This window comes from Phoenix dactylifera, chromosome 17 (genome assembly GCF_051530095.1).
Source record: "Phoenix dactylifera cultivar Ajwa chromosome 17, Ajwa_hap1_PhDact_Kaust_v1.1, whole genome shotgun sequence".
NCBI lineage: Eukaryota > Viridiplantae > Streptophyta > Magnoliopsida > Arecales > Arecaceae > Phoenix > Phoenix dactylifera.
The window spans coordinates 12315977-12381589 of NC_143206.1; the positions used below are offsets into that span (position 1 = coordinate 12315977).

The 65613-nt window shown below is 36.3% G+C and overlaps 3 protein-coding genes across 12 annotated transcripts in view; all 3 read right to left on the reverse strand.

Annotated features, from left to right (window-relative positions):
* LOC103711742 (isopentenyl-diphosphate delta-isomerase) overlaps positions 1-7334 on the reverse strand; it is a 12831-nt gene extending 5497 nt beyond the window's left edge. Inside the window, exons 1-3 of the mRNA XM_039132777.3 lie at positions 7001-7334; positions 3980-4334; positions 417-501 (exon numbers count right to left, since the gene is read on the reverse strand). Of these exons, the coding sequence (XP_038988705.1) occupies positions 417-501; positions 3980-4334; positions 7001-7161 (601 nt within the window). The 5' untranslated portion in view covers positions 7162-7334. The remainder of the gene's footprint in view (positions 1-416; positions 502-3979; positions 4335-7000) is intronic.
* Positions 7335-14218: 6884 nt separating this feature from the next.
* On the reverse strand, positions 14219-15318 carry LOC103707293 (nuclear transcription factor Y subunit B-1). The gene has a single exon (XM_008791728.6). It carries the CDS (start codon positions 14963-14965, stop codon positions 14438-14440), a length of 528 nt encoding a protein of 175 aa, XP_008789950.1. The 5' UTR covers positions 14966-15318; the 3' UTR covers positions 14219-14437.
* Positions 15319-23810: 8492 nt separating this feature from the next.
* On the reverse strand, positions 23811-58448 carry LOC103707294 (nuclear cap-binding protein subunit 1-like). 10 transcript variants are annotated; one of them, XM_089928277.1, is made up of 20 exons: positions 58283-58448; positions 57118-57177; positions 55624-55680; positions 52367-52438; positions 51928-51990; positions 45917-46093; positions 43442-43563; positions 40154-40220; positions 36257-36456; positions 35266-35336; positions 33862-33946; positions 33357-33418; positions 31098-31166; positions 27269-27407; positions 25962-26462; positions 25587-25886; positions 24834-25009; positions 24632-24743; positions 24105-24216; positions 23811-23959 (listed from the first exon to the last, which is right to left on the reverse strand). In XM_089928277.1, exons 10-20 carry the CDS (start codon positions 35331-35333, stop codon positions 23859-23861), a joined length of 1725 nt encoding a protein of 574 aa, XP_089784403.1. In that variant the 5' UTR covers positions 35334-35336; positions 36257-36456; positions 40154-40220; positions 43442-43563; positions 45917-46093; positions 51928-51990; positions 52367-52438; positions 55624-55680; positions 57118-57177; positions 58283-58448; the 3' UTR covers positions 23811-23858. The 10 variants fall into 10 exon arrangements, with proteins under 10 accessions (XP_089784403.1, XP_089784401.1, XP_089784402.1 ...); XM_089928275.1 differs by lacking the exon at positions 33357-33418 and adding an exon at positions 30177-30295 and having other exon boundaries at positions 58283-58447; XM_089928276.1 differs by lacking the exon at positions 33357-33418 and adding an exon at positions 30177-30295 and having other exon boundaries at positions 33862-33950; positions 58283-58447.
* Between the last annotated feature and the right edge of the window lie 7165 nt (positions 58449-65613).

The following is a 65613-nucleotide window of genomic DNA, read 5'->3' on the forward strand; positions in this document are numbered from 1 at the left end:
CAACTTATTGAACTAGCACAGCAACCGAACCGACAGCTCTGAACTCTTTCATTTGTAAACCATGGAACACATGATGTGCAAGATGATTCTAGATCTTCCATGTCTTTGTCAAAATTAATAATTTAACACAATGGAAATAGATCAGCAAACTATTCCGAATTCTCCTAAGAATTTTTAATGAAAAAAAGGAAATTTATTACACAATATCACCACTGTTCATGCAGTTCATTTTTAAATTTACAAGTAAAAAATGTTTATCGGTTTTGTATCCCCGCAGCTCAATTTCTCTGAAGGATTTAGCTAAAATAGGGTCGTTGACTTGGCAACTATCATACCCAGCAAGACAGAGGAGCATAGAGAAGCACTTCAAACATTTGTGAAAAAATATATTTTTGTAGATTTGTAAGGCTAAGTACCTTTAAGAAGTTTCCATGCCATTCTTGGTGAAACATACTGAACAGCAAGTCTTTCCAGCACTCGTCTAGTCGTTACAATAGAAGTCTGAAATGCATAAGACAGCTAAAACCAGTAAGTTGTTGCTCCTATGATTGACAAAATTGCTATTAAACAAATGAATATAAGCAAATTCGATTTAAAAAGTTGAGAACAAATCTTAAACACATTCATCCATATAAAGTCTATCATATATAAATTGGACAAGGCTCATTGGTCAACATAATTCAGCTTATAGGTCCTACAATCTCAACGAATGATGTATGCACAATCAAGTTGAGTATGTTGGCAAATGGTAAGAGAACACCTGAAAAGCAGTGCGAAGTAGCACAAACTGAGGAGGAACAATTTGTTTGCTAAAACCAAAAAAGTTGATTAATTAGAAAAAAGTACGCATGAAAGCATATTCGTATAAATTTATAAACATAATGCAAAAAAAATAAAATACAGAGAGTAAGTATATCATGAAAAAGCACACATCTCCAAAATACAGATTTTCTTATTAAATTCTTGTGTAGGAAAGAAATGAAGGTTGACAACAGAATGACCTCCCTCTCCTGCTTCTGTCAGCCATCCATTGAGCACTCTCTTCCCTCAATCAAGCACGCGCATTGCACAAGCCAGATTTCAGTAACAATAACTCATAAGCCTTATCCCATATTTTAGTTCTGCTTGATAGTCTTCAGCAAAATTTGTCCTATCAACATCTGCATCACACATTTGTACAAGGAGTTTTGCTTCCATTTTCTTAATTATACATAGTTTTAATTTATCCATTTCCTTAGATTATATCTAGCTTTATTTTTCGGTTTAGAGAGGGTCGGAACAAAGTATCACACCAATCAGTCCATGCGGGAAATAATGCTAACATGTTAACTATTACTGTGAGGTGGCCATTCAAGACCTAGTCCTTAACTCATTTATAAACAAAAATCTTAAAACTGATCTCATGTACTCCACTTGGCCAGATATTCTACACATGATGTATTTCTTTTCACTGTTACCATAATATTGATGCATGTATCAAATCATTGCAAACTGGTAGCAAAAAGATATGTCTCAATTCAGACTACTCGAAAGACAAAAGAATACTACAAATAAGTCTCTCTAATCATGGAATTGCCAAAAGGGCAACCACTTGAACATAACGAGGTAAAGATTTTTCATCTCCTTCTTGTAAAAGCATTGCATTGGACCTACAATAAGAATACAAATAAAAGAGTAACCGGGAATAGGAGTCTTGATAATATATCTACTCATGATATCAAAACAACCACAACTTCATGACACCTTTGCAAATACTAGAGAGGTTGATAATCTTCATGATGATGATATTGAGGCCAGTGCACTGGAGTTAGCGACTAGACAAATACTAAGTTATCAATTATTTTCTCCCAAGAATATGTAAAAAAAAAGGATATTTCTGAGGCTTTATAGAACAAAGTAGACAAATCTTCTCATAGGGTCTGTGATCATCTTTAAAGCATGGCAATTATCTTTAAAGCATGGCAATTATGAATTGAGTAGGGAAAGGTGGGCAGAATATGGCATCATGTAGGCATTTATAACCTACAATGTTCTCGTTACCCCATTTCATCATGGATCTAATCATATGGCTAGGTTTCAAATTCAATACTATAATATTTTTAAGCGTTCAACAACATTTACACGCTACAGGAGCAAATGAAGATAACCATTTAGCCATAAATTTCACCTCCTTTCCCAATTGGCAGAGGAGGGCTGTTAGCAAAATGTAATTATCTTTTTTTATATCTTTATGTGTTTTGCCGTGTTAATGTATGGCCAACATGCTGCTTTCATATCTATAACTAGTTTATATTTTTATAATCTTTCCTAAAGAATGCACTTGTAATTAACTTTACAAATATTGGCTCAATCCAATAAACTCGTGATTCTGGGAGCTGGGCTTTGTACCACTCCAATGCCATAAGTTCTTAGTCTTTTGCAACAAAGGACACCTCCTTATACGAGTTTGGTAAATATCATAAACCTCATATCAACTACTAGTTGCAAAATTTACAATTGTTCCTCTTCCTCGAGGAAGAGGTAGATGAATGTAGCAACAAAATTTCAAGGGTGGCATTGGAGTATCCTAACAACTGAAAATACAAAATGTATTTTGAAATTTTGGGCTCACTATTTAGGCCACAATAACTGTTGAGAAAGTTTGTCTAAAACCTGGTAAGTTATGAAGACAGAGACAAAAATGTCTGTTTACAACAGAATCTAATTTTTCAACAGGTTTTTCTGCATTCGCAGAAAAGCATCCGTCTAATTCAAAATGATAATAAAATAAGATAATATTTGTGTAATGTCTTATTTCAAGTTGTCAATTGATTTTAATAAATGGAAAAATGATCGGCAACACATCACCAATCTAAAAAGGGAATTGGCTTGAACAGCACCAGCACAACCCTAGGACCTATAAATATGACCTCTATTGCATATTTACTGTCCACAACCACATCAACTAATAGCGATGCAGTTCAATGCACCACATTCAGTTGCAAATTTGACCTAGAAGACAAGTACTTCTCTGTACTTTTACATCGTGCAAGAATTTTTTTAAATAAATGTGCAATAGATTATAAAATACATAATCTATTGAAGTAAATTATAAGGTACATAATATTTTTCTCTCAATCTTTATACTTTTACAGCTCTAACAAAAAAGTTCAACAACAATCTTTGTGTGGCTTAAATAGTCAATCCAAAACTTTTTGATATACAAATGAACCATAGCCAGTAGGTGAATGTGAAGCAAGCACTCAAACCATTACATCAGTTTGATCAGCTGCATAACCCAATCCATTGGAATTGCAACAAATTCGATGGGGTTGAGTTAGCATTCATAAAGGAAATTACTTAGGTACAAATTAGCTTAGTGTTTACATTATAATCACATGCATTGCATGTAACTAGTATAAGATGGAATATATGTTGGATCATTTGTAGGGAACAGTTTGTTGTAAAGTACTAGCACTTAATTATAAATGCTAGCAATTTATTTTGTAAACAACTAATTTGTATTTCTTTAAAAAAAAAAGGGCAACTCAAACACTCTTAACTCCAAATCAGAATCATTAACTTGCTAATGAGGATACCAAATATTTGATCTCCATATCAATGACTATCTTAGGCTTATCGCACCTTATCTGAAGGGATGATGATTATAGTCATGGAACAGATTCAACAAGAGCTATAATGTAAATTGTATGGTTAATTAAATAAGATCAGAATGTATTGTCTGAACAATATATGTTCCAAACCGTATCAATAAGTGGTTTGTAACAATAACCAAGTATGGAAAAGCAGTTGAAATCCCAATTTCTAGTTAATTTGCAAGAGTGCACCTTCAAATGCATATAGAATCAACTAAAAAGCTAGTGAATTGTTAACAACAACCTTTAGCAATTCAAAGCAGGGATACTGGGAGCTACAAAATCCACTCAGATGATTAGAAGAAGATTAAAAGGAGACAATAATCAAAAGTCAAAAGATTCACCTCACGGATAATTTGTTTCACCGAATTCTGGAAAGGTGTAACCAAATCTATAGGCCTCTCTTCTGGCGCATCTTGTAGGAAATCATCATCATCATCATCTTCTACAGGAGGGCGAGGTTCCAAAAGGGGCAAATAGAACAACAAAAAGGACCTTAGTGATGTCATTCCAAGGGCCTTAAGTCCAAAGGCCGAAAAAAGAGGTTTTAGCTGTATAGGGTATTCTTTAGTTCTGTACTTAATTGAATCATGATAAAATGTATCTTTAGAAGCACTGTGAAGATCAGGAACATAATCAGTGTTCAATGCTGCACTTGCACCAGCATCACAATAAGCAATCGAAAATAATCCTCCATCACTGAAATAAAATACATTACAGCCATTAGAGATGAAGGCCATGAATTTCAGATAACCACAACATGAAATAATGGTGTAACCAATATAAAGGAATTCTCTTTTAAATGATGAGTTGTGCGTTAACAACTCTATCACAACCACAAGAAGGTGCTTACAAAATACCTATTCTTAACATATGTCATCAGAAATGTTTACAGGATTACAATGAAAAATATGGTCACATTCAAATTCAATGGCCAAAAGGTACTGCAATTGACTGTAACTGATTTGGCTATCTCATCACAGAACAGTGGAAAGATATATCACAATTCTCTGGAGTATTATGTATAGGTTAAATGAAATGGACATTGCTTCTCTTTCCAGACCATTATAATATGATGCATGCTAGTGATACCTAAGGCAGATTTTTATGAAATTGCCAAGTGTGCCAATGCTGCATTGTTCCAAAAAATGAGGAAAGCCGGGAGTTTCAAAGATAGTTCACCAAAGGCGACATTGTTGAGATTGATATGTGGGTGAATGAAGTAATGAACACAAAGAGAAATAATTTGAGCCATGCATCGAAAGACATAAAAATAATGAACTGATTCAAAAGGTATGGTTTATATGCAACAAAAACTACACGTTGTGATAGTAAAGAGAAAGTTTAAGATCCGAAAAGAAAGAAGGAAAGAGATGCAAGCTATAAGACCTTAATGGATGTATTAAACAGGTCTAGAAAAACACACGAGCTATGGGACTACCCCTTTGTAGAATGAATGCAAGAAAAAGGACTCTGGAGGCTGACTTCTAATAAAGGGCATCAGGCTAAGCCAGTCAGTTATGGCAACTCTTACAACGTACCAAATGGGAAGAGTGTGATCTTTACAATTGAATAAACGAACAATCCATTACAAGAAACAAGGTACATGAGAATTGGAAAATATGATTGCATCAGCAAGAAAACAGTATGATCTTTAAAATTAAATAAGAAATGCAGGTGCAACAGATACTCCGAAATAAATGAGGTGCCAGTGATCTTCACTAGCTACATCAAAAATTTTAATTAATGGATAGCCAGAATAGCCTGTATAAGAATACACTTCAAGATACAATTAAGTTAATAGAACAAGAGTGACCATCAAAAAAGGTTACAAAACCTCACAAAAGCATCGTGAGACAGGAACCTAAGAAAAGCACTTACAAGAAGCTCAAACACAAGAGAAAACAAATACAGGATCCAAATTAGATACAAGGAATGGCTCTCTCTCTCTCTCTCTACACTTTTTCATGACACCAAGAAGCATCTCATGAAGAGACATTATAGAGATAATCATCTGACTACCCTTTTATATCCTCCAGAATAGTTGCACACTTCATATTGAACTCCAGATGTTCTTCTTTAACATAGATAAATACTGGCCACAAAAACGACAGTTTTCCTTCCTAGATTATATCCTGCCTAGCCACCTTAAATAACTAGAAAATCTTCGCCAACATACTCTACTATATGACCACCTCATTCTACAGATCCTTCCAGTTCAGCCCTTCAGAAGAGACACTTGAAAAGCTAAATATCATCTGTTCCCCCACAACCATACTACATTCTGGAACTTAACAAAGTAAACTTTGTATTTGTCATTACAGAAGTGGCCTTGTAAGAATATCTGACCGTTGTTGGAGCATCTTAAAATTATTTCTTTTCATTACAAACATGATGGCGACAGTTTTTTTACTTTTGTCATTTCAGCACAACTATGATGACCCATCTCGTCTTTATAAGTCAACATCTTGTTGAATACCTATAATCCTCAAAGTCTATTGCTCCAAGTAATAGTAAAACTTTCTGAACTTTCTTACACGTTTCACCCCATTAGAGCGTGCATTATTCCATCAAACATTTTGAGCTTTAGCTAATAACTTTTCCATGAAAGTTAAACGCAATACCCTATATCAGAACCCCATCAATTACCTTTTCTTCTAGACATAGGAATTTCATGAGATTGCTCTTTAGCCTCATAAGCTTATACTGCTACCAACATGGTACATTTTTGTACTCTCCAACCAGCAGTTTATGCTTCAAGAGAAGGCCCTCTTTCCCTTCTAAAGTCGCATACTTTTGCTTAAATTTGAATATGACTAAATCCTTGCCTCCTAATTAATATCCAAAATTATCCCATGTTTGATTCTTATCAGTAAAACCATAGCTTCAAATATATAATAAATTATACAGAATGTGGAAAATCATAAACAATTTCATGTACAACAAGCATAAACTGTTTAAAAATTTGATGTTGGAGCTGCCTAGAATAGGTCAGCAGACTCATTCATCCTCGCATTATCTGTCCTCACAACTTTGCACAGAGAATTCGTTCCAGATCCAATCCAATGCAGACTACAATCAAAGAAGGAAAAGGAAAGTTCTGATAATTCCACCACGGATTACCCATTACTAGAAATTATATCCGTTTATATCTAAGTTCTTGACGCATACTCACACCTTTGTAGCGTAAATTTAGTAACGGGAACCAGAGAAAGATGATGTTTTTTTTGTTAGAGAAAAACGATCTTTTTCTTGATCTGGTGAAACCTATGAACGAGAATCTTAAATCTTCTAATCCCAACAAGAGATTATGAAACAAAAACACCGAGAACGCAGGCAAGAAAGGGGGGATCCAATAAACTCACCCGAAAATAGCGCGGGAGGCGAAAGGCCTCCCCGCCGCAATGGAAGCGGCCGCGGCCGAGGCGGCGACGGTGGCGGAGAACAAGCTGTGGGAGTGGAGGGATTGGGCGGAGAAGCCCTGACTTCTCTTCAAGAGATCAACCAGGAGAGCAACCCCCGCCATTGCCACAAGGCCGACGCTTTCTTCCCTCAAAGAAAGGGAATGGATGGCTCTTTTATCCCAGCGCTTGCTTACGTCCGCGAGCGAGCGAGAGAAAGAAGGGAGAAGGGCTTGGCCGACTTGGAAAGAAAGAACCCTCCCTCCGGCTTGGAAAGAACGAACCCTCGCATGTCCGATATTTGGGCCTTGGGTCGTGTTCTGAGTTCAGGTTCGACTCGGAAGAGGTGTTAATCTCACCCAATTGCCGACCGCGATACCTTTATTGTCGTATAATTTGATTTCAATTAGACTCCAGCTAGGTTTTTCATCTCGGCTGATATGTTGATGATGGTATGGGAATTTAAATAAAATGTTGATTCTTATGACCTTGTTGATGATGTTAATTTATGAAAGAGTACCTCTACCAATGATCTACCATATCACTGTTTAGCTCTCCAAGCTGATGTTGTTGTCATGGTTACCATTTGATTAGTCATCGACTTTCATGTTAACCTGTTGATCTAAGTGACTATCTAGCAGGTGGTCTTTAGCATCTTACTCTATAAAAATACTTTAAGATGCAATTTGGTACCAAGAATAGCTTCAGAACCGCAATTCATAAGATAGTTAGCACTTTATACTAGAATTCACCCATAAATTAAGCTAATCCTATGAACCGCATCAATCCACTCTTAACCATAAACTTTTTTTCTTGATGCCAAATATCTAACTGTTGTAGCATTATTCTAAATTTATATATGATAAATTTCTTTTGATATTTTATTTTCTTTTTGTCAAGGTGTTTTATATATTTTTTTGGGGTGGGGGAGGGATATTGCGAGTATAAATTCTTTCATAGAGGAGTGTCAATATGTCAAGTCCGTTATTGTAAAAATTAGGTTTACCATTGCTAGCCCAAAAAGCATTAGATAGTGTTTTGTTATGAAATGGCCGATATATCAAACAAACATTTGCTATAACAACCACCATACTACAAGCTCAATGGGAGTAAATTATTCTATAATAGATTGGCTACATTTCAATTGGACGACTCTAACAATCAGTGGTCCAACAAGTTGTTTAAAGTATGAGTTTATCGAGTTATTTCATGTCTTAGCCAAAAAGAGTATAGGAGAGGAGGAAAATAAGAAGTGAATTATGTCATGTAATTATGAACATCTTTCTTCGATAGTTGATGATATGCAATTGTGGATATTTTTAACTTATGAGTAGTGCTATTATATTTAATGGATGATCTTATTTATTATTAGATAGTATATCTTTACACACATAAAAATTGATATTATGATATTTGGTGGATGACACTTTATAGATTTATCTTTTTTTTTACATGAAGTTGATATCAAGTATAGGTGATGTACAAAATAGACACTCTCAGCACCCTAAAAGATGTCAAATCTATATTAAAAAATATAAATGACTAAGAACTAAGGTTTGCCGAAAATAGGATGATATTGTTTGTATCGTATTGTTCTGTCAAGAAAACAAGATAATACAAAGTGTGAGAAATTGCTCCTTAGCCAAGCAAGGACATCCTATATGTCCCGGCCAAAATTGGTTGGAATTAGTTGGTACCTAGCATGATGCAAATAGTTTGCCTAATTTGAAAAATAAAGAGAGAAGCGTGCTTGAGGTCATGCACTCTTTTCCTTGCTTTATTCATGGGGTTTCCTATGGGTGGAGATCTAGAAAAAGAGAGGGAGAGAAAGAGAGGAAGAGGAAAGGGGAGGAGAAAGAAGAGGGGAAGGATGGTAGATCCAGTTAGATTGTATCAGAGATACGCACACACATACATACATACATATATATATATATATATATATATATATATATATATATATATATATATATATATATATATATATATATATATATATACTCATTGATATTCTTGCGCTTCTCTTTAAGACATCTTTTAGAATTTTTCCATTGATCAAGCTAATGAGCTCGGATGCACATTTGTGCATAGTTTCTTTGGCTTTTTTGGGTATCTTAGCATCCAACGGCAGTGTTTGCTTAATGATTCACCCAACATTGGCCATCTTAGCATTCCTCTATTGAGGTAGTACTTGTTGTGGCTTTTGAAATATTGCAACGGTGATGCAAGTGGTCGTCTATACTATCATCTATTTTCTTAGAGAAGAAGAAACCTAAACCCATCTAAAAGAGGCATGTCGCACTTGGCCCCTTAGGACTTCTAGATATAGGCAGAAGCTCATATGCATTTAGTGCATTGACATCTTTAACCTAGTGAGTGGAAGTAATAAGGGTTACAACTCAAATGTTTCATATTCTTAAACTAATGAAAAAGGTCAAATGTTCTAATGCTAGATGCCTAACATTATTCACTACCCCGTTAGGTCATCCATCACTCTAAATCATGGAGCCATGGGTCCAACAAATTAGTGGATTCTGTTTGGTTAAGAATTAAATATTGTTGCATTTAATAATTAATGTTTTTCTTGAAAAAGGGTGTCACTAGTTTGATCATGTTGCTTAATGTGAACTCGACAACTAGACATTATTTGAAAGACATGCAATGCTATTTTGTTAGAATATATGATTGACATACGTTATTTTAAAGACTTTTATGAAAAAAATATTGTAAATATTATTAATTATTCGAACAATCCTTCAACATTATGAAAAATATAATTGGTCCAAATTTTTTGACTAAGAGTGGTATGAAGCTCTACAATCTTCTGATGTCCCTTGTTCTACAAAAGAAAGAATGAAAAGAAAAATGGGTGGATTCAGTATCTTTTTGACATTGATTTCTCCACAAAATCATAAAATAAGCTATTTTTACTATAAAGTTCTACCAGTTCCATAGTCACCAGATCATTTGTATAGTATAGATTGCTTTTATTTTGCCTCGATTTGGTAAAAAAAATCTTACGTTTGTCGTTAAAACAATTTCTCGTTTCCTGATTATAAAACTCGAGTACAAAAATATGCTTTTAGCAAGCAAAGTTGCATGTGGCTAATTTAGATAGTATGTTTCAATGGTTTTAGTAATTTTTCCATATTGTAAAGCTAGCACAATCGATATATATAACCCATCTAGTTGGGAAATGTCATATCTTTCACTTACCGGCTTCCTAATAGTATTGTTTCTGGTAATGCCTTCATAGCCAATGATATGCCATCCATTTGGACCGAAAATTTTCAACAATTTTCTTATGTCTGTGTGCTGAACTATTTTATCATATGCACAGTAGAAATTTCCTCCATGATCCTAGTTGAAATCATGTAACTACTGGACAAATCAAATTATCTTCAAAATTAGCTATTAGACAAATTAAATTAAAGAAAGTACAAAGTAAAAGGATAGAGGATTCCAAGATGAGACTCTGGTTGGTATTGCTGCAATAAGTATATCAAGGCATTATGTTCTCAGATTAGTGTTTCAGTAGAAATTCTGTGAGATTATGTATCTCGAAGAAAATTCACAAGGATCTGAAACTGATTAATATAGTAAGTCTATATACCATGTGCGCTTGGGCATACAGTATTTTATACAACAAATGCTGATACTGCACATTAATTGTTGTATAGAAGTGCAATGTCATGGCTCATTCTTCTTTGCATTCGAATCTATGAGTGATTAGTGCCATTCATTTAGTTTTTAATATATGTTACTTGTCCATGGAATTTGCTCAACTTAAGAAAGGGATTTCCTTTATGTGATAGAAGTGAGTTTTTTTTGCAGCAACCCTTCCTGTACGTGTCTATATCATAATGATTTTATGCACGTAATCTCTAACAAAATGGAAGTAAAGTGTTGGTCTTCCGTACGTAATTCTCTTTAAAAATCTTGTCATGAAAAATTCTTCATTTTTTAATTATTTTACTAAAATTTATGCATGTATTCACATCCTTTGGCATAACTGCAGATAAACCATGCACTGGTTCTTTACTGTGAATTATGTGTACATTCACTAATTAGGAGCTTTTAAGTAAATAACAAGTTTTTTTGCTTTTCTTTTCCGCTAGAAATAAGGGAAGCAAAGTCTGTCTTCCAGAACTGTACTGAAGCAACAATAATGGCGAGCTTACAAATTTACTTAGCATGCATGAACTTGGATAAGGTATCAAAGTACCCATTAATGTCTTTAGCTTTTGCTGGGAATGGGGGTCAGAGACTAGTTCCTCCCATCATCTCTCGTAACAATTCATTTCTTGGGTTCACAAAAAGTTTTCTCCATCTTTTATCCTTTTATCTTGTGGTAGTAGACTGAGGTGAACTTTTGGGTTTTTTAGTAGGGAAATGATTCTTTCCAACTTGACAGCACGCGCGGGCCCGCTGCTCTCCAAATCTGCATTTCGGAACGATATCGCTAGCATTCTCTGGTAAATATTTGCAGGAACTTTTCATATATGAGGCCTAAATTGTTGTATTGCCTGGAAAAAAACACGGGAAAACCACATATCTTGACGTGACATGCAGTTCAAAGTTTATGATGGCATTCTTCTGAACATTATTTCTCTAGTCTAACTGCTTGTTCGAGTGCCAAGAGACGGTGGCTAATGCACGCATGTCATCACGGACACTCTCCACGACTTCCACTCCATTGTCGATTCAGAGTTTTTTTCCATCAAAGTCTTCACAGGCACCGAGGTGACACTTGCAGACAAGATGTACAGTGGCCGCAAGCTGAAGTTGTTGATTCGGACTTCCACAGCATGCACATTCTGGTAGAACTGGTTCAATATTAAGATAGATAGGTAGGTCTTTCTCTACATATTGGGGTGTGTAAATATATTTATATACATATATATATATATAGAGAGAGAGAGAGAGAGAGAGAGAGAGAGAGAGGGAGAAGGAGAGACTCAACAGTCAACACTGCTTCTCTTTGCAAAGGCCATAACACCACCACCAGGAAAAGAACCTCTTAGCGAAACTAATTCCGAAGGGGGAAATTCTACTTTTGATATTTGCTGTTTCCAAAGAACTTTGATTCTCGGTGAGAACAATATCTAGTTATATAACAATGCTACTGGAATTCAAGACCAATACTTACCCCAAGTTTTCAGTCATCTTCAGCTCTAGCTAGGAAGCAAAACCGTCCCAGTATCATAAAGCTTGTTTGGCTTTGACAGGAAACAATGCAACTTATCCTGAGGCAAGGGCTGTCCACGGTCCCCTGGCTAGGGTTTAAGGAAACATGAAAAGTAGACCTATGTGATAACAATGGTCGAACACAGTTATGCTGTTAAAGTGAGCATCTAACATAAACAGGAGAGGCATATACCTTTTTATTTCAGATGCTTGCTTGGTTTTAGACATCATATAGGTGGATGGAAAAACCCTCCAGATGAAACATGAACTAGGATTTTCTCAAATAGCCAGTCCCAGATTCACTAAATATTATGTTAGAGTTTTAAATGGCAAGATATGCTTGTATAGCCTTGCACTAAAATCCTGAAGAATAAATGAACCACAACAAGAATGGTAAAGGGGGGAGAAATTGCCAAGAGTCAATATATAAATGGACTTAGAGGATAAAAATGATCAAGCATCATTGATATGGAAAGTAAATTTTTTTTTTTTTGAGGGAAGATATGGAATGTAAATGTTGAACACTAGTTTTGGTTTGCTTGCAAGGATTGTCAATGAAAGAGCAAGCTGAAGCACAAGAGTAACCAATCCATAACTATGTAACGCTATTTTTATCATAGATACTATTGGCGCGACTAAAATATTTCATAGATTGGCCAGCACTCTTGCTTCTTTCCTCAATTTACATGAGAAAACCATGTCTCAGATCTTGATTTATTCCAATCGTGATTACCATTTCAAATGCCTCTGAAGTCCTATAAATTCCTTCACTGGTAAGTCCTATAAATTCCTTAATAATGGTGGTATCCTTTGTCCATACTATAAAGCAATCTGGAAGGCAGCAGTACGGGAAAAGATTAATTAAAGTGTTCATGTGGCTTGCATCAAAAGATAGACTGCACACTGGAGAGGTCACAGCCAAAAAAAGAAAAAGGATGGAGGATAAGTACGGGGTTGCCCTTTGTGCGATAAGTACCAAAACTAGCTGTTGATCATCTCCTAATCAGATGTCCTTTCACCAGAAGGATGTGGTCTTCTTTTCTCTCTTGTCTAAACGTTAATGGACGACCCCAAACCTACAGGAGCTTTGGACAACTAGGAGAAGAAGGAAAAATTAAGGCACAACTGAGGAAAGCTTGGGATCAACTATCTATGGCAATTTGTTGGCAAATTTGGCAAGAAAAGAATGCGAGAATATTCCTCCTAAAAAAGTTCACAATCACAACAATTCAGCACAAAATTCTTCACTCCTTTCAGATTTGGGGAAACATGTGCTCAGATGCTTCAAAAGATGGGCACCGCATCATTCTGAATTCCCTGATGCTGCCTAATCTTACTGCATAACTTGTTCACTCACTGTAACTCTCTCCTTTCCTCTCCTGTCGATCTCTAGACTGCATACGTACTCATTCATTCTTTTATCATGATAAAGTTGGGGGAAGCATTTCGCTTCCTCCGGTTCCCATCGAAAAAAGACTATATCGTTTCACATGCCTCAAACGACATTAGAACCAACACTTTGTATTTTCTCTAATTTGCTTTCTCTCCAAGTGATTTCAGCAGCCTATTCTGATCAATAAATGGGGGAAGTTTCTCACTTCGTCCTCTATGTCTCAAAAAAAAAAAATTTCAGTAGCCTATTCTCTACTTCAAACACTATATAATTATTATAGATTAGTATACAGTTAATAATCACATAAAGGACACCTCTTACCGATTATCATCCTCTTCTGGTTGTGTAAATAATTCAGTTCCTTTGTTTCCAACCACTGCTTAGAACGAAGTTTTTGATAAGGCAACAAGATATTCAGTATGATAATTTTACTTTTTTTGCGAGAAGTTGAGGAACGCGATCTTGTACTGCATACAATTAAGAACAATAAATCTAATTAATACCCACATTTATGTCTGAGTGGTAAAGTGGAAATTTCTTCTCTCTATTTGTGCTTAATTACTATATGAAAAATAGAAAGCAGCTAGAGAGATCAAAAAAGATTAGCACAGAAACATAGCAATCCAAGAATTCAGCCAACAACGCTTACAAGCAAAGCAGAAATCCAAGATTTCTGACCTTATGACAAATAAAAGAGCATACATATGATCACCAGCGCCATCATCTTCTCTGCAACAGCTACAGCCGCCACCCTAATCATTGTTGCCATCATCAACACACACTAGTTTTCGTTCAATCACTTGCAGACTCGAAGATCGATCCTAAAATCGCCTTGATGTCGAAGCATCGTTCCTCTCCAAGGCATTAAACATGAATTGGCAAGCTCCAGATGATTGATCTCTCTGCTGCTCACCTCTTGCTTCGTCTCTAGAATCCAAACTGTTCGCCCTACTACCATGACTTCCTGAAGCTGCTCTATCCCCTTCCATCTCCCGATACTTCTGCAAGTACCTCCTCATCGGCTCGGCGTAGTCGTCGAACCCCAGCGTGCTGAGGGCCCAGCATATGTCGTCACCGTTCACCGTCTTGCGCTTCTCCTTGTGGCACTTATCCGAGGCCTCCCCCGTGACGAAGCTAATAAACTCCGACACGCACTCCTGCATCGTCTCCTTGGCTTCCTTGGAGATCTTGGCGTTGGGGGGAAGGATTTGCTTCATGATCCTCCCCACGTTGGCGATGGGCAGCAGCCGATCTTGCTCCTTGATGCCTCCTTCTTCGCCCCCCTGGTCTGTGCAGCAATTATTTTGACGACCTTCCAGGTCTGCGCTGCTCCCCATGGCATCAGCCATATCCACACTCAAATCCACCGAAACCCCCCCTTTGGAATGTAGACACGTCGCACCTCGGCCTCCCACCGGCTCATCCTATATAGCTCCCAGCGTACATCTACATGTATATGTCCGTGCATGTGTACGAATGCCTGTATACATTCATAAGTTCCTGCACATATATGTGCACAGAGTAAAGAGAGACATAAATCCCTCTGAGGCGACTCAGAAGCAGCGAGTCATGATGTCGGAAAACTCTGCAGTTATTGTAGTATTGGTCGTGTGGGGAGCCACACTGCGAGCTCATCAGGTTCCCACATATATTGTCGGGGGGACGATTTGAAGTTTCAACTGTTGGACTGCCTGTTGGTCATGTCATGGTTTGGTTTCATTAGGGACGGAGGTGCATCAGGGAAGACTTTTCCACGCTCTTCACACGTGCCAAGACAAAACACTGAAATCCATGGTTTTGAAGCAGGCAAATGCTCCTCCTCCTCCTCCACCGAGCATCACTATGTGAGGTTGATACGTATGTTTAATGCAATCTGAACACGCTGCAATCTGATGCTGCTGTAATGGATCCAGATCGACCTAACTATATTAAAGGAGCTTTAAATTATAAATTTGAACTCCACTTGTTGGATTGCCTGCTGCTTATTCAAATGAGAACCACCACCATAATAGTACTCCACACTGCTGTGCATGCGAGCGAAGAACTCAGACTCGGTCCTATCGATGTGGTTAAGTGATCCGTCCTCATCGATCGAAAGCATGGAAGATAAGGATGCCTCGCCATTTGCCGGCAATGACCCTTTAAACATGGAGGAAATGGGAGCTATATATATGCACCTGGTCCCACTTTTGTTGATAAAAGGAGGACGCTATGGTGCCAAGGTTGTAGATCGTCACATAGCCTCAAGTTTAAAGAACATTGGGATTATAATCATAGGCATATCGTCCAATATATCAGGCAGCCCCACTGCAGCACTTGTCCGTCCAGGAAATGAGAGTACGAGTTCTCCACAAGGAAAATTCTATGCGGAGAAGCTTGGGGTTTTGAATGTGTCATCCAAACTAAAGGTTAGTAGTTCCTCCGCATGGACGTATCAAGTGAAAAAGAGAAGTAATTAATGGTGGTGAAACCAACCATATATTGAAGGGGATGATGATTAATTGTTGCTCCCTTATTCATCTATAAAAAAAAAAAAAATCTTAAACTCCCTTTCATTAATATTTCTCGACAAACGGATCTTGTGTTATGCATAAATTTAGAAGTGGTCAAGATTTTGGTGGCATAGCTTTGCACCAAGTTGTCCATTTCAAATGACTGGAATCTGTCCATAGATTTTATTTTTTTTGTTTATGCCCGTATACTCAACAACCATTTGTAGCTTTACTTTCAGCTTGATGCGGAAACTGGGAATTTTGTAAGAAGGGTTGCTTTGAGAATATAGTATGAATTTTTTTAGCAAGAAAAAATGAGTCAACATTGGGAATTTTGGTTCGCTTTGAATAGCTTAGAGACTGGTTTACTATAATCCGAACAGTAGGCTAGACAAAAAAGAAAAATGTAGATGTTGGACTACCTGCATGAATCGTTGGTTGTGTTTCTGAAGATAAATAAGTTATATTCCTTATGAGAACCACATAGAATAAAGTGAAAAGTGAAATTTAAGAATGAGTTATTTTTCTAGTCTTTTGAATATGAGTATTCTGATTCTGAAATGTAAGATTCTTGAGGATAAAAGGGTGAAAAAAGAAAGACAAAAAAATTGGAAGTCAACTCCTTTCATCAAAAGGGGAAAAGAAGAAGAAGTGGTACAAGGAAAAATCATCTATTAATATGGAAAAGTATGTTTTCAGTGATGTTATTTAATTGTGCGAGCATATGAAATTTAGTTGAAATGCCTGACCGGTAACCATAGAATAAAATTATTTGTTAGGGAAATATTCATCCTCGAATCAATTTCTTCATATTTTTTATTTTTTTAAAAAAAAGAAAAAATTCTTTGTCTATTGCTAGATAATAAGCATGTCTTTCCTTTTACTGTAAATTATGATGCTTTGGGAATGTTCCTGATTTTGAACTTACAAGTTATGAAGTTACAAAAACAATTGTTGGGCCACTTTGTGAAAATTTCTTATAGTTCCACTTATAATTTATTTTCTTTCTTTTTTCACTTGGGACAGTACTATCTTCCAAAGTTGAAATTCCATGTTATCTGAAACTCCTCCAACTTTCAGTACCCACTCTTACAACCAGACAGTACCATAATTTTAAATAACCACACTCTTCAACCAGCTGAAAAATATTTTTGGCTATAAAAAATTACACACTTTATTCAGAAGACACATCTGGCTGCATATAGTGCATTGCTGTTCCCTTTTCTTCTACTTTTCTGCCCAAGATGCTGTAATCCACTTGGTCAGAAATAGGGAGAATGATTGGCCATTCTAGACACAGGCAACTAGTTTGTGTCAATTGAGTTTACCATAGATGAGCATGATCTCCTGTTAAGTTATTCTGATGCTAATATATTGTATCTTTGTTGGGTGGGATTCAACAATGGCTTTTTGACATGCTTGTCTATACTTATTCTCCACTTAGAAGATATAGTCATGGTTATGGAAAACGCTTCCATAAAATAATCATAATCCTAGATGCCTGTCGCAGAATGTATGGCAAATCGTGAGGTTTCACTTGCCAATGCCAAATTAACCAATAGAGAAAACTGGAGTTCTGGAGTGCACATGTGTGTGGGGAGGCTCCATGTGGTCCATCTCAAGCTTTACACAAGGAAACAATAATGGAATCATTACTCCAAAGGTCAAGTAAAAGTGATGGAAGATAACAAGGAGGGCATACACCTTGGGCTATTAATTTGTTATGGGACACCTAATTATTAGGTTTTCAAGATTCTCATATGATATATACTTCTGTATAGAATTTGCACAAGGACAAGCTGGCCATTGACCCACCTCTCTTTGTATCTTATTGTATTTATGGCCCTAAAGAAATGCATCAAGTGGCAGGAGCACAATATTCATGAAAAGGACAAGAAGGCCAAGGGGAAACCCAAGATGTTGAAGTCTTTTGAGGATCTTGGGATTTCTTTAAATCCCCACTTATTGAAGAGTCTTGTGCCCTAAGAAGTGTTGTAATAGTATAGAAATTGAATATAGGGTCCAGCAGGCTGTAATCAAGTATTAGAAAAGTTTGCCGTTTCGGTACCAAACCCTATATCGATGTCATACTGATGCAGCGTCGGTATTGTATGATATGGTATGAAGTTGTTTGGACATTTCGAGTATTGGCATGCCATCCGTACCGAGTACTGGTACCGAATCGATATGGTATGCTTTGTACAGTCCGATTCGGACCGATACGGCGTACCATGAGCCTATTTGAAAGAAATTTGTTGCCTTGGAGAAATAATTGGTTGGATCAGGTTTACTAGCTTAGTAGTGGACCAGTCCCATTAAAAACCAACACACACAAAAATGGATTAAAAAAAAAGGAATGAAAAGTTTGCCACACACACACACACACACATACACACACACACACACACACACACACACGTTCTATGCATGTTGGTTCGCGGTCGGACTGCTCCAATGCATTTAGCTATATTGGGTGCTTTGCAGCTCACTCTAGCCCCTTTGGGATCTAGATCAAGGCTTAGTTGAGTTGGATTGAGTTATAATGGATGCTTTAGTTTGAATGAAATAAGGAGCTCTCTCTCCTAAAAAGGGGGAAAAAATGATTGAATTAAGGAGCTTATCACAACCACAAACAAAGCCAAAGACGAATTCCTTATTAATTGGCAGGAGGTTACTTTTTTATGGCTATTGACTCAAGAAATTATCAATGTCCGAGGAAAGGGTGAATTCCTTAGGAGTTGGAGAAACAGAACAAGTTTCTTTTTCTGGAACTTAAAAAAAAGAAGAGAAAAAGACAATGAGGGGAGGGGGCCGAAGTGAAGCTTGCTCATTTGGCGACATGTGCCTGTCGGGACAAAAGAAAGACAAAAAGACTGATGCTCGTGCTAATAACTCTTGCTCACTATTTACCATGAATTGATTAAGGAACAAACTAATGATATCCAGTTTTATTTCTTTGGGCCAAGTGTCAACTCAGAGTTCATTGAGTTGGATTCTACCGACTGCGAGCCCTTAAAAGGAATCTCGACAGCTTAGAGGAATCTTCATTTCAAAATGTTCTTGGAATAACAAATGAGAACTTCTAACTGCTAAGAGAAATATTATTCATATATTAAGTTGTTTAAATGGTAAGCTAGTTCCATTGTCTGTGTCCTATTTGAAGTATGGACAGAGGTGTTTTCTTTACTAGGTGCCCGGGTACTCTAGCGATCAAGTTGGTATATATTATTCATAATAACATTTTCTGTCGGCAAGTTCTCAGGCAGGCTTCCAAATATAAAAAAATTATGGAGCACATGAAATTGTGGTTATGACAAGTTCTCATTTTCGCATTTGTAATAATAACAAGAAACTTGGAGAAAAAATATATTAAAATGTTGGAAAGCAAATTAAGAAAGACCGAGTGTTGTCGGGCTGACCCGGTCAACAGCACAGTCCCACACTAAGCCGAGTAGGGAAAGCGGGCTGTGTCCCCCCGAAATGTATTGTCCGCTTTGGGGATTGTAGACCGCACCTGGCGCTAAGCTCAAAGGCGCCTCCCAAGGGAAAGGCTTTGAGCCCCCAATTTAAGACAGATCTTTGCGCTACTTGGTCGATATGGGACTAAATTCGGAAGCCCCTAGAATACAGCCCCCCTAGCGGGAAGGTCCTGTGCCGGTCGGGGCCCCTACCTGGCGCGCCATCTATTGCCGGGCTGACTCGGTCAATAGCACAGTTTCACACCGAGCCAAGCAGGGAAAGTGAGCTGTATCTCCCTGGAAGGTATTGTCCGCTTTGGGGATTGTAGACCGCATCTGGCGCTAAGCTCGCGGTGGGAGCCACCCCTTACGGTTTTGCCCCACAAAAGGCGCCTCCTATGGAAAAGACTTTGAGCCCCCCAATTTAAGGTACAGATATTTCCGCTACTTGGTCGATATGGGATTAAATTCGGAAGCCCCTAGAACAGGTTTTATTTAGATATACGTATAAAATTGAAAAGGAAATTTGATCCATGTGTCATTTTACACACATGGATATTGATATTGCATGCGTATTTTCTCGTGTGCAAGTGCATGTGCATGAATTTATCGTAAGTTTGCAGTGCGTTTCTTCAGCAATTTCCTGTAACACGCAAGATACAATGCAAAGCAGAGGAGGCGGATAACATAAAAATCAAGAAAGAATGAACACAAAGCTGTGTCTACACTGCTAGATCCTGCAGATAATACACTACAAAAAAAGTAATATTTTTCGACGCTTTTTAGAGTCCTTACCGATGTTTATAAGCATCGGTATTTTTCGTCCCAACACTTTCAAAAGCGTCAGACAGGTGAAGATGGGAGTTTTTCTTTATCTGACTCTATGCCGATGCTTTTGAGCGTTGCATCGTTCGGAGATAACCGACGCTTAAAAGTGTCGGACATTATAAGCTAATGCTTTTTTGGGTCGGCTTACGTTGGATTCTGCCGATGCTTATTAGTCGCGTCGGTTCAAGCTAAGGTCTTTGCCGACGTTTTATAGCGTCGGTAAAAACGTATCGTGCCATACCAGTTGATTTATTACCGGTGCTTTAAAGCATCGGCAAAGGCCAGCCGAGCTTGTGTGTGGACACACACATACATGCTACACAATAAAACCTACACACACACATACTTGCTACACAATAAAACCTACACACACGCATACATGCTACGCGATAAAACCATGCAAAAGATGCCAATCAGCGCGACGCCGGGTAGAACTGCAAAAGAACTTAGCTGTTTATGAATACGACAAGCAGGAGACAAGCCAGATACAGACTGGGCATTCCGACAAGACTCGTCACCTGCATGAAAAGAATAAATGGGGCACATGTTCAAGATGTTGGCTTTGTTCGGGCTGCATCGAATTTTAACTGTAAGAAAGAAAAAAAAATCTAAAAATTATGAAATGATGCTTAAATATTCATAGTGAAAGACTAGCAGTAAAAAAAACAGAGAGAATGGTCTTCATAAACATTGTATAGTGACAATATTTATATTTTTTAACTAAAAATATAAACAGCAAAAGAATGCCACTATGAATTTTAGGAGGTGATTCATTTGGCCTTAAGTGTATATATATATATATAATTTTTTTAGAGATAATTATTTTTGGTGTTATATATGCGAATTACTTTTAGAAGTAAATGTTATTATGCCCCTATAAAACTCAAAGCTAGAATCTCGTTTTCTAAGTGGATCAGGATCCAATGTAATATGTAAATCATAGGTCAAATCGATTCTATTCCAAGTTTAAAATATTCTCTAGGAACATGACAAAACTAAGTTGAAACTCATTATACTTATTTAAACCCTAAAGAGCTATTCATTTTCTTGACTCGGCCCGATGAACAAGCCAGCTATTGGAAAGCTAGCTCAAGTTTGGCTTGAGTTATGTTTGCTCAATTAAGAAATAGGCTGAGCCAAAGTTCAGCGCAGCTCCCTCAAGCTCGGCTCAAATTAACTTCAAATATTGATATATAAATAATTTTTATTTACTATACATTAGTTCAGTTAATATTATCTATACAAATAATAGATAATGAATTATTTATTATATTTTTCATAAACTAATATAGATTGTGTTGAACATAATATATTACAATTATAAGATTAAAATGTAATCAAAGTTATTACTCCATACTGTACAAGTAGACTCTGACTCGATCTTTAATGCTCACTAGATATCTTGAACATACTACTCGTAAGCAGCTCCAGCTCAATGTAAAATTAAATGAGGTAGCAGGATCTTGACTTGAGTAGAAAACGAGGCGAGCTTTGCTCAGCTCACGTTGGGCTTGTTTCCACCTCTACCCACAATTGGACAAACTACAAGTCAACTTGTTGCAAGCTAGCTACTGATGGATATTTTGCAAGTTTTTGGCTACCGGCAAGTTAGTTCAATTGCAAGCAATTGACTTGCATCTTTCCATGGGATTGACCTGCACTCCTCTTGCCGTGTAATCCCTATAACCCCCCATCCTTTTCAACCATATCTCCTAAAATTAAAATGATATAATAATGATATTATGTTATTATAGGATATGCCTAATAATATATTGTATGATTAATATAAAATGGTAGAAATAATAATATGTCATTATACATCTTGCAACTATAATAGTATAAAAATCATATATATCAATATAACATAAAAATAAGAATAATATTAGAAATTTAATCTGCAGTATAATATTGATAATGCAAATATACCATATTATTATGTCTATTGAAGTATTGTAAAAATGTAACTACAAATAATTAAAATTATATTTATGATATAACAATATTAATAATAATTCTCAAATATTATTAGTACAAAATTATATTAATATCACTACAATACTGTTAGAGCACGGAAATGGATGACCCTCGTTATGAGGTATTGTCCGCTTTAGGGGAGGGCCGCGTAGGTACTTCACCCTCGTATGGTATTGTCCCTTCGGTGCAACTTTCGCCGCTACCAAAAGGCCCTCGCAAAGGAAAGGGAATGAGACCCTTATAAGCACGACCTTTTTCTGCTACTCAAGCAGTATGGGACTAAAGTGGTCCTTGCCCCATCCGCCCCTCCAACGATACCCCCAGCGGAAAGGGTCGTGCGGAGAAGATTCGACGGGGCTCTCAACGAAAGCACCAACTGTTAGAGCACAAAAATGGACGGCCCCCGTTACAAGGTATTGTCCGCTCTAGAGGAGAGCCGCGTAGGTACTTCACCTCCGTACGGTTTTATCCCTTCGGTGCGACTTTCGCCGCTACCAAAAAAACTCTCGCAAAAGAAAGGGAACTAGACCTTATAAGCACGACCTCTCAAAGCAGTATGGGACTAAAGTGGTCCCTGCCTCATCCACACCCCCCCCTCCCCCCCAAACAAATACTATTATTTCTTAATATAATAACAAAAACTCATATTATAAGTATATGTACTTATTTGCATATTATATCATTTTATCATATTACTGATATTATCATAGGCAGCAAAATAATAGTGCATACTATAATAGTGACATACAATCTGCGATATAGAATATCAACATAAAATTAAAAAACATTTTATAATAATATTTAATACTTTGATATACGACAGTCACAATATGTTTCATGACCTGCCAGCCCTAACCAGAACACATTAATTGTTTTCTTTTTTATTCAAACAAAGAGCGCATGCCCTCAAAAAGATTAAAATTCATCATGGAACCGACTGCCAGGCTGAAAATTAGCTAGTCTAATCCCTTGAGCTCCAAAGGCTGCTTTTTTTTTCTTCTTCTTTTTCCTTTTGTGAGACCGTCGGCACGATGCGTTTAATGCAAGCGATGGCTTCAACTTTTTTTTTTTTTAGTTCAAAAGGATTTATCGACAAATACAGGATGAATTAGTACATGAGGCGTATGCATCGTTTTATAATCACCGTGCATTTTAACCGTAGAGATTTGGTCCTTGCTAACCCAAGTTCTCAAAGAAAGAGATATATTATTCCCTTCAGTTTTGAGCGGATGTTATCGAGTGTTCAGAGGCATAAAAGCACGAATCTGCCAATATAGAAAGAAATCACATATAACAAATCTTCCCTGAGCAAATGCTGCAAATTATCGACGGGTCAATAACCAGCAAGGACCAAATGTTGATAAGCCTGAAGGTGGAGGTATTGGTTGGTTTATCAACATCAGCATATCAGCTGTTTCATTAATCTAAAGGTCATAAACTAATTTCTTTAATCGAGAACTTTGTTTACCTCCAAGATGCATGAAAGAATGTCACACAGGAATGACAACCTGCATAAGCACATAGACGCGTATTTCACCCGACACCGACTTTATATTCTTCTCTTTTTTTTTTGATAAAACAAAATGGGACACTGCAAAACATGACCAGGTTAACTGGTGGAAAGAGGAACTTCAAAACGAATATAAATATTTTATAATCAACCAAAAGAAAATTTTGAACAGCATACAACAAAGGTTATAATAAATGTCACAATTCAGTGGTTGACAGGCATAAACCTGCATAAGCAGCATTGCGGAAAAGCGGATGGACGTCTCCGGCGAAGACTTCAGAGTCCAGTGTATCAATATGAGGCCAGATCTGCAACAATGAGAAATAGCCAAACAGCACCTGTAAGAAATAGCCGTAGATTTTTCAGCTTTTTGTGTGTGTGTGTGTGTGTGTGTGTTGTGGGGGGGGGACTATTAAATCTTGCATATACTGGTAATAATGGATTCCAATTGGCAATGGTGATGGGGAGGCCACATGTAGGTGACGATATCAGGCAGTCTATCACCAATCTTGTAAGCAATCAGAATGTACAGTGATAATGACATTCTATAAAGACTCATTTTCCGTTTTATCAATGAACAGCATTAGTCATTAAATACCATTACTCAAGGTGTTCAGTGCTAACACCTGAGACGTCAAAATACCCAACACCCCCCAAAAAAATCACTGCCCGCAACAAATCACAGTACAATACTTGGACAAGAAAAGTACAGCTTTTAACATTTGCCTTCCATTTTTGAAGAGCTGGACTAACCTCACTTGCATATTGCCTCGAAAATGCCTTGACATAGCCCAATGTGCAAAGGCACCACTGCTCCTGCTCCCCAGTGGTGTAGCTGTGGAATACTCTCTCACCATTTGATTGACTGTCCAAATAGTTCGACAAGTTATTTTATGAAATTGTAAAATATCAACCAAATAAGATGGAGCTAAGATGCTTGTCATTATTAACTTGCCTATTATCGGTTTTTCCATCATCATGGTCCACATCCATAGTTGATGGCTCAGAGTCGATAGTCACGGAATCTACATTAGCAGTCCTTAGTTTGGGCAACTTTCCATCAGCAGACACAGGAGGCAGGCGTTCCATAAGCACATCTTTGAAGCTCTTATATAATGAAAAAAATAGTGCCTGTAAGAATTGTATATGTCAAAAGTTATTCACCAGGCAATAAAACACAATAACATACTTCCTGTTGACAACATATTTAATTGAAACTGCTATTACACCATATGTCCTGTTCGAACAATTTCTTGATATCTTTTTGCCTAATTTATTTTCTGATGGAAAAGAGAAGATGGTTCAGGGTGACAGCTTATGAGAGCATACATGATCCAAAGCTACTGGGGTTTCAAAAGATACACAGATTAAAACATAACAATAATAATGCAAATAAAGCAAAAGCATAATAATAGAGTGTTTGGAGCTTATCAATGAACAAAACTGCACAGGTTTTTCTATTTTCGGAGATTCTAAAAAAGTTTAATTAATGATTACATATAACTGAAAATATTACTCAGGATTAAGTATAATTATTTATGAAGTGTACGCAACTGTCTGTAAAATGACTGATATAGGTCATGTATTTCTAAGCAAATATCCTTTTCTCAATTTAGCTTATGTTTTAACTTTTAAGTTTTAAGCACCACAGGCAAACCATCAATTAGAATTTATGTCAATAATTAATGCCAATCGTAAAACAATATACCTTATTTTCTTCAAGTGCTCGAGCAAGGAGAGCTTCCTTAGCTTCTAAAGATTCTTGTATAGAAGTCTCATCATCTTTTGCTTTCTCCACATACCCCTTAAGCCGTTTTAACCTTCCTGGTTTTTCAGACTGAACAGGCTGATCATCCACCACGTCTAGCTTTGATTCAGCAGCCTCATACTCCTTCATAGCCTTGACTGTGGCTTCCTCAGCTAATAGAACACTCTTCTTGAGCGATTGGATTTCCTTCCTAAGATCGGTAACACGATTGTAGGTCTTGTTGAGAGAATTCCTAAGAATCTAAAGGAAAAAATGAGTCATAATAATCCAACAAACTACGACAGATTATAGAAGTACTAAGATGCAAGAAAATACCTCCCATGGACGATCGGAAGTATGGAATTGGTTAATATTAGAAGGAGACAAAACCCATCTAACAATTGACAAATTGGATATGAGTCGGTAGCCCATCATTCTATCGATGGCTATAGCAGTCATCTGGGTATTGTTCTTCCAGTATGAACTGACTTCCTCTAGTAGCAAAATTTGCTTATCCTGATCAGTACATAACTTAGCTATGACCTGACCATATCTCTCCAAAACTGTGATTAAATGAGTGAAACTTTTTGAACCAATGTCAAGAAAAGTCTGGACAACAACTTCAAGTGCAACATTAAAGCCATGTAATGGAATTATATTTTCCTCTACCCATAAAGTAATCTCACGAGCAGTCTTCCTTGCCCTAATCATGCTGTTTAACTCCTTAGAAAGTGTGTGACCTTCCATGCCTTCTTGACTATCTTCAATAATGTACTTGAAATTAGGCCCACCCCTTGGGGGAAGCAATTGCTCTAAAGCAGGTGCATTTTCAATACTCTGAAAAACAAAAGAAAATAGCATAAGAGAATGTATATTTACACCATGGCAGTGCATACCATTTTAAACAGAATGATACAAGAGCAAATGCATGGGTATATATCTTATTTTCTGCAAGTTACAGAAATACCCCGCTGCAAAGTTGTCCCAGAGAGGATTTACAGAAGTTCCAAACCACAAATGAAAGAAGATGGACCCTTTACAATCCAGAAATATAGGAACTAAAATTGTAAACCCAGTTGCATCATTGCAGAGACAGACTTTCTACCAGTCTTCTATATGTTGCTTATGGATTGGCATAGTACAAATTCTACTTGGTAGATTCAAGCCAATGTGGCATAGAACCTATCTTTGAAAGGTCACTAGATTGAGCTGTAACAACTTCAGTGACCAGCATTCAAGAATATTACTGATAACAATTGGATGACCAGGAAACAGTATGAATGTAAAATGATTTTGGCAGTCATTTAAACAATATAGTAGGTGCATCAACTTAAATAAATGTGTCGATATTTCTAAAACAAGATAAATTGATGAATTCTAATACCATGATAGGATGACTAAGAATAACATTGAAACCGCAACTATTAGCAGAACAGAGATTGGAACAATAAAAAATAAAAAGCTGGGTTAAGGTTGGTGCATTTCTCTACTGAATGTTGACAATGCACTATTGTCATTACTTAGATGACAAATGGTTTCTGGAAACCAACAGCATCCTACGTTAATTAAGCGGCCAGGTCCCACGAAGTAACAAGAACAAATTTGTCATATTTAGTACAAGTGATTTGGTACAGATATATTACCTGCTTGATTTTGTCCCAGTATGACAAACGAACTTCCCTTTCTAATACTTCTTGAACAAAAACCCTTTGCGGGGCCCACTTTGGAAGATCTTTAACATAAGCCCATTCTTCCCATGGCCAAATACACTGAAAGTTTGATCTGCAAACCATGAAATTATTAAATCAAGAGCAACCTGCAGATTTATGGTTGTAATCCAGGCATCATCACTAAAGACAATAAAAGATAATTTTTCAAAACAAGAGAACTGGTTGTGCCTTATCATCTAATGCAACCCCTGACAAACTCTGTCCCATGGTCGGCGGAACCATCCCGAACCGCCCAGTTCGGAGCGTCTCGAGCAGCACCGGCTGTGGACCGGGACGGTTCCAGCAACGAAACCGGAACCGATGATGGAAAGGGGGAAGGAGAAGAAAAAAGAAGAAGAGAGAGAGAGAGAGAGAGCGGGGGAGGGAGGGAGAGGGAGAGGAAGGAAGAGAGAAGCCGTTCAGCGAGCTGCGGAGGTGGGGCTCTGTCTTCACTTAAAATTCTGGAAGGGGCCCCCTCCAGGCGAAAGCGGAGCCCCGCCTTTGCGGCTCCCTGGCCTCCACCTTCTCCGCGTGGAGGCTCTCCCGCCTCTGCCGTCCAGTCTCTCTCTTCCTTCCTCTTCCTATCCCTCCCTCCCATGCTCTCTCTCTCTCTCTTTTCCTCTCACCCGTTCTTCCTCTCTCCTACCACTATTGTGTCGGTACAAGGCCGGCACGGCACTGCGCAGGGCCGTACCAACCAAGGCCGCCAGGCAACCGATTCGGGGCCTGTTACCGGCACAGCAGACTATGCTCTGTCCTATTCAGTGACAACTGGTGGAACAATAACACAATCCATAAAAAATTTCAGAAAGAATTAATATGCCAAGGAATAAGAATAATACTCTTCATACAAAGAGTTAACTCAAAAAGAAGCAAAATAGTACTAGAAATCTGTGCAATAATAACACTTAGCTTTCGCAAGATTTATCTAAAAGCTGCGAGTATAATATGTTCAACCTGAATTAATTAAAACAGCATGTTGGTTAGCATATGACAACCAACAATAACAACTAAAAGCCACCGAATAATTGGTAGGGCCACTAAAAGGCCACTAGAAGTTCCATTAGATTAAATAAGTCTGTGTCTGATAGATTGAGTCAAAAGTGATGATGATTATAAATAAAGCCACACAAGAAAAGGCTGAGTCAGAAGTGATGCTGATAGAAAATTGCGAAATTATTACTCAGCTTGAGAGACTTTGCCAACTTTGACACATAGGAAAATAAGAATCCATCTCCACGTAGAAGCTGTTCATGTAGGAGTTCTCAAATAAGGAGTCTAATACATGACGTCCACAAAAGATTTCCATTTCTTAGGAGCTTTGTAGTTTAAACCTCTTTGCCTTTTAATTAAATTCCATAGATTCAAGATTCCTATATTATGAGAGTTAGGGCATATCAAGTCATCGTAATATTTGGGCAATATCTTGGGTTACCATCTTGATCAGGGACATTGCTAAGATTAATAATTTTAGTTGCAGGTTGAGTTAGAGGACTTCATGTAGTCTGGAGAATGGATATCAGAATGCTTGCATGCCTTCTTGTATGGGTTGTGGAAGAATTTGCCTTTTAGTTTGTTTCAGTCAAAATATCACAGTTTGTTAGTTCAAGTACAAGGATAGGGTTTAGGAGTCTTGTAAAACAAGAAACTATCTCACTTTCTTTTGGAAGAAAACACATACAAGAAGTCTTTCACCAACCAGTGGAGGGATTTATATTTTTGATAAGAAACTTAACAGAAGGCTGCATTCTATCTATGTGAACTAGATTCCTCCAGTTTGCCTCCAACACAACCTGTCCCTATTTTCTAAAAACAATTTTTGGCAACCTGAATTCTAATTTTCACTAAAGGAGTAAGAGGTTAAAAGTTCCTGATTCACAAACCCAGCAGTCCCTTGAGTGGGAAATCAGTTCAAGTTACTGTGCAACATAAGCCAGATAGTTCATAGTCAAATCAATATTTGCCTAGGATTGAAGTTCAATGATCTAATTATAATACTTTAGTTACTCAGGAAAATTTCTAATCTGATCGATCACTAAAGGTTGGCAAAAAAATTGAGAATGTCCATCAAAATGATTTTTTTTTATGCACAATCAGTGGATATGGAAATTGTCCGCCCATGATGAGACCCATTAATAGTGAGACATATTATCTGGTAATAGCCAGTGATACAACAGAGAATGAAATAATTTAGATGGCTAATTTTGCGTAAGTCCAATTTAGGTTCCAACCTTTATTGGTCAAGACAGATATTTGCAATCTTGATGACAAGGAATTGTAACAGCTCAATTAACAAAAAACTTTGTAATAACTGTGGTAACTTCTACTCACAAGTGTAACATTGGAAATAAAAAAAAAAAAACTCTATTACCTATAAGTTTAGTCTTCCAATTGAGAAAACAAAGTTGCAAAGAGAAAAATCACAAAAAGAAGGTCAGTGCATTTCATATATCTTATGAAACCTATAACCATCCGACAAAATCTACAACCATTGTCATCATTAAACTGAAAGTCTAGCCAACAAAAACAAGCAGCAGTGAGCGAGAGAACCAAATCATCAACCAACATTATGATAGAAAAGAATGGCTAATTGTCTCTAACATAAACTAGTAAAATCATAGTATCTTTTATCCAAGTGCTTATGAACTTTTATGCCAAAAATGCACCAAAAAATAAGAAATACATGTGCACAATCTACTATACAGGTGCCAAAACTCGGTGAAAGAAATGCAAGGTGTAAGACTCAAAAAAAGGGATCCATAGATTATTTTTAAAAATAATTCTGGCTTACTTTCAGATGTCATATACCAAATTAGAAACATCAAAAAGAAACCAGACTCACAAGTGATGAGAAAACCATAAAATGAGCCTAGTGCGGCACTCCATGTCCAAATCAGCAATTCTGTCAAAGAGAGCACGGACAGCTCCCGCTACAACAGCAGGGAATGCCCCTGGGAGTGCCTAGAAGAGTATCACAAGAATCAGAAAGCAACCTTTTGACTATCAAAGAGTTGAACATTTTCTGATGAAACAGCACAGGATGTAAATTGTTCCCAAAAAAAAAAAAAAAAAATCTAAAAGACAGGAAAAAGAACAAAAAAGCATAGGCATTGATTAATAAGTATATGGTATAAAATAATTTTCAGCCTTCAGGTTGTCCACTGACCCTCACAGGTAGCATGATACAAGAAATATTGGATAATAAAATAATAATGAAACTTCAACCAAAAAAAAAAATTAAGTGCCATTCAATATACACCACAGAGGTGCAATATTTATAAGAAAAATAGTTAGGTGAAGCATCTAAAACAGATACAGCAACCATAAGGATTTTTTTTTTGGAATCAAGAAGCTGATAAGAGAAAAGAGAAGGCAGGCAAAAATATATGGAAGAACGCCTAATCATTAAGCAATTAAAAGTACAAGAAAAAACTGCACAAAGTGATAACTCAAAGGTCAGCAATCAAGTAAAGAATTTGAGGAAAGAGAACAGTATGAAAATTTTCAAGAAAGTACTGCACGGACAGCATTAAGCAACACTACATTATGACAATCAAAGCAGAAGTGAGAAGAAGGGCATCAATTCAAGTGAAAGGGAAGGGAAGTTCCGAAGGATTGTCACTGGAAAGGAATTAAGGAAAAAGAATGAACTATATGTCAATGTCACTATATGAACTCAACTATTCTACCTCCCATCTATACTACATGGAGAACTTTGTTTAGTAACATACAAGTCTCAACAACAGGATAAGCATAAAATTACCTTGCAAAGGTCGATGATAACCAGCGTGTAGTATATTGGCTTAAATGGTGGCTGTGGTAACAATAGTATCTGCAAGATGATGATATTTAACAATATTTATTAGATTAAACAACATATAAACGTATACCCATGGGCATAACTCAGAAACATGAAATGCTCAATTAGAGACTAACAAAGAAATAATATTGTCAGAAAAGTTTTAAAATTACATATCTACTAACATAGCACACATAAAATACAATTACCCAGATCAGATCATGAGGTTTTTGGTTATTGTGGTTAGATGTTTTGCACAGGACCAAAGAAACTAAATCAGCCCAAAATTTTTTCACAAATACATAAAGTCAACAAACCAAAGTTGAACCCTAAAAGCATACCCAAGTTGAACCAAAAAAGCATGACCATCCATCCACCATGTGAACAATACAGTAGTAACACCTACAAGTTCAATATCCATCAAGGAGAATATGCACCATGGCAGGGGAAATGCCACAGTTCAAAAAAAAATACTGAATTTTGGTCACCCAAGATTCTTGTAAATCTGATGCATCATGTGTCAAACCAGCATCAAAGAACAATTCGAGGCTTCAGCCATTCAAAATTGATACACTTGGTTTTGAATGCTTGAACCAACTTATAGGGTCAAATATGTTTACTAGAGAGCAACTTGTGCAAATATTTTTTTAATTTTTCAAATTCCAATAAGCATTTTGTCAAGTGAAATCTGAAAAGTAGAATTAGAAACGGTTTGACATAAGGCTCCGAAAAAATTAAGAAACTAATTGTTAAAAGGTTTTTTGCATGAATACCCTCCTAAATATTGAATTTTGCATGAATACCCTCTCAAAATTGATATTTGCGTGTATACTCTCATAAAACACTTGTTTTGCTATTCTACCCTTTTTTTATCCTTCTTTTTGCATATGTTCCCACACCATCTAACGCCATTAAAAAATTAATGGTTTCAAATTAAAATGACTAACATACCCTTAATGGGTAGATGTGCAAAAAGAAATATTTATAAGATAATCGCGATGGAGGACAAAAAAATAATTTCAAAATTCTATTTTATTTTTAATTAAAATAAATATGGTTGTTATTAACTGTGTTAGAAGAACCGTTATATTAGGGTTATTTGTGCAAAAACATGTTTTATGAGGGTACAGAAATAAATATAAATTTTAAGAGGGTATTCACACAAATTTGAAGTTTTAGAAGGGTATTCATACAAAAAACCCATTGTTAAAATAAGACAACACTCCAAAAAAGATGGTTCGCTTGAATAGTCCATTCCTTTAGTTGATAACATCAAACAATTTGATCCCAATATCTCTACATCTATTCTCTCTAAAAACGTTATCTCTGACATTTACGTTCTTGTACCTGGTTTCCACTATTTGGTATCTGTGCTATAGGTTTAAAAAAAATTAAGGAAAACAAATGTTCTGTGCAAATCAGGCATCAGGGTATTGCCCCATAAGAGGACATTAATAGAATTCCTCTAAGAGGATGACAATATCACTATCTCCTTTAATAAGAAAGTTGTCGCCATCTCAACATATCCTGTTATTTAAAAAGAAAGGAACCAATTGTGGCATCATATTATAAAGAGAAGGGCCCTCAAATCATGCTACATGTTGCACATAGCTAAAAGTTGTGTTGAGTCATCACATGAGATAACAGCAAAGAAAAATGGAAAATGTGATGCTTCAACTACACCTCGTGCTATTTACAGTTATTTTATACATAGAAATTGGTGAAGTATGACAACCCACCATGCTTTAGAAGAAGCCCAAAATACTGCAAAGAATTTGGTTTGATCATATAAAATGCAAAATCAAAAACATGAATTTTAAGTTCCACGAAACAATTTCAATAAGCCTAACTATTCAAAAAACTGACCAATATTTTGCTCAATCTAACACTCTCACAATTTACAATTTAAATTTCAGAATACTGAGTAAAATATGTTAGATGCTATTTTAGAGTCACGCCTTAGTATTTATGTATCAGTTTTAGCTCAATGCAATTTAAATTTCAGAATACTGAGTAAAATAAGTTAGCTGCTATGAGTCATGCCTTAGTTTCTATGTATCAGTTTTAGCTCGTAAGAAGCAATCTCAAAGCTAACTTAGAGTTGCAGGTTTTGGCACGTTTCACAATAATGGAATTAATATCCGACAAGTAGCTAAAATTTTGCACCAATTCCAAACTAATCAGGATTCTCCCTGCTAGAGAAAGGTTAAGGAAAAGATTTACCTGACTCTTATTAATGTTCTCGACCTAGTAAAAGTCTCAAGGTCATGAGTCCTCTTATGGGCCTGTATAGGTCAAAGAAGTCCTGGCTCAATTTTAAGTTCATATAGAACATTGCTTTAACCTAAATGCTATCAACAGATATGAGTCTAAATACATGCACAACCTTATGTTATATCGTTGATTGATTTGAACAGATAGTATTTTTCCATGAGGTAACACAACCATCTATTCTTATTTTTAGTTGAATCTGCAAATAACTCTTTTTCTATTAGTTCTGTTTCCTGACTTTATTCTTCACTCTTTCTTGTTCGATTTTCTTCTCATCCATTAGGCATATGAAGTGGTAATGCAATCCTAACCCGTTTGCATTTGCAGCAAAAACAGATACAGTGAACTTAAAATGAATTTCGTACAAAACATAAACTGAAATGAGAAATGTTTTGGGCAAACAATTGCATGAAAGAACCATAGTGAGAAGTGAGTAAGCTTTTTTACAGAGATATACCTGAGAAAATATCGTCTCTGCCATCAGATATTCATAGCGGAAGGGTACGGGCAGACCGACCATATAGGAAGCACATTCCTTTCGGCTATCTTTCCAAGAAACAGAATTACAACAGTTTAAATTATATGGATCCATAAATGTGATTGAGACAAATTAATCAACAAAATAAAAGTGAATCATGTGAGTTGTAAGATGGGAATGTGATATTGAACATATCCAGCCTCAGAGGATTAAAACTATCCAGCGACGGTCAATAAGATGCATCCCCTGAGAAAATAGAATTTGCATACCAATTCAAGTTGAATATTTAACGCCAACATTGTTTTACCATATGCACATTAGGCAACTAGTGACACTGTTGATATTATTCTCACATTAGGGAACGAAAGGTGTGGCATCCATACAGCAGGAGCAATAACACAAAAATTTAAGGAATTGGAAAAGCAATTGTAAGTAACTAAACATGGAATTAATGAAATAAACACTGGCAGGCAAATTACAACTACACACCAAAATATCTTTTAAAGAAATATGCATCATCAACTAATGCTGCATAACTCACAGTACAAAAACATTATTTTCAAATGATGTTAACCATCTATTAGGATGTAAGTTGTTAGATGTAGTTAAAGTGTTAAACCTAGAAAAAGTTTCTCACAAGAAATATAGATGGTTGCAATTGAAATGAATTTAGAAGAGAACCTTCTAAAAGCTATGAAATCCTAGAACAGTATTCCTGTTCAGGTTTGTGAAAAGATGGGTACTGGTCCCCAAAAAACAAAAAATTAAACTCAAGTGCATATACAAAATCAGATGTCTAACAGTGTGTACTTTTACTTCAACTAGCTTTTTACCTGAAATCAACTAGTAGAAAAAACCAATCATGTTATCCCTATATATAATGGGAAGCCCTTAAGTCCAGCACGCATGCTGGACACTGAAGTCTTCCCATCTCTTATTATTTCTTTGTTTTCTAGGGTCCGAATTAGTAAATCAAGATGGGTCTGATGGTGGATATTCAGTAAAAACAGTACAAGCCAGAAGAGAGGTTCCTTGCACATGCATCGCATCTGCTGGATTTTAGTATTTTAAATATGAAACAAACCTCATTCGACAGGACATGTCCCTCAAAATTTTGTTCATGTCAGTAAGACCCAGTAAGAAAATTAAGAAAATAACAACTCTTTAATATCTAAAATATACTCAAGGAGTTCCAACTAGAAAAATCTTAAAACTATTATGTACACCAATTAGTACTCACAAAGCCCAGAACAATGAGGTCGATTAAGTTTTTAGCTAATAAGGACCTGATTAAAACATGTCAAAGTTGAGATGAAAATTAAAATTTCAGCAAAAGCAAAGGCCATGGTATTAAATTTGAAAAAGAAGAAGTGGTATACAAACCATCCATTAAAGAAATGAAGCACATCCAGCAAATATTCTTCAACAATAAAACGATCAATTGGTTGCATGTTCTGCCATTGACAAAGACGCATTAGAATTAACCAAAACGAAGAAGATATGATTATTACATTCCCAAATTTGAAAAAAGAAATAGAAATAGAAAATTTTATGGGAAATCATGTGTTTATTGCTCCAGAAAATGCAAAAGGGAAGGAGATAATAAAGATCATTGAAATGTTCCAATGAACAGCACAAAAAATTATCTCAAGATTATGCAAAACAAAAGAAACCAAAATATAAAGACACAGCAAACAACCAGTCCATACTTCAACCTCCCGCTCGCTGGTATATAGAGAAGAAATGCAAGCAGCCTCAGGTAGACTAAGTTTAAAATTCCAATTTCACTACCAACATATGAGCCAAACGCCATGATTGCAGAACAAACTGCAATGAGGTCCTCTACAGTTTAGAATAAAGTTACGATGTTCATAGTGAGTCATTATTCTTGTATGTCTAATGCGACCTCTCATTTTTGACACTAATCAGCACTGTTGTACAAGTTTTTGCCTATAACAACCTACAAATTTGTAAATTTGCAAATGAACACTGTTAGACATTAAGAACTTTACTGCCTACAATTCCCTATAAATTTATATAACAAGAATCAACTTAAATATAGCAAATATCAGAAAACTAATAATTATCTTTTAAAAAAGGTGTCAGAGAACTCCTGTCTCAGATCACATGTTAAAGTGATATCTTCAGCCATAACAGACAACTACTATGAAAATATGGTAGTGAAAGATGAATGCAGCAGCAAATACCCATAATCTTACCTTACTTAGCCAATTTATACTTTGACTACACTTGACACAGAAGAATCTAAAGCACTGAAAACATAAACTACTATGGTTTTTCATTTAAGAAAAATTTTGCACCAATCCAATACGAGCAGAAGTCAGCGAAACATTCATAAATCCTAGAAAGCTACCTCAGCTTTTTCTGAAGAAAATATGTTAAGCCTGCGAAGCCTCTGAGGATACTTCAACTGGACTTGATGTTTTTCTCTCCCTCTAGAGAATGCAGTAAGTAAAGTTGATGGTTCAGGTAGCTCAGGGCAACTGATAGGCGAAAGACTGTGAGATTTTCCAGTCACCAATTGTGCTTCGAAAGACAAGTGAGGTCTTGAAACTGGAAGAAAATATGATGGAACTTATATTAGTAACAAACAAATCTATGACCAAAAAAAATATCATTTGTATGCAGACTGGAAGGAAAAAACATATAAATGAGACATATCTTCACTTATAGGTTATACTGCCATCACGATAAACAAGAAGTCCTCAAAGAACATAGCAAAGACAAAGAAAAAAGAGAAGAGAAAGCCGCATAAACAATTAAATAAGTATAATGGATATAAATTAAGCCAAAAATTCAATAACCTAATCTGTATAAATATAAAGGCTATGAAAATTAACGTCAACCTTCACAATAATGCTGAAAAATCAGGATTTGGCCCCCAATACTTCTGTTTGTACATAGGCACATCACCCTTCACCTCTAAACAGGCACTAATTCTGATCTTTTATGTTTTGTACATAAGCGCAAGACCTTAAAAACACTAAACAGGCATTAAACATGACCTTTTAGGTTTCTTATGAGGTGTGAGGTATGTTTAGCATTTTTAACAATATAAACCCACATTCCGGCAGATGCATAGCTCATGCTGAAGATCTGTAGTCACCCACCCATCTATCTCCCTGTATGCTAGTGCGATTGTGTGCATACAGACATATACACACAAATGTATTTATATATATGTGTGTGTGTGTGTGTGTATATATATGTGTGTGTGTGTGTGTGTATATATATGTGTGTGTGTATATATATATGTGTGTATATATATATATGTGTGTGTGTGTGTATATATATATATAGAGAGAGAGAGAGAGCAGACTAATATGTGGTGCCCACACAACAAAACCTAATAAAGTCGGTCCGGACCAAATGATCAGGGGTCTGGCCCGATGATTTGTGCACATGGATGTAATCAACTATCTCTAAACTGCTTATTGTGAAAAAAAAATCATCTGATTTGGAAATTCTTAGCCTATGCACCGTCTATATATCTAGTGGTAAGAAATGAACAGTTTAAAAATTATGAAACATTGCATGTTTTTTACTACTGGATGCACATGCTAAGAAGCTCCAAATGACATCATTTTTTGATAGTAAGCAATTTGGAGATTGTCGATCACATTCAACAACTTAGATCATTGGTGTCAGGCCCTCGATTGTCCAGTCAAGATAGACTTTATTAGTGTTGTTGCATGAGAGCCCACATATTAGCTCTATTATAAATATATCTATATATATATGTGTATGTCTGTATATATGTACATATGTATATACAACTAGGAATGGAAATTTGCCCCTACTGTTGCTTCACTGTGTTAGCACAGTATTCCAACAACTCCATTGCAGTTGATACCTTCTCTCTCAGTGTATCTTTTAAGTTGGCATTTCCTATAGGATTGATCTTCACCTGACCGACCCCACATCACTTCCCATTCCTTGAACATTCGAATTTCTTTTTTTATTTGAAACCATCAACTTCAGCAATATTTTATCCATTTCATGTCCTATTCTGATAATAGGTGTTATTACTCTCAATAATATCCTTTTTCCTTCAATATATTTATCCTTCACTTTGAGATCACCGTAAGCATTTTCCATCAGTCATTGCCACTTTATTCTCAAGTCAGCTTTTGCATTATATGGGGTATCTCTGCTCCAGATATGGCTTTACAATCATGATGATGCTCTCTAGGCTTTACATTATTCATACAGCATCATCATACTTTTCCTTCATGTTGATGATACAGTAATTGCTGGTAATGTTCAGACATCAAGAAGCTAGAACAATTGGGGCTTGGAAACAAAGAGAAGCTTGTCTGATAAGCACCTAGGAAGCATATGTGTACCAAGTAATATCAAATACAACATACATCAAACTAATTACTCACTTGTCTGATAGTTGTTACATTTCCCCTAACTGATTTTGAAGTTGCATATTGTATACCAAAACCACATGAGATATTGATGCCCAAACAAAAACTTGGACATTATTGGTCGTAGCAAATGATTGTTTATGAAAGAATGGGTTAGAACTTAGAAACATTAAAAATCCTATGTAATTGCAAGAGAAAAACTCTAAAGTAGGTAGAAAGTTTCTAAAAGAGCATTTCCGAGCATAACCATCTCTAAATACCATATTTAATGCCAACATATAATTAAGAATATTGAGCCACTTCACCATACTTATCTTACATTTGCCTCCTCAAGGGTACATAGTGTCATAGCATGAACATGCCATACATTTGTCATGCAAGAGGTAAGCCACTCCATAATCCTACTTACTATCAAAAAATCCAAATGTTGTTATTTACTTAGGTTGTTTGGATGCCGAATAGCTAACAATCCCGTGAATAACTTTAACCATTGATAGTCACTCCCTAAATAGCCAACCGGTGAATAACTTGATTCAGTATTTGGTTCGTGCTTCCATAAATAGTGGGATAATGGCGTGGAAAAAGTGAAAAAGTAGAAAGCAAGATTTGTCGTACCAATTATATTGTAAGATACCAGTATGGTACCAAGATTCGATTCAATATAAGAGCCAAACCGGTCTATACAGCTTTGAATCATGCAGAACCACAGAGTATCAACCCATACCATCCGATTTCGAGCGGTACCTTAGCCAGGAGTGAGAAAAGGTATTGGAAGCTTTTCTTGGTAGTTGGTACAAGATACATACCATACCATACCGAACGTACCATACCTAACTGGCAACCTACAGGTACGGTTCATGGTCCCGATTTTGCAGACATTGATAGAAAGTGAGAGAGAGCTTTGGGTAGTCAAAGTTATTTCACCCTTCCCTGGAAATAACTTTCACTAGGTTAGGTACCTTTTTCTTGCATTGACTGAATAAGTTTATTCACCACTTTTTGAGTGGTGTTTGGCTGGTTAGCTGGATAACTTTATACCATCCGCCCTCTAACCAGCATCCAAAAATAGCCTTAGCCATCTCCCAATCAAATAAAGTACATATCATTCATATGGTCTCACTGAATTCACTGTATGGCTCATTATTGTGTTCTCCAATATGATGAAGAGGCCATCATGATGCCCTTGTCTTCTCTTCCACATTCTAGCCAATAGTTTTGGACCCATATCAGCCCCAGTTGCGCAGGCAATACTACAGATTGATGACTGACTATTTGGCTTCTATGGCTTTACTGTCTACAAGAGAAATAAGAGAGAGGGCCTCTACTTATCTAGCGTAAGTTCATGTCTCGCATCATGACAAGGTTGTTCGCTTCATGGCTTCATCTTCCACCTAATCATTCCCTTGGCACTTTTTTCCCTACATTTAAGTGATTCTTAAAAGAGAGTAAAATTCTTTCGATATAATTGCAAAGAATGGCTTATTAACTAATAAAGTATTAAGCTCCCAAGGTTGTGAGCATGGAATATTTAAAATTCCAATACTATAGATACAAGGTTGATTTTGCAAAGCTCGATATTTTTCACCTTCCAATGTCCTTATCACTATCCAACATATTAGCATGTATTACCTAACAAAAGTTATCACTGCATCAATACACATTTTAGCTTGAATATAGTGGAATATTTGTTGTTTGCAATCACAAGCAAACCCTATAAATGAGCCCATTCAAACAATATTAACTAGTAGACTAATATAACTATTAGACAGACAATCAGTAGCTTCTTACTCATAGCATAATAAAATGAAGCATTTTAACATAAAATAAGTTGTTAAATTTAAGATGACGTACAGAGAAGGAAGAACAAAAGCACATACCACTATCGGTTTTCCATCCATTGTTCGAAAGAACTTGTATACGATCCCATAAATCTTCTACGAAATCCTGAATAGATAAATAAATAGCATGATGATAAAACAATCATAGTGTTATTTGTACTTATATAATGAGATAGATGCTGGCATTTCTATGTATTTAAAAATAAAATTAATATAATGTTCTACTATTCAGGATATAACTTGATGTAAGAGATGTGCTCCTCTTTGGTCTACTATATATCAAAATATCATCAAAATAAACAACCACAAAGTGGCCAATACAAACTTGTAATATATGAGTCGTGAAGCATATAAATATGCTAGGGGCATTAGAAAGCCAAAAGGCATGACCAACCACTCATAGAGGCCAACCTTGGTCTTAAAAGCCGTTTTTCATTCATCTCCTACCCTTATAATACGGATTTTACAATAGCCACTCTTCAAATCTATCCTTGAAAAGATAGTAAAACCACCCATAACATCCAAAATATCATCAAGATGAGGAATAGGAAACCGATACTTGACAGTAATCTTGTTAACAGCTCGGCTATCAACAAACATATGCCAAGAACCATCCTTCTTTGGTGTGAGCAAAGCAGGAACAGCCCATGGACTCAAACTTTTGAGAATACATCCCTAGACAGCAGCTCTTCTCTTGTCTTTTTGAGTTCGGTATGCTCACTTGGATTCATGCGATAGATGGAAAGGTTAGGCAATTGAAACCCTGGGATAAGATCTATAGCATGCTTAATATTATACAAAGGAGAGAGTTAATTACACAGCCCTTCAGGTGCTACATCAGAAAACTCGGACAGCAATTTAGTCACTTCTGGAGGCATATTTGATTTATAAACAACAGCTATTTCTTTCACTTCTCAAGCTACTACACAAATAACACATGATTTTTTGTTCTCAGGAACTTGGCTAGGATAGTGAGGTGCATCTTCTTATTTTCAACAACAATGGACTTTGGCTCACCAGATTTCTTCTTTTCAGTAACCTTGGAACTTGGCTCCTTAATTTCTCCATCTGAGCTATAGTCAAAGGTTTCAAAACATAAATAGACCTAACAATATGACCCATGAACCATATGATAGCCCATGTCCAGAAAATCTGGGAAATACTCCTCACTCTAAAAACTTAAAAAAACGTTAATAAAATTGAACCAGCATTATAGTACTGCTGAGTTATGATTCTATTTAATAACGAATTGATCGTAAGCAAGGTCACAAGAGGGCCCCACATCATCCAACATCTTCCAAGTCAAGCTTGAGTTAGAACCAGCCTTAGGATGCCTTTTATAGGTCTCCAGTGGTGGGTTAAACTCATTGTTTGAAAAGTCCAACTCTATCAATTTCTAAAAGCTGCAAAGAAAGAATTTGATAAGTATCCAATTGCCTTATGCAATTCTGATTTCGGATAGATATCTGAAATAGATTGTAGAAGTTGTTCGCCAGTATGCACAAGAATGCAGTGCTTGAAAACACCATTCAGAGATATATTCATGTCTACATGCTTTATCAATTGTGCAAAATGTGGAAGATCTTGAACCATGCTCCAGCATGAAAAGGACAGAATGATCACAGATCTGAAACCACGTAGCTTCACAACAATTTGTAGTAGCTATACAATATGCTAGATGTGCTAGAATGATGCGTGCAAAGTACATGATGTTTCAATAGTCCTCTGTTTGTGACTGGGTCGTTGTATACCTATCTATCTGAGCAAGCTTTATTATAACACCTTCACCATTCATACCTATTATTTCGGAATATTTTTCCCATTGGGTTTCAAAGTAGCAAGATCTGATTCAAAAATTTCACCCAAATCAAAAATTCAAAAATTTTAGAGTAGAGTATTTTTTACAGTAGCATGATCACTATAACTAACCCATGAAGATCGCCACCATAGAACTCGAAAGCTAAACCTACTTGTTGAACATTACATTTTGATTTTGCCTTTCTAAAAGAAACATCGGCTCTCACAATTCCATCTCCATCTACCAAAACTACTGGAAATGTTTTTTTAAAAAAAGTAGGCATATGCGACATATAAACCCCGCGCCCTTCTTCTTCATCTACAAACACAAGGTGTCCTAACCATCCAATAGCTACTCCATCCCTGTTGTGCATTGAGCCTGCTCTAAATAATTCCCCTTTTGCGGACTATTACCAATGTAGTCATGTTCCCATAAAAAGCCACATTTGTTGTCACTACTGATGCTTCCAATCCATTGAGTACAATTTCCATCTATTAAATGTTACACCTTCCATTCTCTATCCTAACCCTTCAAACAAAATATAAACTTATATCTTACCAAGCACTCCCTAAAAAAACATAAACCCATATGTTACATGCAATCCCTCAATCATACGTGCACAATGTAACATTTTCTTTCTTCTTTTTTTTTTTGCTTTTCCTCCACTTTGTATTGAGCTGGTGCTACTCATAAGTTTCCTCTCATGCAAGCATCCCTGGATCCATAGTTCTTAAGCTCCTCAACATTCTCATGGATCCAATCTCTATCATACTTATCTTAGGCGCCCCAAACTCTTTACTACACGACTGTTTGATAGGATTGACCAAACAACACTGAAGGAAATTTTAATGTCTCATGATTTGTTTCATGTTGAAGGCCAAAGCTTTTTTTAATTACAACACCTCAAAAACATCTCCCCATTTCATCAACCAATTTAATTATATCAAATATCTTAAATTCTCAATCTCTTCTAATCAAGATCCGTTGTACCGGTACCGGTCGGCGTACAGGTGGCCGGCCGGACCGGTACGGTACCGGTCCGGTCCGGTACGTACCGGCCGGTACGCGGTGGTTTCAAAAACCACAGCGCGAGGCGCTGTGGTTCTAAAAAAAAAATCGTACCGGTAGAGGGTACCGGCCGGTAGAGGCCGGTACCGAGCGGAACCGGACGGTACCGGTCGGTACGGGCTCCGTACCGGCCGGTTCGGCTAAAAAACCGAAAAATACCGGCTTTCTTGTGGTTCCGGTACCGGCCGGTCCGAACCGGTACGTACCGGCCATTCCATGCTTCTAATGAACATTAGGAATCCATTAAAATAATGTTGATCTAATCAACTTTAAAGACAGCTAAATATTTTCTTATGTATTATTTAATTAGTTACACAATGTAAATTCAAAAATGCATCACAGCAGACTTAATATTATAATAATTTGAAAAAATAATAATAACTACATTGAAGCAACCTCATGGATTAGATTGGAGAAAGAATCAATAACTCACAATTATATATTGATGGACAAAGTTGTACCTTTTCCTCGAGAAATTTGTCCTCATCTGAATCAAACACTGTGAAACCAATGTCTTGAGAGTGCCTTCTGATACTTAAGATTGTACACCAACCATAACTCTCTCAAACTCGTCAGGAACTTGCTACAATACAAAATTCAATGGTCATTTTCTAATATATGATAACACTTTATGAACATTTTTAGGATATAATATTGTCAATACAAAAAGATATAGAGCAAAGCTATAAATATTCGATATCTTTCTTACATAATTGCAAATAAAAAATAATTTAGTAACAAGACAATAGATGGTTGCATGTATCGCATAAACAATGGTTTCAGAAGCAAAAAATCTGCTATATGAAAAACTGAAAGATATTTCTAGGAACAAATTTCACTCAAAAAAATCCAGGAAGTTACTCCACAGCAACTTCTAGTGCAATCAAGTTTATGAAGCATGTGTCAACAACTTGTAAGGGCAAATTTCTCTACAAATGCATAGATATTCCAAACTAACTGTAGCTTGGATGACGTTCCAACTACTCAACAATTCCTTTAAAATGCAATTTTCTAAAAATATTCCGCGACTAACATGAAATTGGTGACTGAAGATACTTCAAGCGAGCTAATGAATACAACAGTATTGGAGTATGTACAACATATAGACAACTACCGCCACATCAGTAATACCTTATTTTCTTTTACCCTCTGGTCATTAACTCATCATCATGTTGACAAAGTTATCACTGATTAAACTTTTTTAGATGTTATGAGTATCCAAAAAATAAACAAAGAAAATCAACAAAAAGAAAAAGGAAAAACAAAAAAACACATCATGGAGTAAAGTAGAAAGTCTGAAGATTCAACATGGTAGAATTTCTCAAAAATATGAAAGGTATTACCGTACATGATAGTTCCCCCTCTCCATATATCCGTTGGCCAAGTTACTTAAGCACTATGGAGTATACAATACTTTCAAGATCAAAATGGAGTAACACTTGCGACACAGTGGGAAAAGGAAGAGGGTTGATTTGATCAACGAGGTTACACTTCAAAGATCAACACACAAATAGAAGTAAACTAGATTGAAAAACACTTCTTTTGGTGAATAAAATTCTCATGAAAAGAATTTTTGAATTTTATTAATATCTCAAAAGGTTGTCACATATAATGTATTAGATGCATATATAGGACAGGATCTCCTAACTCTAATTCAGGCATTAAACCCGATATATGATCTCTTGTGATGCTTGGCATGGTCTTGATGGTCATAGTACCTGTTGGCTGCACCTTATGCTGCATCAACTTGTCTTAAGCTTTCTTTGAACAAAGAATAAGAAAGGTTTCTAGAACTCCCATCCTGATCACATTCTCTTATTTGAGAGATAATTTTAGGCATTACAGCAGCTCAACTTAGGAAATTATATAAAGAGAGGCATGGAGCTCGAAGTAAACTTTTTTAATGTGTCCATCCTCAAATGAACAAGCATCCATATAGTCATGCCTCAAGAAAGGTAGCAAGCTCAGGATACCCCAAACAATACAAGAGAAAATTATCTTTGCATCACTATGCTACTTCAAATCCATGATGCTAAATTATTTAAAGAAGAAAACCTTATAAGACAAATTTACAGAATTGCAATGTTTAGACATCTGCAGAGCACTACTATCTACAGTCATGCATTGCAAATGGGGCTAGAGCTGGGGACATGTGATGCACATGATCAAAGCATGGATAGCTGTCACAGTATTAGGCATGTGCAATGCATGTGAAAGGAAGCATGGACGGTTGTGTTCCCCATATATAGCTTGGTAAAAATACACAAAATTAGAGTATCAATGGAGGGATTGGTTAGAGGCAGATCTTTTCCTTAGATAGAGATTCCACACTCAAGATAAAAGCTCTTACTTACAAGCCACAGGCATGGCATAAGAGAGAGAACAAGGGAGGATGAGGGTCCAGGAACAAACCCTTTCTTACAGATTATAAGATTTCAAGAAGTCATATGTAGAATAATACTATATCTTTACCACAACAGAATAGAAATGCCACTTAAAATGAATTGGGAGCACCAATAACAGAAAAATGGCTAACTGGAAGGGCAACTTTAACAATATGACATTGAAGCTAGCTATAAGTCACAAAGGACCATTTTCATGTGCAAAATATGAAAGGTACTCCCCATCTTAACCCCATAATACAGTTTTAATGGTTCAAGAATCTCATTTAACCATGTAAGAGCACAGGCAACATCATAACTTATCACAAAAGAGAGAAATTATGGACAGATAAATTAAACTGAGATACATATAATACTTGTACCAATCATGCAGTTCCAGAACATTGCAACACATTTACCAAAAAACTAGTTCAAAAGGTAATCAAAAGACATAAAATTTGAAAGTTTAAATATAGTGTTATTAAGGTTAAAAAAGGGCACTACTTCAAGAATTTATGCTGAACCAAAACATTCCATGCACAACATAAATATTACCTCAATCAGTTCAGCACCTCCCCATGGAAGACAAGACAAAATACAAGTGATGTAAAAGTCAGCACGCGATTGCCAGGAAGGATTTCCAGCCTCCTCATCTACTATGATTGCAGCAGATGACAACAGTGTCTCAAAGACCTCAACAATTGAACTAGGCAAGATAACTTTGCTGCACATCTATGCTCCAAAAATAAAATAAGTGGTCACAATAGAATCCAAAAAGAAACCAAAGAATTTACCAAAATAATTTCCACCTTAAGCAAACTAAAACAATAAATGCACAACAAGAGGACACCAGATAGCTCACATGCAGAAAGACAAAAAAATAAGAAAAACCAATAAAGATCCATAATTCAATCAAGTCAGTCAAATGTTACCAATACACTGTATACAAATGGCAGTTGGGTTTGGAAATTATCACACGAAAAAGGTTGGTATAAAGTAAGGTCCGCCGAACCGGGCCGAACGGCCCCGTTTGGCCCGTACCGAGCCGACCTGATGGGGGGTCCAGGTCAGTTCACCTCTTTTTTGTTTTGGAACCGGCTCCAAACCGGCCGGAATTGGTTCCGAACCGATAGGAACCAGCTGGAACTGGTCACGAACCGCCCGGACTTGGTTCAAACCGGCTGCTTTCATGCAAAACCAGTGCAAACCGTCCGGTTCGCATCGAGTCAGACCGGTTCCAAACCGGCCCCCTCCCCCGTCTCCTTTATTTTGTTTTAAAGGCTATTTAAGAAGGCTCGAGAAGTTTCTTGGGCCTTCCCAACCTATCCGAATACTCCCCCTTCTTCGCAGCGAAAAATACACTGATTCAGCATGATTAAAGGAGGATCCAACCCTAAGTAAGGTATATTTTTCGCTCCCCAACCTCATTTCCTCTTTCTTTTTTGGACGGCAAAAAATACCTTGAAATTTGCAAAATAAGAGGAGATCATGCCAAAATTTTTGATTTTGGCTTGATTTTATAATATGTTGTAGATCTATGAATGATTTTAGGATACTTCATGTGAATTCTTGTAGCATGCAACATCTCACTAATCATTTTACGTTTTGTATCACTTTAAAACAACAAGATGCATCATTTAGGTTATGTCATGATCATAGAAATATCAAAAAAACATCAAATTATACTTAAAATCATTGAAAAAGTTGAAAAAAATTGATTACTAATTAAAAAAACTTGAAAAAAATAAAAAAATAGGCATGCCAGTTCGGAACCAGCACGCCCAAGCGTACCGTGTGTCGGTACAATACCGTACCAACTCGCCCGCCAACCGATACGGGTCCCAGTATTGGTTTGGCGGACCTTGGTATAAAGAAAGAAGATTAAAAATGATATATAAGAAGTAAAGAAGTTTTTATATGTGATTGATTTCAGAAGCAAACAGGCCAGTGAACCAGTAAAGTTGCGCATCCGACATTTTTTTCCCCAGTCAGCAGCAGGTTCAATTTATTTAACTAGGTTAAATTACAAGATTTTGCATTAATATAGCATTATAAATATATTAAGCAATCAAGTTTTATATTATAAATATATTAAGTTGCTCGTCTAGTTTTTATATGAGTGATTTCAAAACCAGACAGGCTATTGAACCAATTTAGTTGCTCATCCAGCTATTTTTCCCTAATCAACAACAGGTTCATCCTATTGAACTGAGTTAACTTACAAGATTTTGCATGAATATAATATTGTAAATATATTAAGCAATCAATAACCATGCAAAAAAGTCAGTTAAGCAAAATAGTAAAAAATAAATATAATTAAATTTAAGAATTTAATTAAAGAACAAAATAATGGCATGGTCGTATCCATGGTCTGCCGAATCGGGCCACGTCGATCTGGTGCGAAATCGGATCGGTTCGCTTATTATTTCGGTTCCGATCTCGAACCGGGCCGAAACCGGTCCCAAACTGACCGAAACTGGACGAAAAATGTCCGAATCGGCCGGTTCAGTTCCAACTTGGTGGGAACCGGCTGGTTCGCACCGAGTCAACCCAATTCTGAACCGAACCCCCAATACGTACTATAGGTTCAAAACCGGTTCAGAATAAGGTTGAAAATGATAGCCTGTATGGCAGAAATAGCAGACCTATAGTACGTATTGTCTACCATATTCGATGGGATGTAGCTGAAGTGGAACTAAGATCCAATAGCTCGCCACATATTCTTCTTCTTATCCTTCTTCAGCATTGAGTCAACTCTTTGCTGCTTAGAATCTTCGTTGGAGAAGCATGTAGATCTAATTCATAGATTGCTGCACCTGATGAAATCTTTCTAGAAGACTTCTTTTTGCTGCCAAAAGCTTCCAGCATAGAAGCAATCTGGCCACCGCCTCTGCTGATGGCCTTCCTGAACGAGGTCCTTCTGAACTTTGGATCTACCTTGCTGCTCACAGAACCAGAGCTCGACTCATAATACGAGGGCCCAAATCGAGCCCTATGCCTAGCCACCTCATCCTGGTGCCACTGATCTGTGCCTCCTCGTTATCTAAAGCGGACGCCTCCTTTGACTCTTTGAAGTGATAGAAAGATAGCTCTGCCACTCGGCAGCTACCACTGCCCTCTTCTTGGCAACACGCTCCTTCACCGCTCTAAAATCAGCAAAATGCTTCTTCATCGGCTACCAAACCTTCTGTGGATATTTCAGGCACATAGATACGTCGAAATAACCACCAGCTAAGTGCCGCTTCAACCTGGTTACCCCTCCTTCCATAAACTCTGTGTTGCACCGGTTGCACTTTCAATGATGCCGACCCGAGAGCATTTGCCAATGATTCCAGCCAATGTCACGCTCTGGCTTTTTTTTTCTTGATGGTTCTATTTCTGCAGGTTTATCAAGTACGCTAATTTATCAATTATTTAAATATAGTAAAATTTCGTTACAACGAAGATAATTATTTTATCTCAAAAAATATATCTGATTTATCTAAAACATAATACTAATTTTTTATATTTTTATTTATTTATTTATATATTTTTATATTTTTAAATTTAAAAATATGTATAAATTTTATAAATTCAGAAAAATATGGTTTTTAGGTCAAAAATTACTTCTAAATTATGTAATACGTATTAATAATTTTTTATAATTTTTAAAATTATTTATATATTTTAAATTATTTTTTAAATTTAAAATTTTTTTAATATTTATTTTTAAAAAAATAATTTCAGCTTAGATCCATGTAGAACCCAACAACAAATGCTACATATTTTTCTAGATCCTTGGGCATGCATCGAAGGCTACTTATTTATCAATTTTTTTAAAATTTAGGCCTAGGCCATTGTAAGCATGATTGCATTGAAACTTGAATGAATGGATACCAAATTTTTATGAAGTAGGTTGTATGCCTCTAAATACATTTCTGATTTTGCAGTATTTTTTAATTATTATTTTTTTATTTTTTAATCTGAAAGTATATTTCTAATTTTTACAAATTATATATAATCCCAAAATTAAAAATTTTTATGTCATCATGTAGATCGTCTATAGATCAACAACATATCATAAAATCAAACCCAAATCAAAAATTTTGGCCTGATCTCCCCTTATTTTGCAATTTTTAAGCTATTTTTTCAAGCCCTCCAAAAAAATTGAGGGAATGAGATAGGGAAGAGAAAACACACCTTATTTAGGCTTGGATCTTCCTTCTGAACTACTGAATTGGCAAGTTTTTGAGTGATTGAGAAGGAGGAGTGGCGGAAATCTCTCCGCCGCTTTCAATTGTAGTTGGAAAGACCTTCTTGGGCCGTCCCAACTGCAATTAAAGCATCAGACAAGTTACAATTGGTGGCCCGATTCACACCGAGTTTGAACTAAACCGGCCGATTCCGAGCACTTCGGACCTTTTTCGGTCGGTTCTGGTCGATTTGGAACCAGTTTCGGCCGATTCGGTACTGGTTTCAGCTAGTTCAGCCGTCCCGAAAATAATAAGCGAACCAATCCGATTTCGCACCAGGTCGATTTGGCCCGGTTCGGCGGACCATGGATACAGCCATGCTATTATTTTGTTCTTTAATTAAACTATTTAATTTAATTATAATTATTTTTTATTGTTTTGCTTCTCTAATTTTTTTGCATGGTTATTGATTGCTTAATATATTTAAAATATTATATTCATGCAAAATCTTGTAAGTTAACTCAGTTCAATAGGATGAACCTACTGTTGATTAGGGAAAAAACAGCTGGATGAGCAACTATACTGGTTCAATGGCCTGTCTGGTTTTGAAATCACTCTTATATAATAACTAGACGAGCAACTTAATATATTTATAATATAAAACTTGATTGCTTAATATATTTATAATATTATATTAATATAAAATCTTGTAATTTAACCCAGTTAAATAGGATGAACCTACTGTTGATTGAGGAAAAAAAAGTTGGATGGGCAACTTTATTGGTTCACTGGCCTATCTGCTTCTAAAATCAATCTTATATAAAAACTTCTTTACTTCTTATATTTCATCTTCATTCTCCTATCTCTATACCAAAAAAATGAGGGAATGAGATAGCCAAGAGAAAGCACACCTTAATTAGGCTTCAATCTTCCTTCTGAACTACTTGATCGGTGTAATTTTGAGTTGTTGGGAAGGGGAACCGGCGAAAACCTCTCCACCGCTTTCACATGTTGTTGGGAAGGCCTTCTCCCTTCCCAACAACAAATAACCTCTTTATGCAACTCAAAAAAGGGGGCCGGTTCAGAACCGGGACGACTCAGTATGAACCGACCGGTTCCCATCGAGTTTGGACGAAATAGGCCGGTTCCAGCAGGTCCGGGCCCGGAACCGAAAAATAAAAAAGAATCGACTCAATTTCGCACCGAGTCGGCTCGGTACTGCAAAAATCGGGCCGAACTCGGTACTGCCTGAACCAGGCGGTTCGGCCCGATTTGACACACCTTGACCCAATCAAATCATGTCTGTAGAGACCCCATGAGTTAAAGTGGATATTTTTGCTCTTATATACCAACTTCAATTTCCATAATGACAAGTAAAAAATTGGTAGATAAGAATTAAAAAAATCCACTTTAACTCCTATGGTCTCCACAGACATGATATGGTTGGGTACTAATTTGCGTGTGAATATCACATGAACTCAATCCATAAAGTTTTAGGGAAATATCAGGTTGAAAAATTCAAGATGGTTCCATATATGAACCAGCGGATCTTATAATTGTTCCAAAAGTTTAGATATAGAAACCCTTGTGTGCACGCCTATCTACCTTTCTACATCTATCCATCTATCTAAAGACATACATGCATGCATATACAGGCGTGCATGCAAGAATACATGCACAGACGTGCACGCACACATGTATGTATGTACATATACATATGTATCTCTATATATATCTAACCAGACATACAAATATACATATATACACACATGTATATGTATGTATGTCTATGTTATAAATGTATGCCTGCAAGAATGCATGTACATAAATATGTATGTGATGATGCATGTATATGTATATGGTTCCAGTCGAACTAACTAGTACAGCAGGTAACATCAACATACATTTGTGCTGTACCTAGTCTATCAGTAAGGAATTGACATTACCAAGTAACTGCTAATTGAAAGGGGGAAAAAACTTGGATCACTTCAAACACGACATCCTACCCCTGTCAGCAACAAAAGTTTTCTATTTACACAGACATCCATATAGTAAATTCTGAAAAAATGAAAACAAAAAAATGAAACTAAAACTAGCAGATGAACATCCATTGCAATAGAGAGCCTAGCAGTAGCAAAAAGACATCATAACAATAATAACCAACTGAGCAAAGGCAAACATTCTAATTTAATATACATTAACAAACACAATGATAATCTGGACACAATGTAGTATGATGCTTCTTACAGAAAAAACAAGTTACAGAGAGCGGCCAATGCATCATGATGCTCAAGGGGTGGGGGGACAAGGGGAAGGAATACTGCAGGCAATCAGCATGGGCATAATAACGGTAAAATACCAAAACAGATAATCAGCTTGCTGAGGACAACCTACCAGCCCTGTGAGCAACCGCAACAATAAACGAATCCTGTTACAATTTCCCAAATATATTGCATCCTGAAAATATTAGCAGACAAAATTGCAAGTTTCAAAGTTGATATATTGCTATTTTTTTCTAAGAAGAACTGAAATAACAACATATTGCAATGAGATAAGCTGTGATTATGCTGCTTCATATTATTGATAATGCATATCATAATGCAGCACTTGTATATTACTCAATCTGAGATATTAAAACAAAAAAGTAAAAGCAGTATCTATGAAAATTACTCAATCAAGATGTGCAACATATGATTACACTGTGCACTGGTTTCAAATCTTTCTTTGCAGTTGATACTTTTTAACTGATTTTCTTCATAAAGCAATCATTGGAAAAAATGGAAACATACAATTAAATACAAAACGAAGAGATACCAAGAAGCTGCAAAGTTACCTGTAAGATAGAATGTGTGGTATCTACCACTCTCTTAGCAAAGTCCTCATTTTCTAAATTTATCAAACCAACCTGAAGGTAAAGAAATTAAAATTTGCAAATAAAACAAAATTTAGAAAGCTCTGTGACAAACATGGCACTTGCATAGATATAGAGCCATAAACAACAAGGTTTTTTTCACAAATGAAATTATAACATGTAATAAAGCTCTTTGTACAAGAGGGTGAGCCTTGGCGCAACGGTAAGGTTGCTGCATTGTGACCTACGTGTCCATGCATAGGGTAAGGCTGCATGCATCTAACCGTACCCAGATCCTGCAGTGGCGGGACCTTGTGCACTAGATCACCCTTTTAATAGCTCCTAAGACAGCTAAACCAAGCATTAACAAAAATGAGCAACGAATAGCTTCTGCAATATTCCAAATTGGAAACATATACACAGCCATCTGAAACACATTATGCCAACATGATGGTTGAAGGCGATCTAGTCTTCCAATACCATAGCAAATCATTGCAAAACACTATAGCATGCTCGACATGTATCAGCATGTATGCAACTTATGTATGTAAGTAGTTGGAACTCCCTGAATGCATATATTTCATTAAGGTAGACTGGATTCTGCACCTTTTTCCAGCCTCCTAAGCACGTTGACAACATAGGCTGCATTGTAAACTTACTAACTAAAAAGACAGCAATGGACTTCAATGAAAATCAATAAGCAACTGCTGTCCATAAATTTTAGTACTCACATTTCACATATTCTTAGAATTGGGTAGGACCCAAGTTCCACTGGGGATGTAGATGATGGTAATTGATTTGGCTTGCACAGTAATTTCCAAACTAAAGAAACAAAATGCAAGTACAAGAAAGAGGTGCACAAATGTTATGGTTTGAGAAGGCCAAGCAACTGGACAGCAATTAAAGAGCACCCTTAGGGTTCAAAACAAAACAAACATACTTAGCAGGCAAAGCAGGAAGAATATGACAGGCTAGCATCAGAGTACATGTATGAAATGGATGGTGAGAGAAGGCTCCATAATCAGAGCAAGCTTGCTACAGAACTGTCTTCAAGAAGGTAATTCGCTGCCAAGTGTGAGAGGAACCAAAAAAAGTTTTAAGACTAAACATTCCTTGAGAAATGCAACCAACACCTGGCTATAAATCAATAATAAAAACTAAACAAATTGCACAATTAAACAAATCTACCTGGGGGAAAATGAATCAAGAATAAATCCCAAATGCACAATTAAGATTAAGATCCCATTGTAAAATAATAATTGAGGTTTGGTAACTGATTGTTTTACATGTTAATTAAAGGACCATCAGAGGGGCACATTTCAGTGGAGCAAATCACTAATCTTACTTGCACAAAGGGACTGCTGAAATAACCTACTATTCAAAGAAGTAAGATGCAATAAGAATAACCTGGGCCACTTTCGAATTTGAATTAGCCTGATACTTAACATTTTTGCTATGTAACTCAAAAAGGAGATAGTCAATATAATGTTGGATTAGCACTCAATAATTTAATTATTGAGCTAGAAGAGTCCTGAACCAGCTTTTAATCCTCGTAAAAGGCCACATCTCCAGCACATACAGAGGTTAGCTTTGAGAATGTAAAGCCCAGCCAATACAGCAAGCTAGGAGCCTTAAGGAGCACTAAGGCAAGGTAGGAGCTACAAGAAGCATTGAAGGAAAAGGTCGAATAAACATTTAAAGGTTAAAATCATTAATCAACGAAAATTTGGTATTAGCAATAAGAATTAATTAATCTTAGTTCTAGTGCACCTATCATGTATAATAGTTGAATGATCAGCATATGAATTTTCCTTCCAACATCAAAGTCGAATAAATTTCTGTGATTTTACAGTTGTTGAGATTACTTGCTTTTAGATTCAAGGTTGGTTTGTACACTCCATTTCTTCTGGGATACTAAGCAGAATTCAATGCCCAGAGGGAGGGGGTTGTTTTTCTTCCCAGAGATTCATGTGATGAGCATGATCTTAGTACGCTAAGCAGGGTTCAAAGCCTAAAAAAAATTGCCTAGATGAAGGGATGGAATGCTTTCCCATTCTAACCAGTCTCAAGAACCATCTGCCTTCAAGCTTGTAGCTTGGTCTGTGAAGAAACAGAGCCCAACTAGTTTCAGAGACCACTATGAAAAGTAAATTGATGCTCATCTTGTCTGAAAGTTACATACTAAGAGATATCCAGTACTGGGGAACCCAGTTTCAAGTAGGCTTATTTGCCTGATCATCAAGTTTTCAATCTCATGTTATATATCCTGATGATGAAGACAACAATTGTCTATGGATAAGCCAAGACATGATTGTCCTACCTCAAAACGATTTCTTGTCATCAATAGGTGGCTCTATAATTGCTAGCACTCAATTTCAACCTTAAATCAGACCAACGTTGTTCGCTCCTGCAAAGTGCTTTCACATCATTAATGTCAATGCCTTCATTATGGCAGTTTTATTTGATCAAATATTATATAGGATCTGTGACAACTGGAACATTATACTATCATCTGTACCAACACCAAGTTGACAATCATTAACGATGAATGGACATCATGCCTGTTGGATTCAGAGCGTGCTTGTCTGGGCAGAGGGCAGATCTGTGTAACACATTTTCAAAGGTCCGTAACTATGGGGAAAAAGCTCAGATTTTGTTTAATATATCTCTTGGAATGTAAAGCATTCTCTTCTTTTGACTAAAAATTAATTTCTATGCATTGTCACAATTTTATTATTACAAGAATATGTAAAAGTAAAAAACCGAGGTCTCCAGTAAACCAAAAAAAACACGTCACAAGAAATTATAAATTTTTAGAAAGATTAACATAAAATTAGAGCATGTCATTAACCTAAAATATGTGTCCTTCAAAATGGCTGTAAATATCTTTGAAGATTGAATAAAGATCGGCTGGTTCATAGTTGATGAGTAATATTGAGTTTTATCACATGTTGCTGTATAATTCACTATTCGTTTTGAATGACAATAAGCTAGTAAGACTAGTTGTAACAATAAATTTCAAGAAATTCCTGACAATATTATTTTCCCTATCCAGGAACCCATACCAAGTGATTATGTCCAAATAAAAGAGGATCCCCTTTAAAGCATTAAGATCACAGTATGCTAAGTTTTCAACCTGGGAAGACATTCTTTGTTCTTTTTAATAATTAAAAGCATCTTTAAAGACATTATAGATCAATATCTAACTCTTTAGAAATAAAACCAAAATAATGCCATACCAGTACGCCATACAAAGGAATTTTGTGTGGTAGTTGTTCAGCACACTGCAGAAGGAGCTGTTTGAATCCAAAGGAACCACGTTAGTACTTCAAGTGTTAGCAAATCTCAGAATAAAGTGTTATTGGCACTAGTGCTATGATGCACATTAACATAAATATGAATACAGTTTCTGTAACAACGAAACTGAAGAGATAAAAAGCATAGGTTACAAGCAATTGTTATTAACGTCAAACCTTCTGGTAGATTTAAAGTAAGTCCATATTTGTCAAGAAATAATACTTTACAAAGACAAATATGGATGATCGTATTGAGAAAGATATCATACTGAGAATACACCATATCATACATTACAGTGGTGCCATAATTGTTCTCATTAATACTTTCTTCTCAATCTACTTCGCATAAATTTGACTACAAGCTGGTAGCATTAGAAAGAAGACAAATTCATATGGTACAACAAGCAATCCTTAAATGACAGTTGCAGAATTCAAGTGGCCAAGGGACCACATAGTTGGGAAGTCAGGTGCTTAGGCGGAGCATTGGTAAATTGTATTATACAAATAAAGAACTAATGAATTATAATCATAATATATAAAAATAACAACAAAATTAGAAAGAGGGCAGAAAGGTACTAAGATATAAATTAGAGAGGCACATTCACATTTATTTGATAACCAATTTAGAGTAACATGACATGTTAATGAAGAAAGCTTGCACAGATTTGAAAAAAAAAAAAAACTGATGACTACAAGCGAATGAAGAGGCATAGTAGAGGCATTTCCTAGTAAATTTAGCATGGCCTTCCAACATCTATAAACTATATTGTTTCACTACCCTAATTAGAGCTTGTGAGGAATCTAGAAAAAGTTTGCAATTTTAAAAACTTTGAGCAGTTTGCTTGCCAAGTGATCACCCAGAGAAACATATTTTTCTTTTGATGGGTGCTTCCTAGGAAATCTAGGCATGTAAATTAATCGTCCAATAGTCAACTAATTCCCTTTTTTTTATGAAAACTGATCCAATGGCTAATTCATTCATTTAGGCACTGCAAATAGGTCAGCATTTTTACTCTATGGCATGCATGGAGGGCACATGAAATACTTGAACAAATGATCAAAAAGATGATGATTTGGTGACAGAAAATGTTATTACTAAGCAAGTCGCAAGAATTAAGGACTGGTTATAAAGTTCAAAAGAATTGTTCCTTTAATGTAGTTGTATCATTCAAATTTCTGGAGTGTTCTAATATCTTAGGAGACACCCCAAGCAAAAGCCAAGAAGTTAAAAATTTACATCTAATAGATATTATTCGACCTTTTCACTGCAATTCCCTTTCTTATCATTACCTTCTCAAAGCAAGTACATATGTTTTTGTTAAAAAATTGTGTAGACATGTATATAGAAAGCAATGGACTTCAAAGTTCTGGAAAATTTACAAAATGATGTATTTTGGCCCTTTATGCATGCCCTTATGGTTAATCAATCAACATTACCTCAAAGATGTCATCTTTAGAATGCTCAAATTCTCGCCATATTACACCATAGCATGTTTCCTGTGATGCAACATGGTGACAGTCATGAACTTATTCAATGGATATAAGAACACAAGAGAAAAGGAGATTACAATATAGCTGATCATTGGATTACATTAACAGAAAATTTATATGACTGAGATATGTTACCGGAAGTGTGAAAGTTTCTTGGTTTTATGTTAGAATAAGATTAAATTATACTGTGAAACCCATATACAAAGGTCTCCAATCAAAATAACAATTAAACCCCTCCTATCTCTTTACCAACCAAGCCGACCACAACGAGAAGATTTTCAAGAAAATGAAACATAAATTTAACTAGAATACAATATAGCCAATCATTGGGTCAGATTAGCAGAGAATTTATATGACTGAGTTATGTTACCGGAAGTATGAAATTTTCTTGGTTTTACATTAGAGCAAGCATATGTAATATTAAGAGTTAGATAGCCCATTTGCAAAGGTTTTCAATCAACATAATAATTAAACCCATCCCATCTCTTCAATAACCAAGCCCGCCACAATGAGAAGATTTTCAAGAAAATAAAACATAAAATTAATTAGAATGAAAGTGAATTTACAATAAAATGTAGAAAACAATTACAACATGACAAATGAGCGAGAGCATTAGCGGTGGTGATGTCCGACACAACAGCCTTCGATGGAAACAACCTCAGCTGTGATGAATCCAAAAATAAAGAGCATGCTAAGAATCAATTATTCTTAAACAAAAGCTTCATGCATGGAAGACCTTTTCGGTTTGCTTAGAAAAAGAACAAGAAAAACAACTTTTACTACATTTTAGTTTATAGTATTTTAAAAACAAGAAGTCAGGATGAAATCTGGCAGCAAACCCTTCATTGCCACCGATTGTTCAGCTTGGTGCTCGAGATTATAAAAAAAAGAAGCAAATCTCTGTAATCTAGGGCTTACAAGAACTAGGACAGCAAGCTCCTGTGACCTAGGGCTTTCAAGAACCACGACAAGAACAGATTATCATAACAGCAAGTAGCAAACTACCGTAATCTAGGGTTTCCAAGAATTAGGGCAAGCAAAAGAATCAAACGAACGTTAAAATATAAAATTTCTAAAGAAAAGAGGCATAAGAGGACGAGGAAGCATTTACGATGTGTTCTTTGAGGTCGGTGGCGCCGCCATACTCCGGGCACTTTTCGCCGATCCTTAGCAGAAGCGTCCGCCAGCTACTCATCGCTTCCGGCGACGGGGGAGAGAGAGGGAGGGCCGAAGGTTTTGGAGGGGTTGAGAGAGAGAGAGAAAGAGAAGGCACCGGAGACATTTGGATACAGACAGAGTAGGGCTGCAAATGGGCTAAGGCCGCCCTGAAGCCCATCAGACCGGGGTTTAGGATGGGCCAGAAAGAGTCTCACGGGTTTGGGCTTAAATAGAAGCTCATTTATTTTTCGGCCATGCTTGGGTATTTCATTGGTCCGGCCCGGGATCCACTTAGACCTGAGCCCAAATAAGACCCGAAATGATGCCTAAATTCAGGCCCGAATTCTATCCTAAATTAATTTGTTTCTGTTTATTGTAATTTAAAAAAATAATGAGAAAGTAAAAGATAAATTAAAATGAGTTTAGCTGAAAATAATTTATCATGTATCATTTACTTGTGTTATAGGACAGCGCCCAATGTTTGGTTAGCTCATTTATTTAGGAAGCAATATTCCAAAATATTAATCTTTGGTTGGGTTCAGGCCAAACTTATTCTTGGCCTAATTGGATTCGGGTCGAGCCCAAGCCTAGGCTTGAACCTAGATTTTCTAAAAAAATTTGAATCTAAGCATGGTTCGAAGCCCGAAAATTATTCAAGCTATATTCTGGTAGGGGCATGGCCCGAGCTCGGCCTACTTCCAGCCCTAAGATAGAGGGTTAAACGGAGGAAATACGAATCTTAGGAAGTACATACGACTGCACCCGTATGGATGGGTTTAGCTTGAATTTGTATAAAATCAGACCCAGATTACGAGATCCTAGGGATAATTGAGGTTCACCCCCAAATTTACTGTTATATCACATTCTATGTCAACTGGTTAAAAAAAATGATTCCCAATCTTTTATTTTAATAATTATTTTATATTAATTATGTATAGATATTCATTCAAATCTAATTACAAGCACTGCAATCGGCTTGTGATCAACTTTTATGAATCTGTGCTACAGTATCTCTTAGTCTTTATCGAGCTATAGAACGAGTTCGCTCTGACACTATTTATAACAAAGATGTTACCTAAATGTAAAATGTTAAATGTGCAATGCTTAAATACAAGATGGTAATGAGATAACCTAATTCCGTTGTATCCGTATTATTTTCATTTTTGTAAGAATGGACCATTTTGTGTATTTTCTTATGACGATCCGTCTAATTTTACTAGACATCAAAACAGAGCCACTTTTGACGATCCGTCTAATCCTTTCTTCTGCGGATTTGAGAATTATAAAATGGCCGGTACTCGAGCTATCATGCACCCTTTCCCTTGGGGGAAGTTTTAGGTTTGACTCTTGAATGGTTTAACCATTGAGTAATTTGGATGGAAATTATTGATTGTGAATATTCTTCAGAACACGGCCGAAAGTTGTCTGTTATCTAAGAATATTGCAGTTGTTAGCTAATATTATTGTTTTCCCTAAGTTGAATGGGAGTTTGATATATTTGGTATTTATTTTGCCGTATCTATTTTACTTGCATCAAAATATCTCTGCTATGAAAAATTCTGGGCTCATTTGTACCATATGAAGATTTTTTTTCCGTTGAAATATTTTTTTCTAGAAAGCCCTTGCATGAGTATATAATACTTAGAAAAGTAATTTTTATATATTTAGTTGATTATAAAAAGTGGCATATTCAAGAGTGACTTAGATTTGGTTCTATGAGAAAGCTGTGTAAAATATTTGTTATGTCCATAAAAAAAAATTATCTCATTCTATTTAAAAACTTAAGTCTACTTTTGAAAAAAAATTATCTCAATTTTCAGTTGGTGAGAATTGGACTTTTTTGATATCTCACATAAATTTTTTTATAAAATATAAAAATTTTATTCTCATACAAAAGCTACTTTTCCGCCTTTCTTTTTTGAAAACTCCAATGCAAATCAAATGAGTCCTCTACATAGAATATGTATGTAGTCTTCCCTTTTCTTTTTTTTTCCCAAAGAAGTTGCATCACTCCAAATAAACTAATAGATAAAAAGATTGAGAAGAAGCAAGTAAAATACTTTGCATGCACGGGTGCAAATGGGGAAGGCGGGGGAGGTACAAAAGGTGGTCTATCGTAATATAAATTGTTATATGTTGCCATGTAAATCTGAAAATTTTGCATCATCATGATTTTGAATGTGATCATTTCACATGTAGGTCAGGAAGGACACAAATAAAAATCTGAAGTCAGTTTGGCTCGGCGAGAATCCACTTTGAGCTTTTTGTTGCCCGAAATTGAGCCTAAGTCGGTTCCCAAAATAGCCCACGAATGGGAGAAATGGCCCAAAATGGCTTCAATCCAGAGAAGCTTTCGGCGAAGCAGATTCCCATTTAGCCGGCTTATAAGAAATAAATAGACCCTTTGAATCTACGAAATACTTTTATATAGTATTTGAATGCCCATAATATTGCAACTAGCATGCATAACTAGCTCTCTCCCTCTCTCTCTCCCATTTACGAAAAATTATATCCTAAAGTGTGCACCACTCTAGGGGGTAATGGTCACATCCATCCTTTGCTCCGAGATATCAGGACAATTGTGAGGGATGAAGGGTCTTTCAGGTTAAGCAAGTTTTTTTAAAGTTAATAAGGCTGCGGATTGGGTGGCTGCTTATGTAGCTAGTCACTCCAGTAGTACCTTGTGAGATCGAGATATTTTGTTTTTTGATTTTTTTGGGTGTATCCGTACTCGTCCGGTATGATCCACCCGTCCTAACCAAAAAAAAAAAAAAGTGTGCACCATATGGCCGTGCATGCTGCCAATCACAATCACTCATTTCTGTCAAGCGAGTATTTCATGATCTAAACAGCTTACATCCAAGAGGTTGGCTCCCTAGAAACATGTACCATGGTGGGAACTAAGGTTCAAGACAGTGTAGCTACTAGCTAGACTGCAAAGACATCTTTACAAAAGATTTTTGAGAGTGACATAACTTGTCATTTTGCAATAATTAATCAACTTCTTGAACGATCCAGCCCAAAGTGATATCCAGCACAAACCTATAGCGACCGTCAAATATACATGACCTGGTCTAACAAAAGCTCCTCTGAAGTTTTTAATCTTTACACTCCTTTAGGCCCCTGAAAGAGTAAAAGTTCACTTTTAGCTAGGAGTCCAAGTTTTCCACGCCCTATAAATAGATTTTACTTCCCACAAGGACAAGAGTCCTATCTTTCTTGCAAAAGAAGGATTCATCTGTCTTCTTCTCGATGAATCCAATCCACTATTGAATCGTGCAATCATTGCTTCATAATCCATGCATATGGATGAATAGAGTTTTAAAGTATTTTGAGATCTATGCAAGATGCGATCCAATGGTAAACGTGAAAGAAGATCAAACATTCTTCGGTGCAAAAGATACATGCATTCGGAGCCCTTCCCACAATCTTATGTTCCTGCATCTACTTTTCTGAATGGATTTGTGTTTCTTATTTTTGCCTGTAGAAAATTACAGCTTCATTCCAGTTCATGCATGCAATTGCGTAGCCTATGGACTATCATTTTTCAGTACCACCTATGACATCGTTAATTGCACTTCCTTTGCTTTGAAGTCTTACCAATAGTATGATTGGGTGCCCTCCAACTAAGCTGCTGAAAATATCTACATCGACATCAGGGATCGAGGAATATCGTGTGGCCGAGATCTTGGGATGCATGTAAAGGGTGGAGTCGTTGAGTGGCTTGGATGTTGGTTCTGTGGTGTAGCAGTACATTGAGAGGGATATAAGTGATCACCATGCTACTAAAAGGGGATGCAACTTCTTTTTGTTTAAGTATGGGCTATCCTTCTCCCACCTTATATTAGACTTCTTGGCCTACTTAACTTGGGGATAGACCCTTTGGTCTACTTAGCTTCTTGGGATTTATCACTCTAGGTCCACTTCTAGAAGGATTAGGTTGGATCTTAAATGTCAAATTCCTTGAGGGATTTCATATCTAAGCTTGGTTACAATGCTTCGCAGGGTACTTTATGCCATGGATGCTCTATCCTAAGCAACTTTAGGTTAAGTAGACAGAGAACACTGTAATCCCCTTGATTTCTGCTCTTGGTCCATCAAAGTTTGTGACACATGAGAAGGTTTGTGTGAACTACAAGTCAGCACCTTTCTTGAGAAACTATTAATTAGGAGTAGATTTGCTTCATGGAAAATGAAAGATCGAAGAAATATTGTGGAAAAAATCGGAGAAACAATGAGAGATACATTTGCTGCAGAATTTTCATTTCACTTTGGGTTTCTAATGAGTTCTTTGGTGGTCCATTTCAGGTCCTGTTTTTCTCCCTGGTAACTATGGTGCTGACCATAGAGGAAGCCAAATTGTATTTGGTAGCTTCCTACGTAGAGCACCGAGCTCTTGGCATAGTTAATTTTTAATCTAGAAACCCCCTTGAAACAATCCAACAATAATTTCAGACTCCCTATATACTTCTCCTTGGCTTCATTATATAACCAAATATCATTGGCATATTGTAGATTGATTGCTCGACCGGTCGGGCCAGCCCTAAATAATTTGATTTCGTCTCGTCTTCAAAAGTATCATGTTTGGCATATCCGTGGCAAGCAAAGATAATAAAGGAGAAAGGGGGTCCCCTCGCCGCAAATTAAGACCTCCATTAGTGGATTTCATTATTTGGTTCTTTGTAGTATTATCCCATGGTTTGTAATACTTTGTGAGCTAAATCAATCCCCTCATGCCACATGGTATGAAATGGGCATCCCTTGGCATTACTCCTTTATAAAATACTAACTCCTAAAACTTAGGTAATTAACTCCAGAGCGGCGTGTTAGATAAATAAGTAAAGTTCAATACTTGTGTAAACCCATACATTAATAATCTCAGCTATCTACAAAAGTAAAACTTGGCAAAGAAATTGGTTTTGGATGCCATACAAAAAGCTTCTCAGACCTATATATAGTTGGCCTTGTGCATGATTCAACATAATCCTTACATTTCTAATCAACCTCTATGAGTTACACCAATCTCCCATTGCCATGTTTTCACAGGATGCAGCAATTACAGCATGGCAGGAAGAACTTTTCCTGTGATCAAACAAGACCCCCCAGCTTTATTCATCTTTGTGGATCATCCCCTGCCCTAGACTTATTTACAGCACATACATATTCATGTTAAAAAACATAGCAACAACCAATATCTTTGTTTGATTTCAAACCTCCTCAACATCTCCCCTAAGAAACAAACATAAAAACCTTTGTTTAATTTACTATGACAATAGTGTATACCAAATATCACTATCGAATAATCTTATTATGGACTTACCTCTCATAAGGCTCGACATCAAGATGACAAACCCCAAGCAGCAAAGCTAAGCATTGAAATAAATCAAAGTTCTCTCTCTTGATTGTCCTTATCATTTAATAAATTTTTATTTCCATCCTGTAACTTTCATGTGAATGTTTTATTGACTACGCCGTTGTCATATACTATTATTTTTTGTGAAGAGATAGGATAAAATGACTCACGACTGAATTATTTTGGTCGTTTTATTGTTAATAACATCAAGCATTCACCTTGATTACAATATACAATGCGACCTTATGATGTCCCAGAGATACAAAATTTTTGTTGCATCTACTTAAAAATTGAAAAGAGAGAAGACATGGATTGACATTGTCATCCTAAAATTCATCGACCTCTTATCGATACAAACAGAGCAGTTTAATTATGATAATGATACTAGTATTTACGAAAAAATTCTTTACGATAATGACAATGGCATCTATGAGGAATTCTTTCTAATATGCAAGCTTACCTTCGTTGATTCCAATACCAAACTGTCATCAACTTCTATTCATTTTTTCCAATCTAGGAAACACCTAAGAAAATAGTAAAAAAGATGACTACTTTTCTCCACAACATAGTTGTTTAACATATACAAGCTAAGCATTTTTAGCGAAAGCATATAAAAAGAAAAAAAGTGAAGTGAAACAATGATTCATAGTAAAGTTAAACATGAACTTAACTTTTTTTTCTTTTTTTGAAAGACGAACTTAACTTTTATGCGTGAAATTTGCAAGTTTTTCGAGTGTTTAAAATATTCATTGATTAATATATTGCAATATCAAAATCACATCCATTTAATTAAATAAGAAACATTTTCAAATCATCAAAAATTATTTCATGGAAACCTCCTTCATTAATTTGAAAATTTGGTACCACCAAATTTCTCAAAATATAATTTGAAAACATTTGCACCAATCAATCATGTACATGGTGTCTGCCATTGATAATTCTGTAAAATGAGAAGCTCGTTTGTAGGAAGATGTAGCCATCTACTCCTTTTAAATCTATCATGCCTCTCTGATCCAATAGACATTAGCCCCTACAATCGTATGCAAGTTGTATTCATGCCTCCATTATCGTTTGTACAACGTCTTAATAAAACTATATTAAATTATTGAACCAGAGGGTCACGAGTAGCTATTGCAAATGGAAGAGAGTAGAACGGAAGGGAGAGCTAATCTACACTAAAAAATACATTAGGTATTAAACTAACATAAACTTTGTCACATATGGGAGATATTGTTTTACATCTAAGGACATCAACCATATATTCTCTAATTTTATATGGCTTTGGAGAGTGCAGCATTCATTAACACATGAGATCAGCCAAGGTGAGGCCATGCGAGGAATCATCCTATCCCTTTTACAGGACATGAACAAACAACATTGACATGCCTCTTATGTGACCTCATTCCAACCTAGGCCATTAGATCATCATGATCGAGCAAGACAAAAGGATCGTGTCCGTGCAATTTATGCTAACCATTTTCTTTATACACTCTGTATTCTGGTGCTCTTGGTTCAATGTGGTAATTCCATATCACAATAAGCTAATGGTGGGACTAATTTTGAATATGGGACTTTATTTTCTTATTGCAGTGGTTAAACAATAACTGCCCGACTTTGGAAACTAATGGCATTTATTAGTGGCATGGCCAATGGTAATAAGACATCTCAGTGGACTGTATAGAATCTACAAAGAAAATAGGCTGGTGCTTCAGCTTATTGCTATCTCTAAGAAATGCTTCTACCAAAATTTTAATTCTGAGCTGCGAAGATGATGTCTCATGTAGTACTGTTTCGTAGCTATCTCTTAAGTGTGAAAGACAAACAATTAACTGATAGTTTTTGTTAATTACATAGGCAAGTTCTAGTTTTCCTTTGTACTCTATTCTCTCAAAAAACTATCTGGACCATGGATAAGGCCATCACTTAGATGG

Excerpts from the sequence above, each read along its gene's own strand:
- LOC103707294 (XM_089928275.1), bottom strand. The coding sequence starts at position 35,333 with ATGCAACCAATTGATCGTTTTATTGTTGAAGAATATTTGCTGGATGTG. Across the intron at positions 33,947-35,265 it reads CTTCATTTCTTTAATGGATG|CCGAAAGGAATGTGCTTCCT; the intron begins GTTTGTATACCA and ends TTGGAAAGATAG. Across the intron at positions 31,167-33,861 it reads CAGAGACGATATTTTCTCAG|ATACTATTGTTACCACAGCC; the intron begins GTATATCTCTGT and ends ATCATCTTGCAG.
- LOC103707293 (XM_008791728.6), bottom strand. The coding sequence starts at position 14,965 with ATGGCTGATGCCATGGGGAGCAGCGCAGACCTGGAAGGTCGTCAAAAT.